Below are 72,089 nucleotides of genomic sequence, written 5' to 3' on the forward strand. Positions count from 1 at the left end.
GATGTCTACAAAAGGAAACACTTAGTTACAGGGAGTTTTGTTGCATATGTTTTATATTGAAACATTATTTTAAATGTTCTGCTGGCGATTTTTGTTTATTTGTATATCTGTCTACTTGCTTTACATGAATTAAATATTTTGAACCATACCTCAAAACTTTCTATTTCAAGGTAATTAATTATTTTGAACAAAATTGCATTAAACGTGGCAGTTTCATGGTGTAAGTGTAACCTATGTATATAAGAAAAAATATACGAATTCAACTGCACTAACCACTTCCAGTTAAATGAAACTACTACATCGTTATTTCATCCGCAGACGTGTCCACTTGATAGTTTTCAAGGCCACATAAACGGAAATAAATGAGACATATCAGGCTAATAATCATTTTGTTGTATGTTACATAACGTTGACAACCTTGCTAAGTCATACTGTACGGTAGGATACGTCACAATATGGAACTTAAATGATATGTAAATATTGGAATTTCCGACGTCTATAAAAAGTAACTAATTGACGCATGCGCATTTTGCAACCATGCGCGGCCTGTTGTCGTTATCCCTCTCCCTTTTCAAAGAGAACAATAGCGCTGTCTCGTATGTAAGGATCTGTGACGTCACTGACAATGTCTGCTATCTAAAAATAGCACAGGTCTCGATGTGCGGACAAACAATCGGTGCTTTTCCTGTATATTAGCATCAGTAATTCACAGATTTTGCATTTCTCTCCTCGTGTATTTTAAAGTTGATGCATATCAAACGAATGTGTTTCACATAGCTTTCAATTTCTATATACTACGCCTAAATACTGAACAGTAAGAAATTCTTAAAAATGTTGACAGCACAGTTTTGAATTTTTAAAATCCACGTCAGTAATAACACATCGAATTGTCATCAGTATATGAAAGGATGATGTTGTTCTACTATTTGTTTTACACATTCCAGTTACGGTCATATATCAATATAATTATATCCATTTGCTATTTACCTCATTCGCAAGGGTTCAAACATTTATCACTATTCTGCGTTTTTTGCAAAATGTAAATATATGATATCACATGATCACATCCTAGTAATCCGATTGAAATTTCGAAATGTCATGAACAATATGTATAACTGAAAGTCAGCAATATTTAATAACTTAGATCTATAGTTCTTCATTGAAACAATTAACATCTCTGTGAAATGCATCAGTATAATGATATGTTACAAATGACACCTTAGTGTGACATGTATAGATATTTGACTTTTAGCAATGATATTTAGATGTGATCTGATAAAACATGGTGCTAATTTAATGCAACACCATACAGTTCTACCTATGTCCTGTCATATATTTTTTCAATTATGAAGTATTTAATGGACCACGCTTTCAAGTACCTTGTATTGAGGCTCAGCGCGGTGTTGTGTGAACCAAATGTATGGAAAGAAGTACATGTGTTAATGATTTGCTGATATATGCTTTGAAAATCATGAATCAAAATTATTATCTTGCACTTACTTTTTCGACCGCTGGTGTTTCGAATCCGAAAATATTGTATATTTGTGATAAAGACTTTAAGCCAGTCCTTCTGATGCTATACTTTATTGATGTAATTTGCAGAATATTGAGTAATTTGTATGCAATGTACTGTACTTTTTAAAAAAAATTATTTGAACATCTTTTTAATGGCCCCGGTCTAACGAAACGCTAAAATAATATTCCTATTTATTTCCTACGTTTATTTCAATATACAATGTATATGCTTTATTGATTCCTTTATTTAGCAGGTTTTTCAAGGAATTTTGTGCAGGAAAAGTGAATTTTCCGTATTTTACCTTTTTAAATTCTCTTCGAAGTTTACTGAAAGGTTAATATAAAAATTTAGTATATATACGTTATATATAAACAACGGTCCCTTGTCCGCAATTCGCGCGTTGCATTATGGTATCTCTGCGGTGTGTTCTATTTATAGAATACGAGAGAGCGCTATTTCGACCAAGTGTCGTACTTTATATGAAAATTAGACCAAGTGTCGTATTCGGCTAAGTGTCGGATTCGACCATGTTTCATGTTCGGCGAAGTGTCATATTCGACCAAGTGTCTTTCGACGAAGTGTCGTGCACCGCTCTGGATTTATGGCTCTTGGATTGTTCAAAATTTAATCGATCAAACTGTGTCTGCTGTTATTGTTGATGATTGCATTCTGTGCTTCCAAAGGATCTTTTTATAGATTTTATAAACAGTGTCTGCTGTTTAACTTAATCAGTTCATATTCAATGTTCACAAAACTGGGCCACAATGAGCATAATATGTTCGGGCATTTCGATAACTATCCCCATTGCCTCAGTGGCACTGGAGTTATGTCACTTGAATGAACTAAAAATGCGAAAAATGTCAGACTAGATTTCGTGCATGTCATGCGTTGGAGATAACATGCCATGCGATCATAATTCACATGTGTGGTAATATGTTCAAACGTATATGCTATACCGAGAGTACAGAGGTCTAATGGATTTACATGCGAAAGGTCAAGGGTTCGAATTCTATCATGGCTGTAATTTGTACATGTTTATTTCGATAAACTGCATTTATAATGTTTTATACATTCTGCATATACACTAAAATTCAAAGAATAAAAAGTCATTTCAAGACAGCTGCTTTTGTTTAATTGTTAATAAATTCGACGACACGCCTCGGAGTGATGAATATACATGTTTAATCATTTTGGTGGGTAAGGCATTTCCTTTTATTCTTCTTTTTACATAATAAGGTTGTCACTCGAAATGCCATGGTTCGTTAAATGTTGTCACTATAGAAATGCCATGGTTCGTTAAATGTTGTGTCTACACTTAATGTATTTTCTTTTATTTCACAAGAAAAAAAAATGATAATGATAATGATAATAATAAAAAAAAAACAACCACTCCACCAGTCCGTACTTTGATTATACTATTAAAGAATTATTCATAATTATTCATATATATATAAATACAATATCTTTCTTTCATTGCTAACTCAATAAAATGTTATCAGATGTAATCAAAATTATTTTTATGTGGCACGGAAATATAAAACGGATAAAATTTATCTCCCCCCCCCCCCCCAAAAAAAAAATAAAATAAATAAAATAAAATGAAGTTTAGTTTATATAAACTTTCTTAAAGTTCAAGCCGTCTATAATTATATGTCATAGGCAGGGGTCTAGAATTTATTTATAGTTTTAATTTATCTGGAAACGAATGTAAAGACTGGTGTGATAGAGTTAGTAAACACTTTTAAATATACAAAATGTTACGAGTTTTACTCCACTGTATTAACGACGCCTAAAACAATTATGATTAACAATAAAAATTGCAATAGAAAATAGTGTGTTTAGTAGAGCAGATGGGAATAAACTTCGTACTTATAAAACGCGTAAAACTAGACATGAAAAACTGAAAGCTACTTTAAAATGATTCTCTAAAAACAAGCTAAAAGATGTGGTGTAGGGACAGTTAGCAGTATAAAGGCATAAAGTTAATTTTAAAACAGATATCAAAATCTATGACGTGGTTCCCTTTAGCAAAAAGGAGTGAAACTTGGGTACAAGAGGTTATCTCTAAATGTTAAGAATATTATATTCGGAGACCATTGTGATGTAAGCAAGTTATAATGAAATTATACAAAAAATGTATGAAAATTGTTTAAACCAAGATACCCATTTCAAATACATTTGTAATCAGATGTTTATTATTTAAAAGGACTTCAATTTTACCCATCCAATTAAGATCAAAATTTACTCTTTTTTTTTCGTGGCATTTCACGAAAACAGCTATTGTTTATTCTAATAAAAGTCTTTTACTTCTGGAATATAACGAAGGATACACGAATGAAAATTATATGATAACGAAAAAGAAAACAAACAAACAAACAAACAACAACAACAACAAATAAACAAACAAAAAATGAATCTTATATAATACGTAACGGTAACATGTAAGCAGATTTGAAATATTATATGTCGTCATCCTTTTGTAGATACCCCGGGCTCGGTTTAATTGAACCCATTCATGGAAAACGAGTATAAATATCACATGTTCCACGCCCCCTAGCGCATATTCTGCTTAAGCGGAACTGAATATCTTCTATAGGCTTATAATACATAAAGTACATTTACTTACATATTTCGAATAGAAATACTTAAACAAGCATAAAACTATAGTCAAAAAGCACTTTAAATTGAAAACGTAACAAACTGAATTATAAAAAGACAAAATGCAAATAACACAGTCTACACAATAAGACTCATATACAAGAACTGTAATGATATTTTACATCCATGCACAATGGGTTATAAGCATATCATTTCCGCAATAATGATAGTTTAAACAGAACGTCTAAAACAGCAGCTCACTGTCCATCATTGGTAGAAAATTAAAAATTTCCGATGATAGAATAAGCCATCCCAATTTCAAAATGAGTAATGCTGCTGTAAAACTCGACGATGATCCAACACTTTATAAAGCAGTAATCCAGTATTGTTGTACAAGCGATTTGTAAGCAATAGCCACACCCTGACTATGCTCCAAATGATTGTTTCATTTTAGATCCTGCCACAGACAGGACAATGTCCATCACGTGTGGCACAAGACTCACAAACCCAAACGCTACAACACACGGAACCTAAAGCTGCTTGACTATCGCTGCGTCGGCGACACCTTCGGCACATATTCGGCTGATCGTGAGCATCTAAGTATATAATAAAATGCTAATTTACTGCGTGGGACCACTGTTTCCTCCAAACATTTAAAATTGTTTACGACCTACGTCGCTCATCTTTTTTTTTAAACTCGTTCGCGACCACATTCCAGTCGTTTTTTCATATAATTATTATTTAAGAAAAATGCTATATACATTCCTCAAAAATTGTGAAACATGCTTAGCTACTTTTATTATTTGAAAAGAAAAAAGAAAACTACAAGACAATTATAACCATTTTTTCCACGGTACGTTTATTTAAATGCTTTTATGATATTTTACAAAATAAGTAACATTTTTGTTACGTTAACATTACCGCGCATGTTATTGAACGATAGTGGTACCTGTAGAAGCGGATCGGTCAATGTCGTCTCTTCGGACTCTTTCAACTCCCTCTTTTTCACTGATGCCGAAGACATTAATTTTCTTAGTCGTAGGACTACCACTCTCCCCTTGAAAACAAAAGAACTGCTATCTAAGTTTATGTGTACATTTCCGTTTGTTCGTGGTTGAAAAAGGTATAATTCCATTTTCTCATTAGGGGGCCTCCGTGGCCAAGTGGTTAAGGTCGCTGACTTCAAATCACTTGCCTCTCATCGATGTGGGTTCGACCCTCTCTCGGGGCTTTGAATTCTTCATGTGAGGAAGCCATCCAGCTGGCGTACGGAAGGTCGGTGGTTCTACCCAGGTGCCCGCTCGTGGTGAAATAATGCAAGGAGGGGCATCTGGGGTCTGCCTCCACCATCAAAGCTGGAAAGTCGCCATATGACCTACAGTTGTGTCGGTGCGACGTTAAGCCCAACAAAAAAAAATTTCTCATTGTTACTTGGATTTTCAAAATAGTGAAAGATTTAAATTTTTTAGTTAAACCTGCTACAATTTGAGAGTCAGCCTAAAGTTCTGAAGAAAAAGTTACTAACCAAAAAAAAATCAATGAACCACTGTACCACTGATTTATTAATGCTTTCAAAATATGAGTACAATTATACCTGCAGCTTTAAGGTATGGTTTTAGTTTGTAGCAGAATGAATTATATATAATATAATATACAGAATAAGTTCTGTATAAGTAAGTAAGTAAGTAAGTAAGTAGATAAGTAAGTACTTAGTCTACTGTTTATGTTCATGGTAACATAATACAATTCTAATATTTACAAACAAATTAAAACACAGTCCCATATGCCTATGGGTCACGTGTGTGAATAGCAGGTATCTGTGTTGTAGACATTATAAATTACAATATTTGATCAAAATACACGATTGACATTGGATCGAGAGATTGTAAAACGCGCGATGGACCAGCCATATGCATAGTTTCCAAGGTGTTAAAGAAAGACGTCAGACATTTTTTTTATTTATATTGATCTTGAGTCCCGGCAAAAATGTGCTTCAATCACATTATGTGAGGCCTTACATTCAGATCATGTATGTTTGCTATTTAAGTCTACATACCTATTTCCCTAGCAGATCTTTTCAGCTTTCTGCGGCCATCTGTCAGCACCTGATAATAAACAACATTTTTTTAATATAAGAGCGGTTGTTATTTCATACATTTATAGTATTGTGTAATATCATGATATTATTATTTAAGTAAGCTCTTGTGGAACAGTTATAAGAATATAACACTATCTGGTCAAATGAAATCCATCATATTAGGCCTAGAAAGCATAAGGACAGTCAGATCTGATAGCATATCGCTAGATTGCGTGTTTGCCTCGTCTTTCGTAGACATATTTAAAGCTAGTCGTGTATAGCTACATTACATAGTTAGTCTAGTTAAAACCACATTTCCATCAAAATTAACACAGTAAAAGCTGCAATTGCCCTCAAGCTATGGCAGTACCATGTACTCGTAGCGCAATGTACATACATATAGACTGCAATTACAAACGCATAACTTATGTTTAGCAACAGCGAATAGCAAAGCCAGTGTACCTTCTCTACAAATTCTTCTCCTTTAGTAAGAATAACATGTATGCAATGCGGAGCTTGCTTGGCATGCTCTTCCCAAAGACTATCATCCCACTTCAAGTTTTTAAACCATACACCGCAATGGTAACATTTCAGCGAACCATCAGCGCCTGTAAAAGCAGGGATGCTTTGGACATGAAGCGAACACTATTGTAGCTAACAGTTTTCAAGCTTTCCTTTTTAAGGAACATTCAACGGATAGGCGTAGAATATGCTTTCATAAGCAAAGCCAATCGGTCGGATGCGTTCTTCTTTTATTAAAGGCAAAATAAAGAGCAAACTAACTAAAAAGCAGAATACTCATCAAAACTATGTCTAATGTCAAGTGACACTCTGCTCTAGTATGAAACATATGAAATTAAAAGACCTTTCAGCCAAGTTCAGAACTGCCTCATGTAAATCCTTACCATACCAGGAAAGTCCAATTGTGTTTTCTTTCAGATACATTTTGTGTTTTAATATGGATATTTTTTCAAATGACGGAATTAACATTTTATTCCCCCAGTCATTGATATGTCTTAATTTAAAATAATCCAATTATCTACATCCAATTTAACATATTCTTTCTGAATGAAAATAAAAGTCATAGTACTAGAAAATAATATGTATTATACCGGAAACAAAACTGAAAAAAAGAACGACAGACTTTTAAGGCAAAACCTAAAGACGACTTAAAACAACAATTTAAAGACTGTAATAGCTCATTAATCGTTACAGAGTCTTTGTGGTTAAAACGTATAAACCTTTAATGATTAGGCTATTGTGCTTAGACTCCCGTTCGCTTTGCACACATATATAAAAAAGTGAAATTGCTATCTTTCTCATACCAAAAGTAAATGCATTCAAAGGAATGACAGTGGCCTCAATGGACAAGCGGTTAATGTCACTAGCTTTAAACCACTTACCCCGATCGCCGATGTGGGTTAGAGTCTAAGTTTGGGCGTAGAGGCAATCCAGAGGCTTACGGAAGGCCGATGGTTGTACCCAGGTGCCCGCCGGTGATGATATAATGCCAGGACGAGCAACTGGAGTCTTCCTCAACCATGAAGAGCAGGAAAGTCGCCATATGACCTAGAACTGTGTCGGTATGAATTTTAAGAATACATAAAAGGAATGACGAAAAACCGCTTATTTATTGGTGTACAGAATGTTACAGAAAGAAAATCTTAGAATTGTCAGGGGATACTAGTCTATGTGTTCTTCGTATAACACTTGATGTTTTACCTGTATAGAAAAATCCCGCATCCACGACTACTTTCAGATCAGGGAATGTTCGGCGAATATCCGCGTTGTCAAAGGATGCGAATCTAAAGTTAGGATGCATCATCTCTCTATGTTTTGGCATTGTAAGTGGAACACCTCGGGAAGTTCGGTACTGACCGGCGCATCTTGAACTTGGACTACACGAAGAAGACTGTTGTTGTCTTCTTAAGAGAAGATCATTGACCCCAAGTATCGTAAGATCTGATATAAATCCCACAGATTGAAACATTTTCTGGTAAAATATCTATATGCCTTTTTATGAAAATTGTAATATAATCTGTAATTTGTTTGCTGTTAGACCTATGTATAATATGTAATTTGGCTAACAATAACCTTTTTGAAACTCAAAGCCTTTGGCATTGTTGGGGATGGTTTAAACTAAAATGACACCATAATATTCTAACAAGGAATATATTTAAAAACGATAAAGTATATATTTAAACACTGTTTAAAACTAGATTGTAGTCAAAAAATTAGTAAACGTATATGTAAAAAGAATGTTTTCTGTTAAGAGGCATATTTCTTATTGTTAAAGTCTTCTTGTACAGGCAAATTGGAATATCTATTTCAGGCGGCAGGGCCTCGTTGCAGCCCGGTTATATTCACATACTCATATACAACGACTCATAGATTTTCTTTTGCATACTGTATTTTAATAAACATTGAATAATAAAATGTAGCGAAATAGTTTCTTTGTAGCAATATTTCTTACAGTAGCGCTTTAAAACAAAGCGCGGGAAAGTAACGTCTGTTCACGCACAATAAAGCTCCAGGTTAGTTTTAACTTTTCTAATGTAACTTTATGTTTTTTTTCCACTGTTGAAGCAAAAACTGTACTATCAGAAACAAACACGCAACTATCACAGTATTTGTAGTACATGTAGGCCCTGCATGGCATTTTACATAAAGAATATAATCAATGCACGAATTGTCAGTTATGATAAACAGAGTCATCTGGTATGGGGTGTCAGGTTAAAAACAAACAATCGATTGTAAAAAATTTACCTTCTGGCCGGCGGCTCCTACAGTCTCTAAACCTCTGCGTAGTACTGTTCAACAAAACATGCACATGCTATTGAAAGAAAAAGAAACTTTTCAAAATAGCAAATGAGCTTGAAATGTTCGCATACATTGCCGGATGTAAATGAGTCAGTAACTCCTTCTATCATTGTTCTGCTGACATGGACTTTGGCGGCTAATGAAACACACACTAGACACAATATTTGATGTTACTCAACAGAAATCATTATCCGAAGGATGAGGAAGTTTCTATGACTACCTTTTTATATAGCACTTCCGTCGTATTATATATTGCTGTTAACTTTGTCTTAGTCAATAATTTCCTCATGAGAGTTAATAGGTATTTCCTTATTTCACTGACCACTCTAAATGCAGACTGTTGTATAACAATGGTTTCGTAAAAGGTATGCAATGACGAAAAATCAAATCCAAACATTCCATTGAACGTATTTGTGTAGGAAGAACCATGTTGTTTTCAGACAGGCAGACGGACAGACATTATTTTTCACATCAGGTTATACACATGTCATTACAATTTTGAATTGGTAGAAACAGTGTTCTCTTATATTATATTAACTATGCTGTTTGAACATTTTGGCCGTCTGTCAAATGCTTGTACTGAAGTAAGGTATTACAGAGACGGCGAGTTGTAACATCTTTTGAACTCGTAACCACATTTTGCTGAGCCCAACCATTATCACTGTTCAAGGGTATATCTTTCTTACCTCTGCATTACAATTTTCCTCTTGCAAAACCTCTTTGACATATTCTATCCCTTTACTACACAAGAGATGGACACATGTAGGAACAAAGGATGCATGCAATTTCCAGATGTCGTCCAAGATTTTCCAGTTTGCGATTGTAAATTCGCAGAATGCGCACCTGACTCTATCACCGTCATCACCTGTAATGCATGTTCGTATGCTAAAACACAGTGTGGACGTCTGGTAATGAAGAAGGCTAAACTGCAACTACAGTTCCTGTTAATTATAACTTTTGATAACTAGGTATGATAAAGGTTTGATAATATGTTTGATTCTTCAAGACAGAAAAACTGTGTTTTAATAAGCTTCTAGTCTTTTAAAATATAGTTGCGAGGGAAAAAATACTTGGCCGTATCTCTATTTTGAAATGTTGGTTACAAAACGTTAGTAGAAAATTGTATACTTTTGTACACAAAGCGGCTTTACTTTATGTCAGTGATGCAGCCGTTCTTGTCTCGATATCGGTCTAGAGCGGAATAATAAGACACACAATGAAAACTTGTCCACTTTATCAATATACTTACAGACAAGATAGTAGAGACCAGATTCAGCAACTGCGCCAATATCGAATAAATTTCGACCTGGCCAGTTGCTCAAAGACGTTAGTCGCTCGGCATGTGATGAATACTTTGAATCAACCATATTCGGAACTTTCTTTTCTGAGAGGAATGAAAGACTAATGCAGCTGAAGGAAAGACTCCTGTCCCCTTAACTCTGCTTTGCTTCATTCTCTTTAGTTCGAGCTGACATTATCACGGAAAGCCATCGAGTTCCTGAAACAGCATCACTTCGAACTGAATAAATCTTTTAACAATTAATTAACTACTGAAAGTAAGCTTTTCAATTCAATTTTAATACAATGACGTTCAATTTTCACACTGCATGTATGAGAGCCATACACTGAACCGACCACCGGTAAAATTTTGTTTGTTATTTGTCGTATACTTCTGGCGTTGCTGACTCAAACAGCTTGCAGACCATAGTATACGTTTACACGATTTTTAATATATCAGCCCTGACGCTTGTTTATAGTTATCTTAGAAGCGTAAAGGGATCAGCGAGCACGCTTTGCTTCATTCCCGTTTCATATGACACTGTTTCACATCATGATTTATTTAGCAAAGACATCTTTGGCTTAATAGTTAAAACTCAAGATACCATGACCACGAACTTATAATGATCATCCGGCCAAATCAACATTATACTATTATTATCATTATTATTATTATTGTTATTTCTGTACCTGTGACAAAAAGTTACTTAATTTACTACATTTGTTCTTACATAAGAGAAATTGTTGTGTAAAATACGGCATTCTTTTCTGCTATTATTGATATTGATAGAAAGTCGCATGATCAAAGTTAGCACCCGCTATAAATTTTACCGTACGTTAAAATGTTTTTAAGATCTAAATGCAACTAGTGGATTAAGATTCATTTGTGATCATTTTTTATAAGAAGGGGCCTATATGTTTATCTGTTCTTATTTATAATGAAGACGTCTTCATTGAATTATATTTTTGAGGAATATCCAGTTATTTATAATTCCTGCCTCTTTCACTGCGAAAGCATTGTATTTCACTGTATTTCAACAATCCCTGCAAAACAGGTAATAAAATGCCCTTTTGTTATAGATACCTATACAAGCTTCAGGTTCCTATTATATAATAAACTAAAGGTTGCATTTTGGTAGCTTCTATTTTCTGTAATCAAGAAAACTCAATTATTCCACTTCCGTTAGAGCCATTAGACGAAACCTATTGCTTTATTCTGTTAGATGTAACCTATCGAGCGTTTGCATATGTGTGATAATAATTAGCAGGGAAAAATTAACAAAAAAATAAAACTAACAATTAACTAGAGATGCTTTTGAGAAAAGCGCATGTCCCCCACAACTGCCCCTATGAAAATGATTTTTCGGTTATTCAATGGCCGTAACTCCAAAATGCGTGTACCGATTTGGCAGTTATCAAACTTGGCCGAGGTCTCATGGTCAAACACATTTTGTTCAAGTTTGGTGAAGATCGGATGAGAAATGTTAAGACTTAGAGTGCAGACAAAAGTAAAAAGGCCATTTGTTTTTGGTAATTCATGGGCCGTAACTCCAAAATGCCTGGACTGATTTGGCTAGTTATTGGACTTGGCCGAGGTCTCATAGTCAAACACATTTTATTCAAGTTTGGTGAAGATCGGATGAGAAATGTTCGACTTAGAGTGCGACAAGATTAAAAGGCCGATTTTTGGTAATTCAAGGGCCATAACTCCAAAATGCCTGGACCGATTTGGCTAGTTATTGAACCTGGCCGAGGTCTTATGTTCAAACATATTTTGTTTAAGCTTGGTAAAATTTGGGTGAGAAATGTTTGACTTAGAGTGCGGACAAGCTTTGTGACACACAGACAGACAGACAGACAGACTGACCCACAGACTGGAGTAAATCAATATGTCTCCCACACCGCTGTGTGGTGGGGGACATAATTAATTAATTAATTAATTAATTAATTAATCAATTGACTATCATATTATTTTATTATTGTTGTTATAATTCTATCCTTATTTATTATTGTTAACAACAACAACAACAACAACAATAATTATAATTAACATTTAATATAATTATTATTGCTATTATTATTTCTACATGTTTTGCTATTATTAATGTTCTTATTATAATACTATTATTGCAGCACGTACGATTTCCTTAAAAGCTATGTTTTGGATAGGATTGTTACTGTTGTTGTTATCACGATTATCGGTTGCTGTTGCTATCAATATTATCATTATCAATATTGAAGTCGGTAGCATTATTATCATCATTTGAAATGTAAATGATATGCTACTTTAGAAATTTGATAACGTTTCTAGGTACATCACGGTAAATTAGGGATTCCATTAATCATAGCATATAGTCCTTAGCCCGGGAATCCAGTATGACAATTTCTAACTTTTTCTGCCTGCAAATTGACAAGTTAATGATTATTAGAAATTCGATGAATGCCAATTAATACTAACTAGCGCAAATTAAGTGGGATCTTTAATGCATAGATATTAGGTATGATTTCTTCTGACAAAGCACGGATATTATCAACGGCCGCAGTTCTCAATAACAAGATTGATAGAAAACCGTCCTTAACTTATTTTTAAACAGAAACCCTGATCTACAGCAGGCCCGTGTCCAGAAATAATTGACTGGAACGAAGACGTCACCGCCGAAACACATAGTGCCGAGAGCGGGTAGGTACGGGAATGTGGCTTTCTGATCATGTAAGGGGTGTGTGGGTGGTCTTCCCCCTGGAATTTTTTTGAAAAACTGCTATAAAATGGGGGCCTCAGGGCATTTACTGGGTACTCCCCTCATTTTAGGAGGTCAGGGGCTCTCCCCCAGGGAACGTTGAAATACAGGTACGAGATAGTGACTCTGGTGCAGTTTTAGGTTTAAACTTTGAGGTTATCGAGTGGTTACTCCCCTCTTGAATGGAGGCGGCAGGGTCAGGGGGCTCTCCCGCGGAACATCTTGAAATACAGGCATTTAATGGTGGTCTCTGGTGTGTTTCTGGGTCTAAATTGTTTGAAAATATTATCCCTTTGCCAAAATAGTTGAGTACTTCTTTGATAAGTATATTTTTTTGTTGGATTTAACGTCGCACCGACACATGATAGGTCATATGGCGACTTTCCAGCTTTAATGGTGGAGGAAGACCCCAGGTGCCCCTCCGTGCATTATTTTATCACGAGCGGGCACCCGGGTAGAACCACCGACCTTCCGTAAGCCAGCTGGATGGCTTCCTCACATGAAGAATTCAACGCCCCGAGTGAGGCTCGAACCCACATCGATGAGGGGCAAGTGATTTGAAGTCAGCGACCTTAACCACTCGGCCACGGAGGCCCCTGGATAAGTATAGGTCACTTCTCAACCAACTGGTGCGGATGGGTTGGGTGGGGGGGGGGGGGGGGGGGAAGGTGCACGAGCCCCCTCGGCACGGCCCTGGATCCAGGCCTGCTACAGGTACGTCCGTATTTTGACTCCAGAAATTATATCCGCAATACAGATTCAGTAAATGTTTTCACGTAAGTTACTTAAAATCAACTAACCGATACAGGTTTTTTTACAATAGATCTACATGGACTTTGGTAATGTACTGAACAGCAAAAGAAACTATCCAGATGTATAACTGGGATATCTTTTAATAAAAAAAACTGAAAGTTTTAAATCTGACTTGTTTCTTCATACCACATTGCACTTGAAGAACTTCACGTATTAAATTTAAACAAGAGCTCGTCGAACACGAAATGCCTCCCCTTGATGCATTCAGTAATAGCAAAATGAACAGAAATTATAAGCTCACTGTAAACAAAAGTTCTACCATTCTGGTTTAATCTGACCTAGACCTTTAACCTATTAACCTAACAAATGATTACAGAGTGATCTTGGTGCCATCCACTGAGCCATTTTTGAATGTTCCAAATTTCAAGACTAGCTCAAGGTCAAAATCAAGGTCAAATTTCATTTCAGTACAAAACAATGTGTATGTGGTCGAAATTTGAAAGCTGTGGCTTGAGAAATGTGAAAGCAGGTCACTAGATCAATTTCAAGGTCAAAGTTCATTATGGTATACAAAACTATGCATGTGCTTCAAATTTGGAGGCTGTTAGCTTGAGAAATATGAAAGTAGATAATAGGTAAAAATCAAGGTCAAATTTCAATTCTGAACACAAAAATATGCATGCGGTCCAAATTTGAAGTCTGAAGCTTCAGAAATGTGAAAGTAGGTCACTAGGTCAATCTCAAGATCAAAGTTCATTTCGGTACACAAAACTATGCATGTGGTTCAAATTTAAAGGCTGTAGCTTGAGAAATTTGAAGGTAGGTCACTAGGTCAAAATCAATGTCAAATTTTATTTCGGAACACAAAACTATGCAAGTGGTCCAAATTTAAAGCCTGTGCCTTCTGAAATGTGAAAGTAGGTCACTAGGTCAATCTCAATATCAAAGTTCATTTCAGTACACAAAACTATGCTTGTGATTCAAATTTGAAGGCTGAAGCTTGGGAAATGTGAAAGTAGGTCACTAGGTCAAAATCAAGGTCAAATTTTATTTTGGCACAAAAAACTATGCATGTGGTCCAAATTTGAAGCCTGTGCCTTCAAAAATGTGAAAGTAGGTCACTAGGTCAATAACAAGGTCAAAGTTTTTTCGGTACACAAACCTATGCATGTGGTCCAAATTTGAAGGCTGTAGCTATAGAAATGTGAAAGTAGGTCACTAGGTCAAGATCAAGGTCAACTCATGTCAAGGTTCATCTTGCCACTCAAAACTATACATGTGGTCCAAATTTGAATGAAGTAAGTTATGGACATGAAGATTCTAAGTTTTTCCCTATATAAGTCTATATGAACCATATAACCCCTGGGGCGGGGCCATATTTGACCCTAGAGGGATAATTTGAACAAACTTGATAGAGAACCACTAAATGATGCTACATTACAAAATATCAAAGCCATAGTCTTTGTGGTTTGGACAAGAAGATTTTCAATGTTTTTCCCTATATAAGTCTATGTACACCATGTGACCCACAGGGCGGAGCGATATTTGACCCTAGGGGAATAATTTGAACAATCTTAGTAGAGGACCACTAGATGATGTCATATATAAAATATCAAAGCCCTAGGCCCTGTGGTTTTGGACAAGAGGTTTTTTAAAAAAAAATTCCCATATAAGTCTATATAAACCATGTGACCCCCAGGGTGGGGCCATATTTGACCCCAGGGGAATAATCTGAACAATCTTGGTAGAGGATCAATAGATTTTGCTACATACCAAATATAAAAGCCCTAGGCCCTATGGTTTTGGACAAGATCGGAAACCGTTTAACTGTTCCTGGCCAATGTGACCTTGACCTTTGACCTAATGACCTCAAAATCAAATGGGGTCATCTGCTGGTCATGGCCAACCTAACTATCAATTTTCCCGACACTAGGCCTAAGCGTTCTTGAATTATTGCCTGGAAACCATTTTACTGTTCCTGGTCACTGTGACCTTGACCTTTGACATACTGACCTCAAAATCAATAGGGATACTCTGCTGGTCATGTCCAACCTCCCTATTAACTTTCGTAACCCTAGGCCTAAGCGTTCTTGAGTTATCATCCGGAAACCGTTTTACTGTTCAGGGTCACTATGACCTTGACCTTTAACATACTGACCTCAAAATCAATAGGGGCATCAGCTGGTCATTACCAACCTCCCTATCAACTTTCATGATCCTAGGCCCAAGTGTTCTTGAGTTATCATCCGGAAACCGTTTTACTATTCAGGGTCACTGTGACCTTGACCTTTGACATACAGCCCTCAAAATAGGGGTCATCTGCTGGTGATGACCAATCTCCCTATCAACTTTTATGATCCTAGGCCCAAGCGTTCTTGAGTTATCATCCGGAAACGGATTGGTCTACATTCCGACCTACCGACTGACCGACATACCGACCGACCGACCGACATCTGCAAGACAATATACCCCTCCTTCTTCGAAGGGTGGCATAAAAATCAATCAACCGTGGAGTCAGTAGTCCCACAATAGCCGTTTAAAAGGCTATATCTTCTGCGCGTCTGTTGCATTGTAGCCGTTTAAAAGGCTATATCTTCTGCGCGTCTGTTGCATTGTAACATCCAAATTAGGATTAGAATTTCGTGCAAAACGGCTTATGTGGGACTACTGCCTTCACGGTTGATCGAATTTTTAGATTTAACACGTGAAATTCTTCAAGTGTAATGTGGTATGAAAAAACAACAACAACTGAACTTTATAAATTTAAGTTTTATATTAAAAAATACCCCAGCTATACATCTGGATAGTTTCTTTTGCTGTTCAGTATGTATTGCTTGTTTTCTAGTTTGTTCCGTGCTCAATATTGGGTTTGATTTTGCTAGAGGCGTTCTCACAACGACACCATAACGCGAAAACGACATCAAAAATTATTGTGGGACAAAATGCGCAAATATATGGTAATAGTTAGGATAGGCAATAACAACAAAAATTTGGAGCTAACAATTACTCAATGAATCAATTGACTATCATATCATTTTTTATTGTTGTTATAACCTTATTCTTATTTATTATTGTCAACAACAACAACAACAACAACAACTATAACAGCAACAGAAACAACAAAAAATTAATAATTATATCAACAACAACAACAATAATAATTTCTATTATCATTTAATATAACTATTATTGCTATTATACTTTCTATAAGTTTTATAATTATTATCATTAATATTATAATTACGTATGATTTCCTTAGTAGGTGTTTTGGACAAAAGTATTATTGTTATTGTTATCACTATTATCGGTTGCTATTGCTGTAAATATTATCAATATTATTCTTATCATAATTGTAAATTGTTATATCATACATCACTATTATCGTCATTTGAAATGTAAATGATATTTCAAGAAACAAAATTTTGATAATGCTTCTAAGTGCATATAGATTCAGCAATAGCATTTTTCTATAACAAGTATTGATACAAGCCGTTTTTTAGTTTATTCCCCTTGCTCTACAGATTTGTCCGTATTTTAAAATCAGAACTTATATCCGTAAGTAAATGTTTTCGCGTTAAGTAACCTGAACATTTAAAAATCCATTAACCGATATGAGGTTTACGTGATTGATCGTTTATATATACCGCGTAAAATATTGACGCGCAGGCGCAGTGACGTCTTCAAGTGGCATCGGTTTTATCGACGGAAAATCCCACGTTAATGCGCACCCGGGGGTAATTCCGTTTTACGTTTGATCATATAAATCAAGGATCAAACGTTTCTTAGTTCGGTAAACACGTTTTCTGTACAGCTATTTGACAATACAGGGACGCTTCTTTTTTAGTTTGTTCCGAGCGTCTTGGGTTTGATTTTGCTTAATATTGGCAATCAGAGAGGCAGGCGTTCTTACAACGATTCAATAACGCGAAAACGACTTCGAAAATTGTTGATGGACAAAATATGCGTATATCTTTTAAGACATTTTACTCAAATTATTTATCAAATTTTATCCCGTATAATTAGGCATATTTTTATTTTTTTATAATCTGGTCAATAATAGGATTTTTTTTTCAAGTCAAATAAAATTCAAATTGATATTTGTAATTTTTATTTTTGTACTTTTTTTCCCATTTTAAGGCTTTAACGTACAATTGATATGCACAATTAAAGGGAAAGCAACGTTGTTTTGATATTTATTCTGCCTTCTTAATCTTCTTAGATAATTAATGGAAGATGACAGCTATTTTGTTTCCATGGTAACACAAAAAATGATGGATTTAATATAGTTTAAGAATTCACATATTACACTTGAAAGAAAATATACATATAAAAATATAAAAAATATTAATCATATTATTAAAAGGGTATTTACTAAATATAATAATACTAAAATGACTGCATTCGTGGTCAGCTGTGTCTTGTTCGGTGACAGACAGATTAAAAAGAATTCAGCGTTTATCAATGGCTGTATAATTACATTAAATTTATAAAATAAACATTTTATATCCCTTTAATTAAGCTTCTAACTGTTTTCTAGAGGAGAGAGCAGACTGTTAAATTTGAAATAAAATATTTTTTTCACGTTTGCTCATACTTATTTGAATTATATCGGAATTAAAGCCCTACGTTGTTTCATTTTAAGCGCATTACTATTTTTTTACATATAAATCTTTACTCCATGAGGAAACCAAAACTGATATGAAAACGTTAATTTTTACATTTAAAATCCTTTCCCAACGCGTCCTGTTGCTACTGGTGGATGTAAGGATATGAAGAGAACGAATCACTTACCTCTGGTGGTAATATTCCGATACAAATTTAGTCCGTGCAATGTTTTGGTTTACCACTAAAAGACTCACAGTTTGGCTTCCCTGCATTTATAAATAACAACACTGCCTGTATAAATAACAACACTTCATGTTAGTAATGCGGGGAATCACCTTAGATTTTAGATGAATTTAAAAATAAAACGAAGCTTATTCAATTGGGAAACCATATACTTGTTTCACGGGTAGGCGTTACTATGAATAGAAACAACTCAAGCCATGTTTACGTCACCCTTAAACACACTTGTTCACTTATACTTTAAATACTTTGTAGGCGTGATATTACAATTTTGTCAAAGTCTATAAAAATACAATGACAACTTTACTATGACAATAATGTTAAAGTACAATTTGAAGAGCGCTTTATCTAATCAGAGAAGACTTCATTTAAATGATAACAAATCCCTGTCGGTGTAATACAAACACTAACATTAGATTAAATGTAGATAAATGTAAAATTGAACATCTTTATTAGATTTAAAATAAATCTCGTGAGTTTTAATATAACACCAATGTCTTAGCCATTTTGTACAAGTAAAAAAAAAAAACAAACAAAAAACTTGCTAACTTTGGTCTTAATGTTCGGTCCTTATAGAATAGATATTTCCATATGTTTCGGCATCCACTTTTTCTTGTATAATGAATGGCAAATGAAAGGATGAGAATATTTGCAGATTCTAGTTCAGTTGTTATATTGTTTCTGGTCCTATGGGATCATGGAGTCCACACAATGTACTCGCTCGTAAGCCGATGCAGGAAGCATATGGGGGTACTGTTAAGTTTCGCAGTCTCCTGTGATCAGAGCCTGCTGTTATTTTACTTGGTTGTAGTCTATTTTTCCAAAATATCCTCTTGAAAATAATATCTAATCAATTGCATCATCTTTTAGATATTATAATATATTTGATATAAACTAAAATTTACCATGCACGACTGTTAACATAATCGAAAAATAAAAAACCTGATATTACTTCTCTTTATTACTAAATTACTATACTGTAATAATTTTTATTTTCTTGTTGTTTTCTTATCATGAAGTCCATTCATTGTTTAGGAATGATAGAGTTCCGCATAAGCCCTTGTTGGCGCTGCATATTGCACTACCTGCCGTGAACAGACTCAGTCAAACTCAATCTTCTATCATTTCTTCTTGATTGCGTTCTTTGTTTCTGAAGAATCCAAATCTTCTGGGCAGACCCATTTGATATTGATTAATATTGATACTTACAGTCTTAATACACTAGATCTTCTGGCCCCGTGTTCACCAAACATTATTCGGTCTCAGCTGAGTTCGAGTTTGAAATTTTAATATCAAGTTTATTTAAACTTGTATGTTGAATTCCAGCTGAGACTGACCACCAATAGTAAATAGCTACTTGAAAAGTTATTAATTTAAAATTCAACTTTAAACATGCTATTTAGATATAAATGACTAATAAAGTTTCAAACTCAAACTAAGCTGAGACTGAAAATGTTTTGTGAACACGGGGCCAGGGCAGACTTTTTTGATATTGATTAATATTGATACTTCCAGTCTTAATACATTAGCATATGTCTAAGTCTTCTGGGCAGACCTATTTGATATTGATTAATATTGATACTTCCAGTCTTAATACACTAGCATATGTCCAGGTCTTCTGTTAATGTTGATACTTCCAGTCTTAATACACTAGCATATGTCCAGGTCTTCTGTTCATGTTGATACTTCCAGTCTTAATACACTAGCATATGTCCAGAAATTCTGAGCAGACCAATTTGATATTGATTAATATTGGTACTTCCAGTTTTAATACACTAGCATATGCCAAAGTCTTCTGGGCAGACTTATTTGATATTGATTGATATTGATACTTCCAGTCTTAATACACTAGCATATGTCCAGGTCTTCTGGGCAGACCTATTTGATATTGATTAATATTGATACTTTATATGTATCAGATAGATTTAAAGAAAATGTCAGAGAAACGCTTTTAATATTATTAATCAGAAAGTAACAACACAACAGTCAGACAGTTAATTGGTTAGACACAGCAAAACAATGTTTACCTTTATAGTATGGACTGATGATGCTTGCTAATAATGTTTAAGTTTTTACAGAAGTTTTAATGATTTCTAACCCAGACAGACTGTCAAGAATATTATAATCAAGAACATTATATAAATCTAGTGTTACATAAATTATGCATGTGCATCAAGTTTAGTTCCATGCATCGCATATTCTGTACCATGCAGTTACTTATACATAGGACGTTGTTTTTCGATTGATGATACGATAACTTTATTGTCTTCATTAGTCTCATCATCAGCTATAAGAAATTATTTTAAAGTCTTTCATTTTTGTAATGATTGCAAAACATCACACACGCACGCAAACACGCATACACACACATATATAAACAATAGCTTCTGTATCAAAGAAACGAAGTGTTTCTATATGATATTTCCGTATATTACTTTGTTTAGCCATTGCTTGCGTACGTTTTCCTAATATTCTTGCATAAAACCTTTGTTTTTTGCCGATTTCGGGCATGCACAAACAGGGAAAAAACGTGTTCAAACAAGGAGATTCTCGTGAGCACGCGCTGTTGGTGAACGTTTTGAATATGCTGTTGCGGGTCCAACGTAAGCAAATTATGGATCCCGAATAAATTTTGGCCGAAGTCGAAGGTCCGAGATTTATGAAATCTTTTCATCTGCATTTTTATTAAAAATATCATTTTTCAACCTAACTTTACTTTAACTTGTAATAAGCGCTACCTCTCTTGATACGCGACTGAATTGACGTTCCTTATTATTGTATTATTACGCGTATTTGACTCAAAGTAAGTTTACACGCCGCGATTTAATCCCTGAAAATGATAGGCAAACAACATTTACAAAAATACAATTTCGTTTTCCAAATTAATTTGAGTCGTGAAAGTTGACATGCTTACTTTAAATCTTACACTAAAACTTTTAAAAAATGTTTGTGTCTACTTTACACATCTATGCAGTCTACTGATGTAGTGATGGTGTGTAATGTAAATCATAAACATGACGAAGCGTAAAGTTTGAAGGATTTTTCCATAGTTAATGAACATTTGATGAACAAAAGGTATTTATTATATATTTTTCAATTTATTTGTAGATCTCACCAACCATGTTTGAGTTTATAAATCCAATCTAAGTTGATTATATCGATGTTGGAAAAATCAAATGTTTGTGTTTATCAAACTTTGATCGCGATGGGGTGGGGTGCAAAGCAAAATTTTCTAGTTATATGCCTAGAGATTTCATTTTTAACGACATGAAGAATATAGGTATCGATACCAGTTTCTATTAAACGATAATATTTACACTTAAAAAGCGTAAGGGACAGACTATTAATTTAAACCAAGCAGGATTGTGTTCCGTCGGCACCTCACCTGCAAATTGTGTAAAGACAGGATGCCGTGTATGCCCTTTTCTCATAATTCCGAGCCTCTAAAGCTAAAGTTCATACCGATATATCGGAAAAAGGGGGAGTCATGCTTATTTTACATATATTTAATATTAAAGAAATTACCACAACAAGAATGTCCGTTCGACATGTATAAAATATGCACTGTTTCTGTATGTCCTGGAAATGCATAAATAAAACATGTGTCCATAACAACCTGAAACGGCCGACTTCGATCGGCTAATGTCAGCTGAATAGTCTTGTTTTTTTTTTTGATATTTCCAGCACTTTAGTTGTGTTTTATGCAAGAATAGCGATAACACACGTTTGTTTCGTGAAACATCATCTGCAGAATCCCTCGGGCTATGTTGGTGCACACGCCCTACGGGCTCGTGCACCAACCAATCCCTTGGGATTCTGCAGATGTTGTTACACAAAAAAACGTGCGTTAACCCTACATTGTTACATGAAAAAAAAAACCTTTAAAAAGGACGAGAGTTTTGATAATGTTCTAGCGACGAATCTAACTTAAATTTACTATTTGCGACAGAAAATAATGAAAAAAAAAAAATAGCAAACATGTTTAAATTTTGCAATTAAATATAAAGAATATATCGTTCAAAGCCTATAGGACTTTTTAAATTCTAAATAAAATTATGCAGGATCATAATATGAAGAATATCATGTACATTTATATCATTGACTTGTACTTTCATAAATAATAAAATCTGTAAAAAGATCTTTTGTAAGCAAAGAATGCAACCAAGAAGGATAATAGCAGACTCGGTTTGATTGAGTCTGTTCATGAGAGGTAATTAAATGTTCATAAAGTAAAGTGATATTGTTGTAATCTGCAAAACAGAGTTGTGCTAGTGGGGTTAAGGGTGTTTCACACAAATCCTAATTTCTCATACACAGACTCAGTGGATTTTAGTCTGCTAATCTTTTTTTAAGTTGCGGTGCTCTATGCTTCCACAGAATTTCTGAAAGATTGTATTTACATACGCAATAGCAGTCTTTTAAGGCTAATTATTAATTAGTTATTAAATATTTACAATTTTTGATTGTATTTTGTGCTTCCAATGAATCTTCTTAAAGTGTAAAGCTTCAAGTTAAAAGCTACTACTAGGTCCTTTGTAGTTTTAGATTACTGTCATATTCGGGGAAAATTTGTAAATCCTATCTAGATTGAAAATGATATACATACATTGAACATTCACTAAGGAAAACAACTACAGTGTGCAAAACAAAACTATTTATTCTGCATTTAGCATACAATTTGTGAACTCAAAACAATATTCATCATCAATATTTATCACAGTAATTTATGACTAGTAGCTTTCAGGTAGGTAAGTAATGAACACATATTCTTTTCCGATCAATGCTAGGGATAGACACCATTGTATTTCCCTAAGCAAGTGGCGCTTAAACGACGTCATATAGCACTACATGTTATGACTATAAACTACATACATAATGCAATGACATACCTAAATTTATTTGCTAATTTAGAATTTCCTTTAACGGGATAGGCATGAAAAATGATCTTACGATCACATACATGTCAGCCTGTGAATGATAACTGGATACTAAATGTCGCAAATGCTCGGTTTCTCATTCTCCGCTATCCCTCTGAAAGGAACAAGCCAGTCTTGCACAGGCAGACATTAAGTGAAATAAGTCCTACATCAAGACAAATAATTTTGCAAGTAGACTATTTTTCTGAGAATATGCACAAACACTGAGACAGTCTTAGAAAGGTTAATTTATCCTTACTAAACAATTGTAGCAATTTTAATCGTAACGCAAATTCCCGCGATGTATCTATAATTTTAACTTTATTGTATTATGAAAGTCTCTTAAGGTTAGTATCATTATTCCTTGGTGTTAATCACAGAAAAGAACGCTTTCAGTTGTCCATTGACAGTTTGTCTACAAATGGGGCATTTTATAAGAGCTGGGGCACACTGTGGACAACTGACCATGTGACCACATGGCAGGAATATCACATCAGCTCGACTGTCCAAACATATCTTGCACATTTGGTTTTCTTTTAATCTATGGTTTTCTTCACGGAGAGTTTCCAAAGGTTCTGAAATATATAACAATTTATTTATTAAGCTCTTTGTATTGTTAGTATAAGTTTTAACGTAAACCATATCAGCATCATCCGTCATTAAGGCATTGTTGTCTTTATGTTTGTAATCCGTTGGTTATAATTTATATAACATTGAAAACGTGTTCATAATTATTTGTTTTAATTTCAACTTTAAGAGATCATTAAAAATTAAAATCGTTTTGGTAACCAGTTTTGTACATTTGCGATCAACTGACGATATTCTTATTTTATTAAATACGCTCGTACATATCTAAGACAATTTCGATGTTTGAAATGCATGTTTTGAATTATTTCCAGTGTGCAATCCAATTACCTTCTATTCACATTTAATTTCGTTAACTTTAAGTTCAGTTGAATTCAATTTTTAAATGCATTTATAATCCTACCTAATTGCTCAACTTCATCTGGTGCCTTGTTGTCGTTTCCAAAAGACTCTGAGATTGTATTTTCGTTACAAGTGCTTAGTTCTTGATCTACGGGATTCTCCTCTATGTCAAAAAGAATTTCGCACAGATCTTTACCTTTGAAATCAGTGTTACCTGTTGAATATTATGACGAAATGTATACAAAAGCATAATCTTACAGGCATAAAATTCATAAATAAATACTTAAAATACAAATAAACAAAGCCTACTGCATTGTTCAATGTCGGGCTATTTATTCGGAAAATTAAAAGAACAAAGCGAACAAAAACTTGAAATGGGAATGTGAAACGATCTTGTACGTAGAAACCAAGAACTATATTAACATTCATTGCAAGAGCAAAAGCATTACTCACCATGTTTGTTGATGAAAATTGTTATTGCTTTAACCACCATGTCTTCGGAGTAACCCATTTGAATGCAACTTTGTGCTGCCGCAGTCTCTATGTGGTTGACTGAATCAACAGAGTCCTGAAAATTAGTTCATTGTTAAATATTCACATCTAAGTTAAATATAGTATAAATTTTAATACAGAAAACGGAGTATGATAGCACTTTAGAATGAACGGCCCTTATAGAAACACGACTTCATTTCAGCGTTTTACAGAACATTTTAAGTGTCAGCCTGTTCTGATGATTAATACCTTTAGACTGCTTATTCCATCGTCTCCGTCTGTTTCTGGCTTTTCTCCACGTATAAGTCTCTCAATGTATGCTTGTCCTTTTACCAGTAAGATATGCGGACATTTTGGATACCATTTGCCATGTTCCTCCATGGGCACATCACCACTCTCCCAGTTTCTTAAACCGCCACCACAAAAGTAACACCTTACGCTGTCACCCACTCCTGTTGAATAGAATAAATATTTAAACTGTAACAATTGTTGCTTACCACAAACAAATAACAACAACAAAAAACACAAGTAGGAAGAGTTTTGAAATCGCGTTATATTTTCTCATTTGTCAACAATAAATTTTAACTAGACTCTCCCACGGTCTAAAAATAATTCATTTGACTATTACGAGCCATCATTTCGAAAACCGAAGACATTCCTGATTGGATGTTTGGGATGTTTGCAGCTTTACCTAAAAAGAGACTTGCAGCTGCTGCAATTAAGGTAGTTCTTCACGTTTGATTAACAGGAAGTAATGACGTAACGTCATTTATTCGGATAACGTTGAATAAAGCCTGGGTTCCGTATACGGAAATGATTTAAATGCAGTCCGTGGGTAAAACAGTAATGTTTCAGTCTTTAAACATTTGACACATTAAAAAATTCAAAATAATGTCTTAAAATTAACGTGAAATGTACGGATCTCTTTAATCCTAAAAATCTTAAAAACAAGCACGTGGACCTATACATTTTATTTTAACATATTATAGACTATACCTATTTACAACTGTGAAAAGTTTCATTGAAATCTACAATATAGAAAAAGCTCCATCAGGGAAAATGTTTACACAACTGTTTTTTTTCCATAGACGCCAATTATGAAAACTTGTGTGAGGTCAAATCAGTTCGACAAAAAATCAAGCACACGACCCTATCTTTTTTATTTGCCTAACTTTCTAAGTACATTCTAAAGTTTTGAAAAATCATGACAATAAATTTCCACATTATAGAAACATGCTCTGAACGTGCAGAAATACCTTAAATAATGCACTTTTCCGCACATTTTTTGCATTGAGCGAAAAAAAGAAAACAACGAAAAAACAAGAACAGACAATTTCCATTAAAACCTCTACGTTATAAAATTAGCTTTGCACCTAATGACAGAGAACGGATAACTGGGGAAACCAGTGCTATTTATAACAAAACACGACAAGATGCCAAAAATATTGGAGACTGTATTCCGAGGTTAAAAGTATTTATAAGAATGCCACCCGCCCCCATCCCCCCCCCCCACCTTTTCGCACCTTAAGTTTAATGATATTGGTTTTGTTTTTAAAGATTCAGCATACCTTAAAAATAAAATAACTGAGCAGTGTACGTGAACTGTGCACGTGAGCAGCTATATTGTTTCTGTACTATGGCCTACTGAATCTGAAATAATTTTATCTTCTTATTTTGGAAACATAAAATGAAATGTGCACCCCCGTCCCTCTCGCCGGCTTAAGTGCAACTCTATTTTACATATCGAGGGGTGAATGCGAAAGAGTTCTAAGTGCATATAAATAAAAAGCACTTAGAACTCTTTCGCATTCACCCCTCGATATATTGAATGGACCCCGTGGCCCATAGAACCAGAAATAGTATCAATATTAAGTTAAAATACATGGTAATTATCAACGGTCGATTTACTGCCCCTAAAAGGTTGATATGGTAATCAATAATGTTTTTGAGATGAAATTTTGGAAGCATAGAACACTACCAAGTTTTATAATAACAAACGTAGTGTTAAGCCAGTATTGGTGCTCGACAGAGCTCTACAGAGGCAATAAAATGCATGCTCCAATTTTTTACCTGTATATACAAGACCTGCTTCGACCATATCCTTCTTCTGTACTGGTAGGTACTCGGGCCACAATTCAAACGATTCCATGCGTTTTGAGTAGACAGCATACTGTGGAAATTTGGGTTTGTCCACATTAATTCCCAATGCAATTGGTGGCGGTCTTGTTGCATGCTGCTGGGAGATTTTAACATCAGAAAGTGTGTCGGACATTTTTCCTGTAACACATATAATTTTGTATAAAATTCTACAATTTTTTAAATCATTCGAATGTATAATTTGACGTCATTCATCATGTATGTTAAAGTAATGAAATGTATATTTACCTTGAAAAATATGGTCGAAGCAGGTTTGTCAAGAATGAAAATATTTGATTGTAGTTCGACTTCCTCGCAGCGAATGTAAAATACTGACCGCGTTTATATATTTTATCGGTTAACCGGTTGGTTTTCCAACATGGGAGTTCGTTGTTATTAGCCAGAATTAGGTAAGTGGACTTTTGAATAAGGTTTTACACACAGATTCATCATCACTGTTTGGTTATTCGTAGAACCTGAACAAAAATAAAATAGATTTACCCTACAATGAATTGACATCACCCTGCAAAACGGATACAAAAAGAAATACCCGTCGTCTTATCAGTTTTGATACTCATACATTAACATACATAGTAGAAAATAGCAAATACATTCATGATACCACCCATTTCACCAGCTACTCCGCAAACTGCTATGGTGCTATGTCCATTGTAGCCTATATAAAATATAGCACATATTGTGTAGGTGTATCAAAACTGAGCATACATAATTATATAAAAAAAATGTCATTTTATTACAGGACTCCCTATACAAAATGCCGGGATATAGTTAAACAAAATTGCATGACTAAATAGAAAGAAAACAAAAAAGGCATTCACTTCTGATGGCCTAATGTGGCTTTCCTATAAATGGTCAAAACGGAAAATAATTTTAACTACTGACAGGCAAGTCATTCAGTAAATGTATTTCCGGTTACCAACAGTTGTCTTTGGACCTATGGATATTACAATAGAAAACTTGTATAAAAAAGTAAATAATAGGTCAACTGTCGAAGGTATAGAATGTTATAATTATATTTGTATCGCAGTTTAAATTTATTTTGAAAAAGTCAAAATATGTCATGCCACTGTGGTTTCCCATTTATAAAATGTTTATATTAAATGACATTCTATTTTTGTTTATAGGACACTTCTGTCATCGATTACTCATTCGTTGATACAATAAAAGCTAAAATTATACTTAATTGTTTTACAGTTTTGTTTTTGTTCGGCACCTGGGGTCTTTGTACACCATCAAAGCTGGAAAGTTACCATATGACCTATTATTGAAACCCAACAAAATAGATAAAGAAATATTTAATTGCTGCAATAATAAGACTTTGATACCTTATGGTTATGTTTTGGTTAAATATAGTCATAGCTTAATCCTAGTGCCACGCATTAACCTTATGCAATGTATAAAGGAAACCAACTGTTAGAGCAGGTCTCGTACTAAATAGCACTAATCAGAACACCCTTGTATAAATAATACAGAAAAGGAGAAATTTCGGTATCCTTTAAGTGATGATTAAGCAAATTGAAATGCATGTTTAAAAGAAGAAGACGTTCGAGCTGAGCATTGTGCCCTACTTAAACAGAGTTCCCGCTTAAAGATACTATATACGATAACATATGAACACAGAAATTTCAGAACTATTCAGACTGTAGGAGAGTTCCAGCCTAGGATCTTGATCTGTACAGGTCAAGCAGTATTTGAAAATAGTTTCAGACATATTTTGTTCGAAACCATACGAAAGGACTAGCAAGTCTTTTTTCAAAGACATTGTTTGAAAGGAATACCGTTCAAAGTTCAAGTTAAGTGTACTGGTTACTTGTTTATGGTATTAGTTTGCTTTGGAACATTGAGTAATTTGAATGATCCTTGAAATTGTTTAGCCCATAATATAAATCAATAAGAAAATCATTGGTAAACGAGTTATCAAGAGGAAAATTATATACACTGTATAAGAGAAATATGTTTCATCAGCAATGCAGTTTTAACAAAGGATATTTAACCTAGTTTGTGAGCTAGTCTAAGACATAACCATCTAAGAGATATGACTCATTTTAAAGACACAGGAAGACGACTGATGATATTGTCCTTGATTATATGTCATGGCACATAAAAGAGAATAATTGTGTTGAGAAAAAATATTACGGATCTGTCCTATACAAAATACCTTATATATAAACTGTTTGACCCTATCAATAGCATGAAAGCGATATGGCGAAATATATTTGAAATATGCAATAATAATCTCATCGGCAATATTTTTCATCTACAGAAAGATTAAAAACCCGAAGAAGAGTGTTCAAAACAGTACTAACCAAATCTAGTTATTATGCAACAGTTTCTGCCACAGTACTGAGATTAAAGATCCAGTGGAACCCAGAGACCTATTTTTTCCACAACATTCTAATAATACCGGTAATATGCAACTGTCTTACAATTTGACAGGTGGACAATTTGGCAGCCCTCCCCGAATTAAAGTATTTCCACAACTTCATTTGCAAACTTTTTCAGTCAATCTCTTTTCAGTATAGTTTTAAAAAACATTGATAAGTAACTATCTTACACAGTAGCAACAAAGTTTCGTCTAAACGTAACTTTTTATACAATCTGACTAAAGTACTTGATCTTCTAAACGAAGATCTGAGAACGGCCTATTCACATTCGTCTTCTGTATATTTTGGATTTCCATTATTGCTATTTTTATGTTATCCAATCAGACGACTTGTTCGATTGTCAAAGGATAAGAAAAATATGCGGTTATTCCAGGACTCGAACCCGGGACCCCTCGCTTACAAAGCAAGTGGCCTACCGACTGAGCTAACCGGCTATCTGACACATTACGACATAAGAATTGTAAATATCAAAAGTCAATGCTACATGTAGATTTGCAAGATGTTGTAAGCTAGGCTCTGATTGGCTAGCGAAAGAGCCGTCAGAACGAGGCAATGAATAGGTCGTTTTCAGATCCTATGCGTAGCGTAATAGGATATGTACTTTAGTCAGATTGCTTTTTATACATCAAATACTGTGTATACTGATATGATGATCTAACGAATAGTCCACAAGAAGAATTTGTCTAAAGGTGTTTTTGTTCTAGTATTAGTTCTGGTGGTCACTAAAAGGGGTCATGAAACTCATTCGAAAAACAAATGTGTGTGTGTGTATGTGTGTGTGTGTGTGTGCGAGAGAGAGAGAGAGAGAACATTACAAGAGTGCTTTGCGGCAAATATTGTAATCCTTGTTGCGTATCAATTATGTGTCTTGTTTTAAGCATTAGTCAAAGGGAGATCATATGTGGGAAAATTAATATAAAACGTGTTTTTGATGTTTTAATCAGTAAGTTAAATAGGATAATTTCTTCTAATTATGTATTTTCTTTGCATCAATCATGCAGATGTAAACTGAAAATTTTTAAATCTCCGATAACTAAATGGGAGTATCACTCTGTAATTTGCAATGCCTGTATGGCAGTTTTTGGTAGATACTAGAGTACGTCGTAGGATGGTAATTTTCAGATGTCATGAATTTGTTTGGTTCAAGTCAAACCATCCAATTCAAGTCGAATAGCCCCGTTTTGCGTCTAGTAATCTGCTAACTTATCGACAAATCATTGCCTTCGAATTTAGAAGGAGAAAATCCTCAGATCTTTTTGTTGGTAGTATAGATACGTAAAACATTTCGTCAAGTCTTTGTATAACGACAATAATAAAGTCCTAGTCTCATTATGAGACACAATACAAATATGATCGGCTGCGACTGGAAATCGAAAGGGACCATAGGAAACTCTTGTCACATGACGGTCTTGTCTAGTAGCGCGAATCAATTCAGTCTTGTGGAGGTTTTCGATCATGTGCCATAAATCCTGTCGCATTTGGTCGCAGCTGGTCGTAACAGAGTATGCTATTATGTTGATTGGTTGAGTTCTATGCTTCCAAAGGATCTTTTAACAAATTTAATTATCTATCACAACATCATTCTTTAAGTGCTGGCGGCTGTAAAGTGTCTCCACGTACTTGGACTCGGTTGTAACATTTTCTGGTCCTTTGGGATAATCGACAACATTTATATTTACTGCTTATGGCGGTACTGGGATAAGGGTTGGTGGGGTGGGGGTTGGGGTGAGGGATATTGAACATTCAATTACCTTTTATGAACAGATTTAATTACACATAGTCTGCTTGGTTGCATTCTGTGCTCCCAAAGGATCTTTTCACAGATTTTAATGTTTCCTTTTGTTCTACAAATTTTGTCTTGAGTGGTCTTACGTTGTTGTAGTTAATCGTGGAACTCTTAAGTCGAACCAGTCAATTGATGATCGTACGACAAATCGGCCGAGATATTGCGACAGGTTGTGCTGTAACTAGCATGTCTTGTTGCGTGAGAGCATAGAAAAAGGTTAGACCTGGCCAAGACGGTCTGGGTCGCACGTTCGACGGGGGCAGATAGGAAGGTTTTATCACAGACATTAAATGCATAACTGAAATAGTTAAATAACTATCAAATTGTAAGTTATTCAAAGGTAAATACAAACAAATCTCACTTTTGATTTTCCATGCAAAACATTTCCTGTTAATTCCATGTTCAAAACAACAGGACAACCATAGCGTGTCATTATTGATTTATAAATTTAAATTAATCTCAGAATTTAGCACGGGAATTGTCAGAATTATAAATCAAATTTGTTTTACATTTCTCTATCAGTTAGCATTTAAAATTCATACCGTGTTTCTTTTGAAAATATTTATACCTTTATCGAGAAGCCAAATTCAACATAACCTTTCGCAGTACCTTATATTTACCTTATATGTATGTATTGTCCACAGCTTGGGTATAAGATCAAAAGTTAGTTCGAACTCGTAAGGAAAGAGGGAAAAACAACGCATATTGGTTTTGAATGAAAAGTGAGCATTTATTCAAAAATGCCAAAAAAAAAAAAAAAATACAGAATATAACAATTATATACATAAGCTAACATTCTACTTGTAATAGCGATTACCCGAATAAACATAACTGGATGTCAGAAACCCGTCACCCACGCAACTACATGTAATACATATAAAACATTATAAAGTTAAGACAATGGAACACTTTCTCGGTATTGACTTTTGGGTTTGATAATGAAAACATAATATACTGAGCGAGAAACACTTTGTGATATTCATAGTTTTAAAACAACCCTGACTTTTGACAATAAAAGTTAGGTTGGCGGAGTTGGAGGAAGTGGTTTCAAATTTATAAATAGCAAGGGGACTGTCCACGCCAAATAAAACAACAATAATTGCTTGGTCCAATACATCAGGTGGTGAAACTCTTGAAGATGACTGCTTAACGCCATAATTTATGTCACAAATTTTACTTGGTTTTAAGGAGTGTTTGGATTGTTAGATTCATTCTTTGGTTTGCAGTTTATAATTGCTTTTCCTAGATTGATTTGTTTAAGTGTTGTTTCTTGAATAGCGGTTTTATTCGTCCTGTACGCGTTCTTCCGACATTCTTGAATTGGCGCTTGTTTTTGTAATGGCTAATCTACGAACTGCCACTCCATTCTTTTAACACTTTGCATGAATATTCTGATCTTAACTTTACAGCACAGTTAATACAGTTATTACCAGTACACAGTGAATATTGTGTGTTTGTGTGAGAATAATTGTCAGAAATCCAAGGTATGTCATGTTATGTTTTGTGTTGATTATCTACATGTTATACATGAACGTAAATATAGAATATGATTAAGATGTGATATGTTTAGGTTCTGCCAGATATATTAACCACTAGGCTGAGTAATGTTTTTTTCATTGAGAACTATGTATTTTATGTTTTAAAGGGTATCTTGTAATGTATTTATTTGTAATAAATATAATGTTATTTATGATATGCATACAGATAGCAAATAAGAGTAATTCCTATGCAAACTGAAGAGCTAATCAGTCTGATAATGTAATGAAATCATAAATGTCTAATTAGGGTCTGTGCCGTCATGTCGTAGTTTTAACCACAGGAAAGAACGCTTTTAACTGTCCATTAACAGTTTGTCTGCAAACAGGACATTTGAGTAGCGCCTGAGCACACTGAGGACAGCTGACCATGTGACCACATGGCAGAAATATTACATCTGCTCGACTGTCCAAGCATATCTTACACATTTGATTCTCTTTTAATCTATGGTTTTCTTCAAGGAGAGTTTCCAAAGGTTCTGAAATATAAATTAAAGTATCAAATTATTTTGAAACGGAAACGCTTTGCATTTTTTTTCAATGTATTATCACTGTCATTATCAACTCCGAATGTCAGTATACGTATGTGTTTACTTTTTACTGACTTCTTCATGCAATACTTCAAATAGATACATTCACCACGTATTATGTATAGAAAGAAAAATTAATAACGTTTATACAACGTAAATAGACGTAAATGATAATCATACCAAGCTGATCTGCATCTGCTACTTCTTTTTTGTCGTGTTCAATATATTCACTGCTTTCATCTCCGTCATTAGTACTTTTTTCTTGTTTTTCGGGATTTTCTTCTATATCGAAAAGAATTTCGCACAAATCTGTACCTTTAAAATCGCAGTTACCTATAAAGTATTATGATGAAATATATTAACATATTATCAAAAATACATGTAACTTTTCGATACTATACAACACATTTATAAAACACTTTGTCATGGACAAACATCAGTATTTTCTAATAGTGTAACAAGACATATATCAGAATAGGAAAACACCGCAGAACTTACCGTTTTTACTCATGAAGATTTTTACTGCCTGTTTTACCATTTCTTTGGAGTAGCCCATTTCAATACAGCTCTGCGCTGCTACAGTTTTTATGCTGTTATTTGTATCGAAATAGCCCTACAAAATGGATATTAATATACAGGTTTCAAAAACAAAGCCCAAGAATTCATACGCCAGATTATTCAAAAGGTTACGAATACAAAATGTATAGGTTGCAGTGTATAGTGACTCTGCACAATATCAATGGCAAACAGTGTAGCTCTGAACTAATTATTTCTGAAAAGTATGGACAGCCGTAATTTCGTTGCTAATTTGGTAAACATTGTCAGAAGGAAATTTGACAATCGTCGAAAATATCAAAGCTAAAGAAACGGTAATGGATGAGAGCTGGAGTGTCAATGCGAACTGTTTTATCGATCGTCGGCTCTTGCGGAGACGACGGTGAATGGAAAAGCCTGTATCGTAGTATGGCTTCGAGTTTGAGAAACATAGATACACGATACAGAATCAATACTTTGCATTGGCGATTTTAAAAGGAAACAATGCAACGGTGTGGACATGTGAAATTCAGCGTTTTCGAAAAAAATGGAGTTGGTTATGGACGGCTGTTCTACATCGTCAGAAAAAAATAACCGGCAACGCATTTGATGACTTATATCAAAGTTTCGGTGGTAATGCCAAAATGCAGTTTTATCAAAAAAAATCTGCTCTAACTACGGCTTTCCGTAGATCAGGCAAATTCATACACTTATAACTGCATTATCATCATACATGTTCGATAGGGTTTGAAACGTCTTTAAGAAAAAAATAATGATGTCATCTTTCTTTTGTCAAGATCACGCACTTGTCATTTGACCCCGCCTGATCTAATCTGAGACAGGATGACATAGTATTTAGTGACACTACTCGAAATGCTATCAATAAAATTTTGAAAGCGATTTGATATTTTACTACACTTTGACACCTCTCTCCAACCTTGAAGTTAAAGGGAGCGCTTAACTGATTAAAAGATGGAGCGTGTTGTTTGATTTATATTTTTGAAACTTTTAATTCTGCCATACCTGGTCTTTGCCGATATCGGTCTCTTCAGGTTCTTCACCTCGGTTAATTCTGTCCACATAGGCTTGTCCTTTAACCAGTATTACATGCGGACATTTTGGATACCACCGTGCATGTTCTTCCATGGGAACATCGCCGGGTTCCCAGTTTTTTAAACCACCGCCACAGAAATAACACCTCACGCTGTCACCAACTCCTTTTCAACGAAATGCAATAAATTAAATGTGTGCAATACAATGTTATAAGTCAAATGTATCGACTTAATTTCTAGTAATTGGATATACTTGCAAGACAATACATCTACAGCTATGAATGTTATCAGCCGTTGTTTTCCTGCAATTAGCTGCAGTTGCATTTCCTTAATACATTTGGATGGGCATATATTTTTTCTTTCCTTGCACGGATAATAAAAAATAGTTTATCACATGGTTGATAAAATGTGTCACACTCAGGCCGAGTATAAGATCCTTATAAGATCCGGACTTTTTAACGTGAAAACTGGACACTGTTAACTATGTAACATCGATGGTTAATATCAATTTATCGGTTCACGAAAACAAATTGTTTGGATATAAAAGCCTATATGTGGCAATCCAAAGAGATAGGGTAAAACCATTTAAACATGTGAGTTCTCGCTGTTCAAAGTGAATATACTGCTTAAACAGAAGGGGTAAAGTTACAAGGTTACTTTTGAATGAAGTAAGTAAAATTCGAAACAGAAACACAGGATGCGACCATATTTTTTCAATGTTGAAGTTAGAATTCTGTCTCGTTAAACTCGTTTACTTGGAGCACCCTAGAAAAAAATGATATTGACATTTTTATTTTGTGTTATACATTTGTTTACCAATAGTTTGATGTTTCTTTTATTACAATTAATGGTAAAATGAGTTCTCTGCAAACGTTTTGGATAGTGGCCATCACTTTGAAATTTGTCTCGTCTTGAGCTTGAGGAGATACCATATTAAGTTATACAAAATTTATATAAAAAAACAACGGCACGGAAAAAGTTGTTAGAATTGCAAAACAGTGCGAAACACGGTCACCTTTAAGAATATAACAAGTAAATGCCACTTTGTAAATATTAATATTAGGCATCTAATACTTTATGTGGTTACAACTGAATTCGTAGTCATGGCTAAAGCTAAAAGTACAGAATCATTGAAACAACCTTTTCACAGGAAGAGCTTGATTTATTCTCACTGAATTTACATCCTTTTATAGACCTAGTTCAAGTGTGTTGAGATGATGCTGCTTGACACTCATTAGGGACCACCATGGCTAAAAATAGAAAACATCTTTATTTAATTTTGGAACTGGTCTGTTGTATCCTAGTGTGAACCTCCCTTAAGTGTTAATGGTCTCGCTCATCAACAGGGCGAGAAGTAGAATAATTCTTCATAGGATTATTCTTCTGAATTGCTGGACTAACTTTGCCAAACTGGTCTGTAGCAGTATGGATTCTTCTAAGAAGTTTCTCTTGATCATTTTAAAAGGCCAATAGAGTTAAAAATAGAACACTTAAACAGTTGTTTTTCTCCTGAACTGCTTAAAGGGTATAGTGCCATCATATATGTTCAAAGTCAGATAAGCAAGATCAGACGAATGACTTAAGGTTATTGTAACTCTCTTGTTAAAAGTACTTACCAGTGTAAACGAGACCTGCTTCTGTTAGATCTTTCTTGTCTGTGGGAATATTTTCTGGCCAATTTTGGTACGATTCTAGACGTTTAGAAACAAGGGCAAATTCGGGGAATTTAGGTTTTTCTACGTGTATTCCTAGTGCATCCGGTTCCGGACTGGTAACTTTTTGACTCGTTATCTTGACGAGGTCCAGCATATTGTAACTTCTGAAAACTAAGAATAAAATAAAAATTGTTAAAACAACGCTCTAGTTTAACATTAGATCATTTTTCAAAAGTGTTGATATATACGATAAAAACACAAAGTTCGACAATGTTGATTATTTTCACTTAATCTTCTATTGTTTTTGTTAAAAATCTAATCTAAGGATTACAAAGCCAAATAAACTAAACTAGTGTCCATAGTGTCCGTAGTGTCCTATTTTCTACAGGTAGAAAATGAGTAACATCAACAGTGATTCGGAAATAGTCAAAATAGTTGAGAAAAAGTTATGTAAAATGAGCAATATTTAAAAAATCAGATGTCATTTTACTGGCCACTTAAAGATCTATCCATGAATACAAAAAAAAGAAAAAGAAGAAAAAAAAAAAAAAAAAAAACAAGAAAAAAAAAAAACTGTTCGCGTTAAAGCATTACGCCCATTTCAGTTTATGAAAACTGGGTCCACTGTATTAGCATGCGGATATTTTACCATATCATACCGAGTATTTAAACGCGGTGCTAGATTTATTTTTTTTCCCATGAATGTAAATATAAGGCCGTTTTTTATCTTGGTAAACAAATGCCCGTTATTCAAAAAAACATGAACCTGTCAAAACTTGTTGAAGGTCAAAACTTGTTTGTTAAATGTTTAAAATAGAAAAATCTTTAAAAAGGAGCTGGTTTCCCAACAATTATTTCACATAAATATACCTAATTTTATAAACATCTAAACAACTGTATTTTTACCAAATATGGTAGGGCGTAAACCGAATCACGTTTCTATATATATCGCGTTGGTTAATATGATCATGCATGACATTTTTTAACACGGATTTCCACTTTGATGACAATAAATAGTATTTATCCGGTGGATTAGTATAGTGCATATTTTCTGACCTGGCGAAAATATTTTTAGTACAGACTTTACCATTAAAAACAATAGGTAACTTTTGCATATCGGATTTATTCGTACGGAATGAAACCAAATCTAACGATGTAGCCGATTTCCCTAAACTAAATGATAGAATGGCCCATTTATGACCTTTCTATAAATATCCCCGCCAGGTCAGAAAACATGCACTATACAACAAAGTAGATATTTGCTTTAAAAGTATGCATACTTAGGACATGAATGTTTTTATTTATTTATTTTTTACATTATGATGCCCTTGTGATGCAGACGCATTTTAATCAACCAATCTATGTGACAATTGTTTATGGAACAGGCAACAAAATTACATTAAAAGGCAGGCAATATTTCCCAATCAATACACACTAAAGGCAGAGGTATTGATTTGTTTGTTTGTTTGTTTTAGTTTTAACGCCGTTTTTTTTTTTCAACAGTATTTCAGTCATGTAACGGCGGGCAGTTAACCTAATCAGTATTCAAGGATTCTGTACAAGAATAAACTGTGTTCTCCGCAAGTAACTAACAACTTCCCCACATGAATCGTCAGAGAGAGGTATTAACCAGGTGGTTAAATCATAATTATCATTTCAATCCAAATACGTGTACAGTGTGAATTTAATTTACATATTTGGTAAATTACTTATTTGATTTAATTAAATTTATTTTAATCACCAGTTTTCAGAAGACTTAAAGTTGACTAAAAACATTTAGGGTCGGGCCAAAAATTTAGGATAGGTCGGAATATCGGGAAATAAACAACGTTTTCACGCCGTTCATGAAATCAAAATCTTTCTTTAAAATCAAAAACTGGTCATATTTTGAACATTAGAATAGGAGTTTAAGTTTCTAAGTTATCTCACAAATGCCAAATCAAGAAAAAACACGCCCGAGTCGGGAATCGAACCCGGGCCGCCACGGTTATAAATAAAACCTTTCCTACGTTCTTGATCACTACACCAAGGAGAATACGGAGACATATAATCAAAGCAGTTTACCTTGAGTAAGCGGTTTATAATGTACAAATTAGTAAAAACAACTAATTCTCTAGGGTTTCCATAACATATAGTCTGTTAGTAATTAAGTAAAGAAAAATAGCATTAATAATTTCCTGATACCTAAACATGTCCAGGGGCGGATACAGGATTTGGGGTTAGAGGGGGCGTAAAATGTATCTAGAGTAGAGAAAGTGTGAGGGTAGATGGGGGGGGGGGGGGGGTCCGGGGGCATGCTCCCCCGGGAAATTTTGAAAACAGTGGATCCACCTGGTGCATTCTGGACGTTCTGAGGTACTTTATTTGCTATTGACAAAGGACATATTTTTGACAAAATCAAAACAAATGAAAAGCTAATTAGAGTCACATTTTATGAATTTTCAGACTGCGAGCGTAGCGAGGGAAAAATGCATATTTTATATTCGTCAGACAGAAGAAAAGACAAATTATGTGTACGCGAGCGTAGCGAGTCAGTAAAAATGTACATTTTGCAATTATTTTACCCAGAATATAAGACAAATTACCTATGCTCCGGCGATTTTAAAGGGGGTGCGCCCCCTCCCCTGAATCCGCTAGTGCATGTCCATTTTGTTGTCAAACGATTTTGAGGGTAGTACCTTTAAATTGCCAATAAAAGGACATTATTCGTGTTATAAGGTATCGCTTTCTTCGTCAGATAAGGATATTGGAATAGCTAACGACAACTAAAGTTTTAATGCCTTAACCTTATTAGCACAAAACATAGATTGTGCTGTATTAGTTGTTGTTTTCATCAGAAGTTATGCTCGATTTCATTTTGAAAGATTTTTGCAATGCCCGCTAAAATATTGCCGTCAATATAATCCATGCAACCTTCAGTTTAATGTGAAATAAAATAAAACAACCTACTTTCTTTGGGTACAATTCCAGCACGATCCTAGTTCGTGATATGCTCTTGGTAACCACAACAGTAGCACTATATTTGATTTTAGGGGAAACCTCATTGGAAAACCAATAAGTAAAAAATAATTTCTACGTATTGCTAACCATCATTAGCTCTGACTAAGCATTAGCCTCTCACATTTACCCGCCTTGTCTAAAATAATAAAGGACACATGGCGTCTTACTCAATCATATGACTGTGTCCATGTGGCGTTAAACAAAACAAACGTCTGGTCTCATATGGTATTTCTTATCTGGAACACATTAATGCCGTATTTTGAAAATACTTTCAGCTAAAAATAGGACAGCTCCATAATATACCCACTTACTTGTATTAAGTCTTGTAATATTTTCTAGTCCTTTTGGATCATGAAGTTCAAATTATTGTACTTGTATAACAGAAATCCGCATCCTGTGTTAAGAGGTTCATTTCACTACTTCTTGCTTCTCAAAAACAGACTCGCTGTGCTTCCAAATGATCTTATTTCACAGTTAGATTAGCTTCAATCAGTTTCTTGTCTCGTAGATTGTAAATAACTTTTTCTCCCAATGACTTATCTAGCGAAACTTTTACAGTTCGCTTGTTCAAATCATACTTCTAATTTTATCAATCTAAACTGAGCTTACGAGCTTGTTTTACAACTACATTTATTACTCACATTCAGCCGTTTTGCATATAATTGTGAATGGAATATCCGGAAAGTTTACAGTTCCTGCTATGAATACTTAACATGCTCGTAGCTATAGAAAACAATACTTTATCAACAATGCAAGGAGAGCTTTATTGTGTCACACACATCACAAAATTGGATACGAACTCTGAGAAACAAGTGACATGAGTTGTAAATCATTACGTTATTCCAATTTGACAGAAATATATTGTAAAGTTGGTATGTCCCGAATTTGTGATGGAAAAACCAATGATAAGATAGAGCTATCCATGGTAACAAAAAAAAAAAAAACGACATAAGGAAGGTTTTAAAGAATGTGCAGGTGATACATTCTGAAATAAAAGTTCAACTAGGACATTTCGAGTAAAGTACCAATCGGATGTTCGGAAGACAGTGATAGGGAAGTAATATGAAACAAGGCACCGCCTAGCATGGAGATTTATCTTTTATATATCCACTTTCAAAGAAATATTCAACACTCAAAAGAAAGTGAAACTTTGCTCTAAACAGTGAAGTTTACATTTAGTTTTATTACGTTATGATCAATAATAATCGAAGTCATTAAAGGAAGATAGTGTCATCATACCTCTTACAGCGAATATCATACTAAAATTTACGGGGGAGCCGTGACGGTGACGTCATTCACCGCGTTCTGCCTTTAGGAGTTTTTTTTTTTTGTTTGCACTCCACGCAGAAACATGACGGCCTTTACACTAAATTACTGTTTTAAAAGTGCTTTTCAGTTGCATGTACAGTTTTCATTACGAAAAAGAAGTAAAAAATCATGTTGGCGCGGTTTACGATTTTCTGTGACTGATTCGGGGTGGTCGGATGTTCATGCAGACAACCAGTCTGCGGTGTGTACATAAACCGAAACCGAAAAACATCGAAAAAATTGCCTCAGTGTATGCAAACAACAAAGACAAATAACTATATACGGACGTTACCGTCTCGAGGATTTTCATCCCCTATTAAAATCAGTAGATTCCCGGCAAGAGAGGCTTTTACAATTTAAAATTTAGTAAGTCTATAATGCAAGTACTTCACATCATTTTTATATATGTAAAACACTCAACAACTGACTCAACAGAATATGCAAATACTATTTGAAATGTCACAACTGGAATTGATCATAGATGAAAGGATTTGAGATATTATGTTGACAAAACAATTTATTAAGTCTGTATATCACACAATTATATTTCAACAGGAATGATAATTGAATCACATAAACATATTAATACTACAATAGTCGACTTGTCATTTTGAAGTGAAAATAAGGTAGATACAACACACAATATGAATAAACAATACCAGTTAGGGAAACGACTTGGAGTGTCAAAGTGTACACAATTGAGTCTATTTGCTCCTTTATTTATGCACACTTTGACCTAATTTGATCAATCCCCGAGGTGCACACATTGTACCTTAGTAGAAGTTCTCTCAGAATATGGTAAAGATAAGTCATTCTTATCCAAACTGAAGAGCTAAAAGATTCATCACCAGTCTCGTAATGTAATTGATGTTATTAAGTCACTACATCATAAGAGTCTACTAATGTCTATGTCGTGACGGCCTTGTATTAATCATAGAAAAGAACGCTTTCAGCTGCTCGTTAACATTTTATCTGCAAATAGGGCATTTGTGTAGCGCCGGAGCACACTGTTGACAGCTGACCATGTGACCACATGGCAGAAATATCACAGCTCGACTGTCCAAACATATCTTACACAATTGATTATCTTTTAATTGAATGGCTTTCGTTTTTGCTTGTAAAGGTTTACTGAAATATAACGATGGATTATATGTTGCAATCAGTATGATTATCATTTTTACTGAGTCAGACATGGAACTATCACTGAACATGAAGTGTAATAGATACGTTGCTTTGTTGTTGGGGAATAGCGAAAAGTCAGTTTATGGTTATTGATGTTTATTAAAATAATATATCCAGAATAAAATCTAAAGAGTCTAGCAAACTGATGCAGAAATACAGAGGTACAGAAATATAATTGTTTAAGCAATTACAAAGGCAGCATTCAATGACATATCAAAGAAACAAACATATTGAATCAAAAGATTTTACAGTAAGGTGTTAATGATACATGTCAATCAATATGGAAAATAAGAGACTTTGAAGAACTAATTATAAACTGAATGGAGAGATTTGGTAACAAGGTTCTAATGACAAATGTCAATCACTTTGGCCTTCCTTAACTCTTTGAAGTTTGAGACCACCCAGACTTCTAGAAATATACAAAATGTACATGTAAAAAATATAGATGTGAATATCACATACATGTATATAACAGAAGTTATTATTCTTAAAATTGTGCTCCTGGTTACCAAATGTTTGATTTATATGAACAATTACTGGTAATTTCATGTTTGTAATATCGAGAGATGAAAATTCGTTCAAAAATCTTCAGTACGTGCTTTTGGTAATGTTGTTGATTTCTGGGGTCTGGTTATGGATATTTTAAACATGTTTACCGTATGCCATTGGGATATGTCTATTCTATTCATTGTTTGCTAACATGTTTTAATGTTTTGATAAAATTTACCTGTTCTGTCCATAACATTAACATTCTTCATTTAAATCAAAGTTATCACAGTAACAAATGTGCAAGACTATGAATACAAGATTTGCAAAGTAAAGGCATTGGTCTCCAGATTTTGGATAAAAATGATCTTTCTTTAAAATTGTTGTTTGGTCTTATTATGAACATTAGAAAATGAGTTTTTGTTTCTCACTGTTAAAAAATTGAGATAAAATATTATGTTACAACACTTTATATTGTAGAACATTTAATCCCTTTTCTATAGCTGAATCCATTGTTTAAATATTCATTCTGCCTATGTCCAAAAATAACTGAATATCTGTTCCACATCATTCAATATCTGTTTAATATCGTTCTTAAATATCATTTTGTTTTATTAAAACACATATTTTTTGTACTATTGGCAATGCACTACTTGTTGCTTAGGATTCACACTTTTTACTTATATGTTCTTACGTGTGGGTCAAACTGCTGTTTGACTTCTTATCTTATTATGCACTGTGCTATTAAATAAAACTTACTGGAATCAAAGTAACATAATGTGCTTCTAAATATACATTTAATAATCTAACCAATCAAAAGACTATTTAATACGTTTTCATTTAGGTATTAAAGTTTTTACATTATTAAAATAGAAGACTAAGGGCAATTCAGACCTTCTGGTTATTTTGGTGTATGATTAAAACTAGCCAGAATAAACTGTAACACAAAAATGAAGACGTGCTGACCACTTGTAAACTAAATGCTGATCAAGATCTCTATCCACAGGGAAATTTATTGCCGTGTGTCATACTTGTGATAAGTCAGCTAACGATTTATTATGAGATATCGGTCACAAGCTCTGACTAGATTAACCAGACTAGATATCAGAGCCAAGACTGATAAAGTAAGAATATATAACAGAATTATTTTTTCTATAGAAAGATTATCTAGTCAGTAGCCAGAGCCAAGACTGATGAAGTCAGAATATATATAATAGGATTATTCTTTCTAAAGAATAATATTATCTGGTCGGTAGCTAGACTATTTGTTAGCATGTTTACATAAATTATTGTTAAATTAGTATTGGTAACTTTGTAAGTTAGTCTATCTATCCATTTTTATTTTAGACAGAAGCTACTGGAGACTAACAAAAAACCATAGTTTCTTGAGATTCCTCTATTCTTAGTACGTTATCTCCTTTCTGTAGATTTGCACATGGTACCGACAGAAATAAATACGATTAAGTACTTAGTAACTAATTGGTATAAAAATGAACATATATTACAAACATAATATATGTTTAAATCCATGAAAAATTTTAGTATTCCTTAAGTAAAGGTAAGGATTTAGTTACAAACAACATTAATTTAAACTGAATTATAACAGTTTTAAACAACTATATCTTTGCGAATGTTGTATATAGATCCATCAATGCCTGAGTCAACTCATTAAAAAAAACGAAGGTATATGATACAACGTACTATAGTGAATACACAAGTAATGCTCTAAATTCAGTAAGAGATAAGTATTTAAAATTTTATTTACATTTATCTTTACGAATACCATGAACAGTAAAAGTAGTGAATTCAGTCACTTTATCTAAAAAGAGAAGTGTGACTTCCGAGAAGATAATCTGGAATCGGGTACGTAAAACATATTTGATATGGTTTTGAGAAAATCAAATACAAAAAAGCTCTGTGGGTGTTAGCAGGAAAAACAAATACTATTATAGAAAGAGGGCATTGATGGCCCTATATCGCTCACTAGAGATGATCTGGCCTACTGACCTAGTTTTTTTTATCCAACACGATTCAGCTTCGATTTTGACCTAGTGATCGTCAACATAAATACTCTGACCAAGTTTCATAAAGATTGGGTCACAACTGCGACCCCTAGCGTGTTCACAAACTTTTCCTTTGATTTGACCAGTTGACGTAGTTTTTGACCCTACATGACCCAGTTTCAAACCTGACCTAGAAATCATCAAGACAAACATTCTAATTAAGTTGCATAAAGATTGAGTCACAACTGTTGTCTTTAGAGTGTTCACAAACTTTTCCTTTGATTTGACGAAGTTTCAGAAAGATTGAGTTTCAACTGTGGCCTCTAGCGTGTTCACAAGTATTTCCTTTGATCTGGCCTACTGACCTATTTTTTACCCATAATGACCCAGTTTCAAACTTGCCTAGAGATCATTAAGGCAAACATTCTGACCAAGTTCCATAAATATTGGGTAACAACTGTGCCCTCTAGAGTGCTCACAAGCTTTTCCTTTGGTCCGACCTACTGACCTAGGTTTTGATCCCAATAACCCAGTTTCAACTTTGATTTAGAAATCATCAAGATATACATTCTGGCTAAGTTTCATACAGATTTGGTCACAAGTGGCCTCTGGAGTGTTCACAGGCTTTCTCTTTGACTTGACCGAGTGGCCTAGTTTTTGACCCCACATGACTCAGAATTAAACTTAATCTTTAGATTATCAACACAAACATTCTGACTTATTTTCATAAGTTTTAAACTTAAATTGTAGTCTCTAGAGTGTTGACAAGAATTTCCTTTGATCTGGCCTAGTGACCTTGTTTTTGAAACCTGATAAATCAGTTTCAAAATTTACCTAACAATCATCAAGGGAAACATTCTGACCAAGTTTCATAAAGATTAAATCATAACTGTGGCCTCTAAAGTGTTTACAAGCTTTTCCTTTTATTTGACCGGGTGACCTAGTTTTTAACTCCACATAAATTAGATTCAAACCTGACCTAAAATCATCAAAACAAACATTCTGACTAAGTTTCATAACTATTTGGTCACAACTATGGTCTCTAGAGTATTCACAAGCTTTTCCTTTGATCTGGCCTACTGACCTAGTTTTTGATCCCACATGACCCGGTTCTAACTTCATCTAGAGATCATGAAGACCAAGTTTCATAAAGATTGAGTAACAAATATGGCATCTAGAGTGTTCACAAGGCAGACGACGGACGACGCACAACGGACGTCAACGGAAGTCGGAAAATGACATGTCACCATAATTCACCTTCAGTACTTCGTGAGCTAATCATGACAATACTAATCTTAGTAAATAATATTTAAATAGTCAGTCATTACGTGGAAATCAAATAGTTTCTGCAATATTACGACACAAGAGAAACAACATGTATATAGTAAAGAGATAACTGATGCATTTATACACAATTTGTGTAAGAATGAAAAATGAAAAGTTGCTTTTGGAATTTAATTACAATACCTACGTTATGTAGATCTGATAATGTCCAAATTTAGTCTATTACTTCCAGATTGAAGGTAATTTGACGTTTGATAAATAGTAATGTTCGTCTGACCTGTAATGCTGCTAAAAATAACAACAAAAATCATATATCTTCTGATATTTAGATATACAAGAAACTGTCAAGATACCGTGAACAGTATTCGTATTTACTCATTCCAGATATTAAACATGAGACTTTTCAACGTCAGACCACAAAGAGAAAACTGTGTGACTCTACAGAAGACATTATGGAAACAGGTAAAACAGAATATATATTATAATCTGCTCTCTAGAGCTAGCCACTGAATAACTACACCTGTATAAATTCTTGTGGTCCTTCAGTGATTTTTTTTATGTGGGAACTGATCTAACTATCTGGGAACCTAACTGTGTAATTATGTATTTACTGAATTAGAATATTGAATATAAATTATTAAAATATTAATAATCCTTGTGCATTGAGAGACTGCTACATTGGATACATTATTACATGATTTTATATGTTGGTAATGTATATTATCGACATGAATGCATCTTCAGAGGATTATTTTTGGAACTTTTCAGTATTTTCCCCAAACATATGACCCAGACTAGCTACTAGACTATAATATATTTCCCATCGTTTTCTTGACCGGTCTATATCTTGAGTATAATATAACCTCTTTACCATTTATTTTTGCAATAGAAAATTTTGTCTGTAGAAATAGATCAGTGAAAATAACTCTTCTTTTACACAAAACTGATCACTGGTCGTAATAAAATAAACTTGAAGTCAAATGTTCAAATTTATCTAGAAAAGACACAGTCTTTGAAAGTGTATTAAATTCTAATACAAAAGCCATAGCAATGAACTTGGTTATACCGTAAACGTAATTAAAAGCTCCGAAATTAAGTAAAATGTTAAAGGAATATCAGGGAATGGACCTTGCTTTTAAGGCTATCAGGTTGCTAAAACTCAATGTATATCATTCTTTTTATCGAAACATTATATCATTAAATAAAATATTTTTGTTTCTATACTAGACATAAAACAGAAAATTAAATCTTTAGATCAGCAAATGTTACCTTTACCTTAACATAATTTAATGCAGGAATTTCAAAAAAAAAAACAAAAAAAAACAAACAAAAAACATGCCCTTAATGATCGGTGCAGAGTAAAGAGTAAAGAATATGGCATCAATAAGACTAAATCAAGTAAGGGAGTTTTTTTGGCAAATGATTTAAAAGCTTATTGTTAGAAACACATTCAATTTATGTCGATCGATTTTCCGTGTATGCCTACAAACCGAACGAAAATTCACTCCGAATAACAATATTTCATTTGAAATAATTCACTGTAAGAAACATAATTATAAAAGTTAACTAACCATAAAAATGGTCATTTAAAGTTATTTTTTTTGTTTTTGTCGGAAACGGAAAAAATCTGTGAATGTCTTTTCTTTATCGTGTAAATACTGTAACTATACGTACCAAACACCTGCCACCTATCGTCCGTCGTCACAATTTACATAAAAATCTTCTTCTCTGAAACTACCATAAATAAACCACGCCATGAGAAAACTAACATAGTGCGTTTGCAGCCAGAATGGATTTGAAATCGAACAGCATGAATCCTGACTAGACTGTGTGGATGCGCATTCTGGTCTGGATCCGTGCTGATCGCAAACGCACTATGTTGATTTTCTCATTTTGCGGCTCAAATTTATAAACCGCTTGCATCCATACGTCGAATATTTTACAAGCATAACTTATTTCCCCTGTATTTCATATCAGAAATTGATATCAAGTATCTTTGGCAACGAGAAATGCATAAAACTAACGTTCATATCATATCCTTTTCTGGATTTTAAGTCGCCCATACTTACTATGCAAACAATCTTTTTATTGAGTCATCGCAAAGAAGCCGTGCACTCAGCGTTTGGTACAGTACAGAAGTATATTCAATGAGCGGCATTCAAATTACATTTTATTTCTAATACGAATGATTTAATAGGGAAAAGAATACCTTATACACTCATTTTCTTTGAATAATGAACCAAATGTATTGTAGTTTATCTGTGAACTTTTTTTGTCACCCAGTATAGTTAAATTGAATTTAAGATTATATAAAAATAATTTTGTTACAATGAAACCAAAATGGTTAAGTATTTTGTATGAAGAACTTTCTCATTGTTCAAACAATATTGCAAGAGTGTCTGTCCCCACCCCAACCCCAAGAAAAACCCGTTCCCACTTTCCTCACAGAAATGCAAGTTTGCGTAATGTTGTTTCAACAGAAGCGTTGCCTTACTGAATGACAAAGAATATTACTGACCGAATATAAAATCTTGCGTAACATTTGTTCACAAATTACAACAAAGATCTTTTAATTATTCAGGCATTTAGTTACGTAATATGCTACATTTACATTTCTCAAGTTGCAAACAGAGGCTGCAGTTAAATCGACCAACGGCTCTTATACTTAAAAAGACGTCAGCATCAAAGCTTTATTACGTAAGTGTAATACCAAAATTACATACGCACGCGACGTCAAACATGTGATAATATCGTTATTTATATTATATGTTTTATATTCATAACATATTTGATTGTTTGTTATTATAATTGTATGTTTCTGATTGTTATTGTAAACTTGACATTTATTATAATCTATAATAAAGTAGTCGAATATCTCGTCATTCATATGGTATAGTACCATCCGTGGATACATATGACATACCTTACTACGACTATGATACTTAGATGCACCTATTATTATTAGGTTAATATACGGCTTGGTTGTGCAGAACAAATCGTTCCTTGACCTTTTTATCATATACCTTCGCTTCATATTCATCTTGTTATTTTCATTTCACATATTTTTTCTACAAACTTACGACACCTAAGCATCATTTGTGTTGATTTTTTTCATCAACAGTGCCATCATTATTTGACAATCGATCTGAAAATGATTTAGCACCCTTTCACCCGCCATAATGACGTTGCTACGTGACGTCAACGTCAGAACGTGCTGACGTTCCGGTTACCCGGGGTCATTATGAGTATGGCGCGTGAGGCGCACTGCGTCATTATGGATTGTCAATAGAGGCCGTAATGACCGTTTTATATGGCTTTTTTGTTACTATTTATAGTAAAGTATAAAATAATGTAATATTTTTGACGTGTTTTCTTGTAGCGTTTTGCACTTTCATATCATTATACGTTATTCTAGCATAAAACTGCTGTTATTGTCACTTATCGGGAGTGTTTTAACAGGATAGAAAACGTGTGTTAGCAGAGAGATTCTCGCGATCACGTGCTGTTATAACACCTTTTTTTATATATGCGCGTTCCGTGGCAAAGCGTAAACGTATTACGGTCCCAAAACGGATAATTCAAAAGGAAATGACGCCAACGTGAAAAAACTACGTAGACTTTTCCGAGCATTTCATGGAAATGTAATGACGTTGAGGGACAATTTATGCATTCGCCTGGTTTTTACGCGTTTTGTGCTAGAATAGCGTCAGCGCATGTTCTTTTCATGTTATAACATCTTCAGAATCCCTTGGGAATCGTTGGAACCCTCGCCCTAACGGGCCCGGGTACCAATCAATTCCTTGGGAGTCTGCAGATGTTATTACACGAAAAAGAAACATGCGTTATCCCTATATTACAACATTAAACGGATACAAGTGTACTACATTGATGTAAACAAAGAATGAGTTAAACATAACATGATTGCTCATTTCAAAGCCCTTTGATCAAATTAAAGTGTGCGTGAAATAAAATCTTGATTTACTAAAAAAAAACCCAAGAGATCACAGAGTGATCTTGGCGCCCACCAGTGTACCATTTTTGAGTGTCCCAAATTTCAATACTTACTGACTAGCTCAAGGTCAAATTTCATTTCCGTACACAACACTGTGCATGTGGTTCAAATTTGAAAGCTGTAGCTTGAGAAATGTGAAAGTAGGTCACTAGATCAATTTCAAGGACAAAGTTCTTTGTACACAAAACTATGCATGTGCATCACGTTTGAAGGCTGTAGCTTGAGAAATTTGAAAGTAGGTCACTAGGTCAATCTTAAGGTCAAAGTTTAATTCGGTACACAAAACTATGCAAGTGGTCCAAATTTGAAGGCTGTAGCTTGAGAAATGTGTAAGTAGGTCACTAGGTCATCACCAAGGTCAAATTTCACTTCAGAACACAAATCTATGCATGTGGTCCAAATTTGAAGCCTGTACCTTCAAAAATGTGAAAGTTGGTCACTGGTCAATGTCAAGGTCAAAGTTTGTTTTGGTACACAATCCTATGCATGTGGTCTAAATTTGAAGCCTGTAGCTACAGAAATGTGAAAGTAGGTCACTAGGTCAATCTTAAGATCAATAATGTTCATTTCGGTACACAAAACTATGCAAGTGGTCCAAATTTGAAGGCTGTAGCTTGAGAAATGTAAAAGTAGGTCACTAGGTCAAAATCAAGGTCAAATTTCATTTCGGAATACAAAATTATGCATGTGGTCCAAATGTGAAGACTGTGCCTTCAAAAATGTGAAAGTAGGTCACTAGGTCAACGTAAAGGTCAATGTTTTTTTCGGTACACAAAACTATACATGTTGTCCAAATTTGAAGGCTGTAGCTTGAGAAATGTGAAAGTAGGTCACTAGGTCAAAATCAAGGTCAAATCTATTTCGGAATACAGAACTATGCATGTGGTCCAAATCTGAAGCTTGTACCTTCAAAAATGTGAAAGTAGGTCACTACGTCAATGTAAAGGTCAAAGTTTATTTCGGTACATAAAACCATGCATGTGGTCCAAATTTGAAGGCTGTAGCTTGAGAAATGTGAAAGTAGGTCACTGGGTCAAAATCAAGGTCAAATTTCATTTCGGAACACAAAACTATGCATGTGGTCCAAATTTGAAGCATGTACCTTCAAATATGTGAAAGTAGGTCACTAGGTCAGTGTCAAGGTCAAAGTTTTTTCAGTACACAAAACTATGCAGGTGGTCAAATTTGAAGACTGTGGCTACAGAAATGTGGAAGTAGGTCACTAGGTCAAAATCAAGATCAAATTTCATTTCTGAACATGACACTACGCATGTGGGCCAAATTTGAAGTCTGTACCTTCAAAAAAAAGTCAAAGTAGGTCACTAGGTCAATGTCAAGGTCAAAGTGCTTTCTGGTGCACAAAAATGCATGTGGTCCAAATTTGAAGGCTGTATAGCTTGAGAAAATGTGAAAGTAGGTCACTAGGTCAAAATCAAGGTCAAATTTCATTTCGAAACACAAAATTATGCATGTGGTCCAAATTTGAAGACTGTACCTTCAAAAATGTGAAAGTAGGTCACTAAGTCAATGTCAAGGTCAAAGTTTTTTTCGGTACACAAAACTATGCATGTGGTCCAAATTTGAAGGCTGTAGCCTGAGAAATGTGAAAGTAGGTCACTAGGTCAAAATCAATGTCAAATTTCATTTCGAAACACGGAACTATGCATATGGTCCAAATTTGACGCCTGTACCTTCAAAAATGTGAAAGTAGGTCACTAGGTCAAAATGAAGGTCCAAGTTTTTTCCAGTGCACAAAACTATGCATTTTGTGGTCCAAATTTGAAGGCTGTAGCTACAGAAATGTGAAAGTAGGTCACAAGGTCAAAGTCAAGGTCAGCTCATGTAAGGTTCATCTTGCCACTCAAAAATATACGTGTGGTCCAAATTTGAATGTTGTAGTTATTGACAAGAAGATTTTAAAAACTTTTCCCTATATAAGTCTATATGAACCATGTGACCCCTTGGCGGGGCCATATTTGACCCTAGGGGGATAGTTTGAACAAACTTGGTAGAGAACCACTAGATGATGCTATATTACAAATATCAAAGCCCTAGGCTTTGTGGTTTGGACAAGAAGATTTTCAAAGCTTTTCCCTATATAAGTCTATGTAAACCACATGACCCCCAGGGCGGGGCCATATTTGACCCTAGGGGGGATAAGTTGAACATTCTTAGTTGAAGACCACTAGATGATGTCACATACAAAATATCATAGCCCTAGGCCCTGTGGTTTTGGACAAGAGATTTTTCAAAGTTTTTCCCTATATAAGTCTATATAAACCATGTAACCCCCGGGGCGGGGCCATATTTGACCCCAGGGAAATAATTTGAATCATCTTTGTAGAGGACCACTAGATGATGCTTCATACCAAATATCAAAGCCCTAGACTCTGTGGTTTTGGACAAGAAGGTTTTCAAAGTTTTTCCCAATATAAATCTATGTAAATTTTAGAAATAAACAAAGGGCCATAACTCACTCATAAATTGTTGAACCAGTCTGATTTTCAGGGGGACACAACTAGGGTACCAATACATCATCATTTGACATTTCGTCCGCGCCCAAGAACCATAATGTTCTATGTGTATTTTTCTTGTTTTCGAGAAAATCAAGTTCGAAGTTTAAGGGGTTTATCTGACAAAGTTTGGTCAAAATCCCCCCAGTAGTTTCTGAGGAGATGCGATAACGAGAAATTGTTAACGGACGGACGGAGGGACGGAATGACGGACGGACGGACCACGGACGCAGAGTGATTTTAATAGCCCACCATCTGATGATGGTAGGCTAAAACTAGATATATTTAAACAAAATTTTCCCGCTATGGGCAAATCTGAATCGGTCCAACCATAACTAATATATCTATGATAAGATTCAGACAATTATATCTTCTAGTTTTGTTACTGAACGAACATGTTGGAGTATTTACGCTATACTTGATTATGCAAATAGTTGCAATAAAATATCTATTATTTGTTTCATCAATTGTCTTTGTTTATTTGTATATTTTTGTTTGTAGACTTCGCACTTATATTTTCAAAAAATATTTTTAAATTGCCCAAAAAATGCAGTGTCTTGATTGTCTAAAATTGTAATAACCAAAATCATGAGTTTTTATCTTTAGATTTTATTTTGGTTTTTATGTTTTTACCTTTTTTATAATATTAATAAAGTATATAAGTCTATTTTGTTTCGAAATGTCTTTGACATCTATCAACAAATACACACAACAGGTCACATCCTCTATGCATACAGAAAAAAACAAAACATTTAGGTCATTGTAGATTACAAACGACTTATATCTAGAGGTACCCATGTACCAATTCGTTTTACTGCATGATGAACAGTCATCTATTGATTGAAAAATCCGTGTTGCACAAATCTGATATCTGTTTTCGAATAAATTTAAAGCTCGTATAGATGCAGTAACAAAGAGGGTCATAACCCTTTATATGAACATATCATAAGGGAAAAGATGAAACTAATTGTCAGTTTTCAAAAGTACATTGAAAGGTTCTCTCAAGCAGCGGCTCATGTATAAAATGCAACAAAAATTGAAGGGTGTAAGAAGGCTACCCATAGCTAAAAGTTTTGTTTAAAACTTATGATGGTAAAGACATTTTATTTTATTTAGTAACAAATATCTAGTTGTAGTATCAAGAACTATGATACAAAACTATTTAGAGCTTTAAACTGTTTTTCCAAACACTGTACAGGTCTACATACTTGTTATACGCCACTTCAACATATTTAACGAAGTATTTAGGCATCCGTTAGGCGGTTTCCACAATAATCTTCTGTTAGATTATATGAGCTACGTCTCAGATACTTAACTTACTTGACTTAAAAATAGGCATTTCTTTTCATATTTACATACATAGATGTACGAACATAACAGCTTTACTAAAGTCGAAGGTTTTCCGCTAGTGATCTAGTGGCCCTTGAAAGAAAAATATTTGAATGTTCTATCTACAGTGTATGTTTATGACCCTTACTGGGAGAGAAAACTTAACACATATCTGTTGTTAAATGGTCATGGGATGACCTTATTTATTTGTACAACATATAAGAGATAATCATTGAATTGTAATACAAATGTATAAGCGTTGCATTGGAAATCATTTTTCTATAAAACAGTCAGTGAAAACAGATGTATAAGATTAACGAATGGTAAAGAATTGTGAAGGGTTCGTTCGAAATGGCAAAACTGTAAACCAATGTATAAAATTCTTGAATGGACACAAAATGTAGGGGGTTTGTTCGTAATAGCAGACAAAACAATAACATTAAAAAGTTTTTGACATGGGTACCTCCTTGTAATTTTAATAACTACAGTGGTGCAGGGGATAGCGGTGGGCCAAAACGCGTATTTTTCTTTGTGTTTATCTAACCCACGCTAAAGTAGACTGATTAATCCGGTTCTGACCAGTTTTGATAGAACTAAATTCCTGACCATTTGCCGTCATATTCCTGACGGTTACTCCCTCCCAGTTCATGTCATAAAATACGCTACACCGTGAAGTGTAGCTTCCCTTTATGACCCTTACTGGGAGAGAAAACTCAACACATATCTGTTGTTAAATGGTCATGGGATGACCTTATTTATTTGTACAACATATAAATGATAATCATTGAATTGTAATACAAATGTATAAGCGTTGCATTGGAAATCATTTTTCTATAAAACAGTCAGTGAAAACAGATGTATAAGATTAACGAATGGTAAAGAAATGTGAAGGGTTCGTTCGAAATGGCCAAAAAGATAGATATTTGCTAAATTTCTATCTGCCCCACATTTCGTCCACGGACAATAATCTTCTGTTAGATAATATGAGCTACGTCTCAGATACTTGACTTACTTGACTTAAAAATAGGCATTTCTTTTCATATTTACATACATAGATGTACGAACATAACAGCTTTACTAAAGTCGAAGGTTTTCCGCTAGTGATCTAGTGGCCCTTGAAAGAAAAATATTTGAATGTTCTATCTATATTTACCTGATAATCGTTACCAATTATTGGATACCAATTTTCAAAACAGTCTGATACTAGAAACTAAATTCTAGAATATTTCTTGTTCTCTTTGCTCAAGCCGTTTCTGTGGACACGAGGGGTGTTTCACTTTCCATTACTTCTCATGAACGCACTCGATCAAACCGAGTCAGCTATTAATTCTTTACTTCTAAAGAACCTTCATATACATTTTATTGTAATTTTAACAGTATCCTATAACTCAAAAATCAAAACAATACAAGAAATGACTGTATACTTACTTTTGTGTGCTCACTGCAAGTCACATAAATATTGATTTTGTATTATTTCAACCGCCTGGCATTTATTAGGGCTATTCATTACAATGTTGCAAGTAGACAAAACATATCTCATATTTTTAAATACTTATTAAGGATTTATCTAATGAGCACAAATGTAATTGCCTATTTTATATTATAACAAATTATCAAATGCTAAAATATTTTAACTGTGACGCGTCCTTGAATGTTAAAGGGTTTTCCGCAATAGGGTTGCGAAGACTTAAAGTACTACTGAACAAGGAACAGTTGTAAGAGGAGTCGATCTGGCTAATTGGAAGTGCACAACAGTAAACTAGGCAAGTTTAAACACATACTGCATCCTAATATATGATACCAGCACACATTTGTTTAATGTCACAATATGCATAAGCTGGGTTCATGCGAAGAATCATCCAATAGAAATCTGCTCTGTCTAGCAATGGTCACACATAACTACTATTTCTACGGGAAGACAACAACTGCCAACTGTAAGTGAGTACCACCAAAACACTGTTGGTTTTAATATCTACTCATCTTCAGTTGGTAATTGAACCCTCGAAAATTATTATTTCTAGTCCTTAAGGATAATGGAGTGCTTTTTAATACGATTGATTCATTTAGGTCGGTTAAAAGGTCGTTAAAGTGTTGTTCTGCTCCTTATCTCTCATGAACAGAACAAACCATTTTGCTTGGATGTGTTTCTTTTTTGCTTACAAAGGAGCTTCATATTTATTGTTTTTGAAATAGTTTTGCAATTATAACATAATAAAATATCTATATACTAAGCGTAAAATATAATAAGGCATACACTGTAATTGAGCCCACATCAATTCACTTCAATAACTAGAAGATGTTTTTTGTAGAAAAGCGCATGTCTCTACCAATGCATAGTCATATAGGCAAGAAGTCAATAGGGGACAGGAGCAAAAGTTAGAGACACTAATGGTTGGCTGCAATATGGTTAATCTACATGGCATGTCCAATCATCCCACTAAACTTCAACTTCTGGGCCTAGTAGTTCTCAAATTATGAATTGGAAACGGGTTTCCATGTTCAATCCCTTGTATATAGAACGACTCCAAAATCAGAAGTGGTCCTCTACTCAGCATGTCCTTACATCCTATTAGGTTTCACAGTTCTGGGTCAAATGGTTCTCAAGTTATTAACTGAAAAGAGTTTTCTATGTTCCCCTGTGACCCTGACCTTTGATGGAGTCACCCTAAAATAATATGGGTCATCAACTCTCTAAGTCCTATCACCCATTGAAATTTGAATGTTCTAGGTCAAATAGTTCTTAAGTAATCGTCTGGAAATGGATTTCCATGTTCAGTGCGACCTTGACCATTTAAAGAGCGACCCCAAAATCAATAGGGATCATCTCCTTTGCATGTCTAATCATCCTATAAAGTTTCAACGTTCTGGGTCAAGTGGTTCTCAAGTTAATTACCGGATATTGTTTTCCATGTTCAGGTCCCTGTGACCTTGACCTTTAATAGTGATCCCAAAATCAATAGTGTTCATCTACTCTGCATGTCTAATCATCCTGTTAAGTTTCAACATTCCGGGTCAAGTGGTTTTCAAGTTATTGATCAGAAATGGTTTTCCATGTTCAGGCCCCTGTGACATTGACCTTTACCAGAGTGACATCTAAATTAATGATGGTCATCTACTCGGTATGACCAATTATCCTATGAAGTTTCAACATTTTGGGATTAAGTGGTTGTCAAGTTATTGATCGGATGTGCTTCTGAATGTTAGAGTGATCCAAAAATCAAAAGGGGTTATCTACTCTACTTTGCATGATCGATCATCCTATAAATATATTTATTATAAAGTTTCAACATTCTGCGTCAAGTGGTTCTCAAAGTATTATTGATCAGGAATGGTTTTCAACGTTCAGGAACCTGTGAACTTGACCTTTGATGGAGTAACCCCAAAAACGATAGGGATCGTCTACTCCATAAGCTTTAACACCCTATGAAGTTTGAAGTATTCTCAAGTTATTTCTTTCGGTCTTCACCTGCCCTGGACACAGTCGAACAATGTCCACCGATACAAGTAAGTAATGTCGTCTGCTTTTGAACACAACGGCAAAAGAAGTATAAAATGTGTATACAACCGTTTCAATTTCACGAAAGTAGAACTGAGATATATCTACGGATACTGGTTATATTTATAAGAGATAACTTCAGAGGCTGTTCGAATTTGGTATAATTATGTCCATTTCCTTCTCAGCTTAGAAATATTGGAACCATTTGTTTGAAAAAAACAAAACAAAAAAAAAACAAAAAAAACGATTAGTTTGTTTGTAGACAGACAATTAGGAGACGAAGAATTGTCGTTCAGACACTTAATGTTTCAATTTGTTCATCAAATTCCAGCTAATGCGTCAATGCCACAGTCTCTTTCCGACAAAAACTAACAAGTCTTTCTGGGAAACATCAGACGGTGAAGCGCCCTCTAGTCACAAGTAGTCGTCTGCGTTCCTGGGAAGATGGTGATACAGCGCCACCTGTAGGAGTGAGACAAACATTACAGTCAAACCTCGAGGAAATCGACTGCAAACTCAACTATTATAGTGATTTTAGTATTTTGTATTTTCACATTCTAAATGAAATTTAGTCAAGTTAGCTTTGTTAAGTTATCTTTGAAATAACTGAAGTGGTCATACTGAAAATAGAATGTTAAGAAATTGAAAGTGTATTCTCTCTGCAACGTACAAAATGCATGCTCTTTTATTTTAATGCTGTCACTTCTATCAAACATAATAAATAACGACTGAACGTGAATTCCATTTTTTTTCAGCGGAATGCAGAATTTTGAATATCAACTCTGTGATATTACTGTAACGTTGCTTGGACAGAAATCAACCAGGCTTAGAGAGAAAGTGCCGGAACTAGTTCACCCTCCTACAACGTAATCCATAAGTCGAGGTCCTCAACTTGTCAAATATATAAATGATCTCTTTAGACTTCTCGATAATTTGCGACTTCACAGAAAAGTCTGCAAGATTTTTCTGACTGACGGCTGAAAACATTTTTTATGAAATGTACAACGTGCAATTTTCAATCTTCATGATCAAAGATCGATATTCAAATCTCCAAATCATCTCGCATTTTAATGCTATCATTAGTATGAATGTGTAAAAAGAGTTTTTATTGACTGCCGTCAAAATTTTATCTATCCAGCATTTATTGCTCCGAACTGAAATTAGAACATGTTACACACAAGACTTCTCATGTTCAAACCCGTGTCTTCTGTCTTCTGTCATTATACCAACTTTCGCCCTATTCTGGCATATGATTTTATATAATTTTCTTGCAGTTTTATTCGTAGATTATTATACTAGTAAAATGACCTCGAAAAGTTCAGTTTTTGTCCAGTGTTTGTCGATTCTGATATGTTTATAGTCTGATATTTACCACGGAACTCTGATTGAAAGAAGGAAGACGTCAAAAATGAATGACGAGACATAAGGTTTAAGAAGAGGTCGTATAATGCTATCAAAGGACGGAAAACTGTTACAGAGCCCGGTCAATTGTGCACCATTAAATTTCAAGTTCTTTCTTACCATACATTTTCATCTGCCGCTAATAAGTTGGGCGGATTTGTGTTTTCTCTTCGCATGAAGTGTTTTAATCTAGTATATTGGTTGTCTCCCGTTAGAACTCTTTATGAGAGGTGTGTGAAGTTGGCGCGTAGCTCGTAGATCGTAGGTCGACAATAAAAATGTCTACTTTGTTGACCTGGGTCGTAGATCGTAGATCAACCATCGGAAATGAGTTCAGAATTGGTTGACCTGGGTCGTAGCTCGTAGATCAACCATCAGAAAAGGGTTCGGGATTGGTTGACCTGGGTCGTAGATCGTAGATCAACCATCAGAAATGAGTTCAGAATTGGTTGACCCGGGTCGTAGATCGTAGATCAACCATCAGAAAAGGGTTCGGGATTGGTTGACCTGGGTCGTAGATCGTAGATCAACCATTAGAAAAGTGTTTAGAATTGGTTGACCTGGGTCGTAGATCGTAGATCAACCATCAGAAATGAGTTCAGAATTGGTCGACCTGGGTCGTAGCTCGTAGATCAACCATTAGAAAAGTGTTCAGAATTGGTCGACCTGGGTCGTAGATCGTAGATCAACCATCAGAAATGAGTTCAGAATTGGTCGACCTGGGTCGTAGCTCGTAGATCAACCATTAGAAAAGTGTTCAGAATTGGTCGACCTGGGTCGTAGATCGTAGATCAACCATCAGAAATGAGTTCAGAATTGGTCGACCTGGGTCGTAGCTCGTAGATCAACCATTAGAAAAGTGTTCAGAATTGGTCGACCTGGGTCGTAGCTCGTAGATCAACCATTAGAAAAGTGTTCAGAATTGGTTGACCTGGGTCGTAGATCGTAGATCAACCATCGGAAATGAGTTCAGAATTGGTTGACTTGGGTCGTAGATCGTAGATCAACCATCAGAAAAGGGTTCGGAATTGGTTGACCTGGGTCGTAGATCGTAGATCAACCATTAGAAAAGTGTTTAGAATTGGTTGACCTGGGTCGTAGCTCGTAGATCAACCATCAGAAAAGGGTTCGGGATTGGTTGACCTGGGTCGTAGATCGTAGATCAACCATTAGAAAAGTGTTTAGAATTGGTTGACCTGGGTCGTAGATCGTAGATCAACCATTAGAAAAGGTTTTAGAATTGGTTGACCTGGGTCGTAGATCGTAGATCAACCATTAGAAAAGTGTTTAGAATTGGTTGACCTGGGTCGTAGATCGTAGATCAACCATCAGAAATGAGTTCAGAATTGGTCGACCTGGGTCGTAGCTCGTAGATCAACCATTAGAAAAGTGTTCAGAATTGGTCGACCTGGGTCGTAGATCGTAGATCAACCATCAGAAATGAGTTCAGAATTGGTCGACCTGGGTCGTAGCTCGTAGATCAACCATCAGAAATGAGTTCAGAATTGGTCGACCTGGGTCGTAGCTCGTAGATCAACCATTAGAAAAGTGTTTAGAATTGGTTGACCTGGGTCGTAGATCGTAGATCAACCATCAGAAATGAGTTCAGAATTGGTTGACCCGGGTCGTAGATCGTAGATCAACCATCAGAAAAGGGTTCGGGATTGGTTGACCTGGGTCGTAGATCGTAGATCAACCATCAGAAATGAGTTCAGAATTGGTTGACCCGGGTCGTAGATCGTAGATCAACCATCAGAAAAGGGTTCGGGATTGGTTGACCTGGGTCGTAGATCGTAGATCAACCATTAGAAAAGTGTTTAGAATTGGTTGACCTGGGTCGTAGATCGTAGATCAACCATCAGAAATGAGTTCAGAATTGGTCGACCTGGGTCGTAGCTCGTAGATCAACCATTAGAAAAGTGTTCAGAATTGGTCGACCTGGGTCGTAGATCGTAGATCAACCATCAGAAATGAGTTCAGAATTGGTCGACCTGGGTCGTAGCTCGTAGATCAACCATCAGAAATGAGTTCAGAATTGGTCGACCTGGGTCGTAGCTCGTAGATCAACCATTAGAAAAGTGTTCAGAATTGGTTGACCTGGGTCGTAGATCGTAGATCAACCATCAGAAATGAGTTCAGAATTGGTTGACCTGGGTCGTAGATCGTAGATCAACCATCAGAAAAGGGTTCGGGATTGGTTGACCTGGGTCGTAGATCGTAGATCAACCATTAGAAAAGTGTTTAGAATTGGTTGACCTGGGTCGTAGATCGTAGATCAACCATTAGAAAAGGTTTTAGAATTGGTTGACCTGGGTCGTAGATCGTAGATCAACCATTAAAAATGAGTTCAGAATTGGTTGACCTGGGTCGTAGATCGTAGATCAACCATCGGAAATGAGTTCAGAATTGGTTGACTTGGGTCGTAGATCGTAGATCAACCATCAGAAAAGGGTTCGGAATTGGTTGACCTGGGTCGTAGATCGTAGATCAACCATTAGAAAAGTGTTTAGAATTGGTTGACCTGGGTCGTAGCTCGTAGATCAACCATCAGAAAAGGGTTCGGGATTGGTTGACCTGGGTCGTAGATCGTAGATCAACCATTAGAAAAGTGTTTAGAATTGGTTGACCTGGGTCGTAGATCGTAGATCAACCATTAGAAAAGGTTTTAGAATTGGTTGACCTGGGTCGTAGATCGTAGATCAACCATTAGAAAAGTGTTTAGAATTGGTTGACCTGGGTCGTAGATCGTAGATCAACCATCAGAAATGAGTTCAGAATTGGTCGACCTGGGTCGTAGCTCGTAGATCAACCATTAGAAAAGTGTTCAGAATTGGTCGACCTGGGTCGTAGCTCGTAGATCAACCATTAGAAAAGTGTTCAGAATTGGTTGACCTGGGTCGTAGATCGTAGATCAACCATCGGAAATGAGTTCAGAATTGGTTGACCTGGGTCGTAGATCGTAGATCAACCATCAGAAAAGGGTTCGGAATTGGTTGACCTGGGTCGTAGCTCGTAGATCAACCATTAGAAAAGTGTTTAGAATTGGTTGACCTGGGTCGTAGCTCGTAGATCAACCATCAGAAAAGGGTTCGGGATTGGTTGACCTGGGTCGTAGATCGTAGATCAACCATTAGAAAAGTGTTTAGAATTGGTTGACCTGGGTCGTAGATCGTAGATCAACCATTAGAAAAGGTTTTAGAATTGGTTGACCTGGGTCGTAGATCGTAGATCAACCATCGGAAATGAGTTCAGAATTGGTTGACCTGGGTCGTAGCTCGTAGATCAACCATTAGAAAAGTGTTCAGAATTGGTCGACCTGGGTCGTAGCTCGTAGATCAACCATTAGAATAGTGTTCAGAATTGGTCGACCTGGGTCGTAGATCGTAGATCAACCACCAGAAATGAGTTCAGAATTGGTCGACCTGGGTCGTAGCTCGTAGATCAACCATTAGAAAAATGTTCAGAATTGGTCGACCTGGGTCGTAGCTCGTAGATCAACCATTAGAAAAGTGTTCAGAATTGGTTGACCTGGGTCGTAGATCGTAGATCAACCATCGGAAATGAGTTCAGAATTGGTTGACTTGGGTCGTAGATCGTAGATCAACCATCAGAAAAGGGTTCGGAATTGGTTGACCTGGGTCGTAGATCGTAGATCAACCATTAGAAAAGTGTTTAGAATTGGTTGACCTGGGTCGTAGCTCGTAGATCAACCATCAGAAAAGGGTTCGGGATTGGTTGACCTGGGTCGTAGATCGTAGATCAACCATTAGAAAAGTGTTTAGAATTGGTTGACCTGGGTCGTAGATCGTAGATCAACCATTAGAAAAGGTTTTAGAATTGGTTGACCTGGGTCGTAGATCGTAGATCAACCATCGGAAATGAGTTCAGAATTGGTTGACCTGGGTCGTAGCTCGTAGATCAACCATTAGAAAAGTGTTCAGAATTGGTCGACCTGGGTCGTAGCTCGTAGATCAACCATTAGAATAGTGTTCAGAATTGGTCGACCTGGGTCGTAGATCGTAGATCAACCACCAGAAAAATGTTCAGAATTGGTCGACCTGGGTCGTAGATCGTAGATCAACCATCAGAAATGAGTTCAGAATTGGTCGACCTGGGTCGTAGCTCGTAGATCAACCATTAGAAAAGTGTTCAGAATTGGTTGACCTGGGTCGTAGATCGTAGATCAACCATCGGAAATGAGTTCAGAATTGGTTGACCTGGGTCGTAGCTCGTAGATCAACCATTAGAAAAGTGTTCAGAATTGGTCGACCTGGGTCGTAGCTCGTAGATCAACCATCGGAAATGAGTTCAGAATTGGTCGACCTGGGTCGTAGCTCGTAGATCAACCATTAGAAAAGTGTTCAGAATTGGTTGACCTGGGTCGTAGATCGTAGATCAACCATCAGAAATGAGTTCAGAATTGGTCGACCTGGGTCGTAGCTCGTAGATCAACCATTAGAAAAGGGTTCAGAATTGGTTGACCTGGGTCGTAGATCGTAGATCAACCATCAGAAAAGGGTTCGGGATTGGTTGACCTGGGTCGTAGATCGTAGATCAACCATTAGAAAAGTGTTTAGAATTGGTTGACCTGGGTCGTAGATCGTAGATCAACCATTAGAAAAGTGTTCAGAATTGGCCAACATCTATGACCATATCTTCATGAAATTTATTCAGAATGTTTAACTTGATGACTCTTATGCCAATTCTGAAATTGGATCAACTAAGCCCAAGAACTATGTCACCCTTTTAAGTCAAAAGAAAAAAACTCAGTAACAATCTGTAGGCCACATTTAAGACCTTATCTTCATGAAACATAGCCAGAATGTTCATCTTGATGATTCTTAGTCCAAGTGTGAAACTGGGTCATGTGTGGTCAAAAAGTAGGTCACCTACTCAAAACAAAGGGACGCTTGTGAACATTCTATGGTCAAATGTATGACCTTAACTAAATATAAGTTTATAGGAATGGTCATTTTAGACTTGAACTTAATAATAATGCTGTTGTAAATTGCTGGAGCTCATACCTATGTATTTGAATTTGTTTGTGTGCATTCTTGCATTCATTTCAAAGTTATGTAAAAGTGAATTAAAATAACATGCTTCAATTTTTATTTATTCAACAGGACCATTTGGAAAGACACGAACTGGGTCACCTCCTAGGTGATTCTGGTTATCCATTAAGAAAATACCTCATTACGCCAGTAGCAACTCCGACCACTGAGAAGGAAGTTCAGTTCAACCAAGCTCATTCAAGTGGCCGGATGGTGGTTGAAAGAGCATTTGGAATGTTAAAATCTAGATTCAGGTTTTTACTTTTTATTTTTACTTAATATTATATCTAAATTCAACAAAGATAAGTTTACTGCTTAGTAGATGTCAATCTGTTCGCATCTTTTTCTAGACAAAAATGACTCTTATTTATGTTAAACTAAAAAACAGTACAGTTTTTATTCCATTTTCATTTATCACCACATGATCGGATCAGAAAAGGCTATAACTTAATCACTAGGTATAGGTCAATGTCACAGTTTAAATGTATGGGCTCCATTTTTAGCTCAACTGTCACATAGTGACAGGGCGAGCTTTTGTGATCACCCTTCGTCCGTCATCCATCCGCAATTTCGTGTCTACACAATAGTGGTTTCATTTATGACTTTATCTTAACCAGACTTGCACACAATTTGTATCACCATAAGATCTTAGTTTCTTTCTTGAACTGGCCAGAACTCATTATGAGTGCCAGAGTTATGACTCCTGAAAGGGCCAAAATTAGCTATTTTGACCTTGTCTGCACAATAACAGCTTCATTTCTAAATTTAATTTAATCAAACTTTCACTAAACTTGTGTCAATATAAGATCTTGGTTCCTTTCTTTAAACCGTCAGATCCCATAATGGGTTCCAGAGTTATGGCCCCTGAAAGGGCCAAAATTAGCTATTTTGACCTTGTCTCAACAATAGCACCTTCATTTATGATTTGATTTTAAACAAACTTGCACACAACTAGTATCACCATTATAAAGATCCCGATTCCCTTTTATACGCCTCAAGGGGCGTATTATATTTAAGATACTCGTTTTAAAGCCCAGTCCTAAAACCTGTAGAGGAATTTCCGTGCAACTTAGGTCTGGTTTACCTGTTTATGGTTGTATAGAAAATGCTACTTAATTGCTTCTTTGTAACTATGCAGAAATGCATTGAATTACTTGTTAACTTGGTAGTAAAATTTCAAGATTTTCAATTATCTTACACCAGATGTAAATCATAAAACTTACAAAATTTACTTTCGATCAGAAATTGATATTTTGTATGCAAATTAGGTATATAAAGTCCACTAATATCTTTGTAAGTATGTAAGATAAGTTTTTATCCTTCAGATGTTTGCACAGAACTGGAGGAGTTTTATACAAACGCCCTGGAAAGAGTTGCTAGATTGTAACGGCTTGTTCAAGACTACATAACTTCTGTTTAGAAAGAAACATTCCATTGCCAGATATCAACCAAGTCATTGTTGACAGACAGGAGGAGGTGCTTGCAAATACTGCAGATCTAAATGCTGTTGCTTATCGGCAGCACCTCATTGAGCGTTTTGGCTAGAAGACGGATAACTGGGCCACTTTCTTAATCTCATCTGTACCATTACAACAATTAATTGTAATTATTAGTCCCCTACTGGTTGAAAACCAGTTTCGGGGACTATAGGAGTGCGCTTTTCCGTCATTCCATCCGTCCGTCCGCCCGCAATTTCGTGTCCGGTTCATAACTGTCATCCATGAAGGGATTTTTAGCTCGACTATACGCAGTATAAGGAGAGCTATCCTACTCGCCCTGGCGTCGGCGTCTTTCCGCGTCCCCACCTTAGTTAAAGTTTTGGTGCACTTTCTCTTTTTTCCACTTATCTCTGTAATTACTTGATGGATTTGATTCAAGGTCAGAGACCACCAATTCAAAAAAGTACAGGGAACTTACTGGGAATGAGGTAAATGTATACCTGGGAATAAGGTAACGTGTGTGCGTTCTGATTGGTCAGTCATGTAAACAAACCCAGGAAGTGATTATTTTTTCAAAATTGATATTTTTTCACTGCATTTACAGTATTTTATTATACATTTTGACAAAATTTGCTACATTTTATGTGTATTGAAAAAAAGGTGGTCATCTCATTCACACGAAAATTACTTAAATAAAGTATCACTATTCATATGTTTTTCGTCCGATATTTTGGTAGAACTAGGATAGTTCTTGAAAAACTTGTAATTAGATATACATGTTTCGATGTATGGAAGGCCGTACACGCCATAATGTTACAATGTAAGTCTATTGGAAAACAGTTGGTGGTCTCTAACCTCAAACTTGAAATACTTATTCCTCATCATCATCCACATCATCTGACACAAGGGCCATAACTCTGGCACCAATATTTCATGAATTATCCCCCTCTTCACTTAGATTTTCAGGTTAAAGTTTTGATGCACTTCCTCTATCTCTGTTATTACTGAATGGATTTGATTCAAACCAACATCATCACCCACATCATATGACACAAGGTGCATAACTCTGGCTCCGTTTTTTCATGATTTATTCCCCCTTTTTACTTACAATTTCAGGTTAAAGTTTTGGTGCACTTTCACTCTTACCTCTATTACTGAATAGATTTGATTCAAACTTAAAATAGTTGTTCAGCATCATTTTAATATTACTTGGCATAAATGTACCTCTTAAGGTAGTTCTGCACGTTTTTATCGAAATTGTTTCTACAATGTAGAATTTGATTAAACTCTGATTTTCAAAAACTTCAGAATATACCTAGAAAATTCAGCAAATAAAAAGATAGGGTCGTGTGTTTGATTTTTTGCTAGACTGATTTGAAAAATAGGGACCTCACAAAATACTCCATAACGGGAGTCTATGGGAAAATCATAACATTCATAACATTTTCGTGTATAGACATTTTTCTGCAATGTAGATTTTGATGAAACTTCTCACAATTGTAAATAAAGACATGGCCTATGATTTGATGATATAAAATGTATAAGTCCGTGTTCTTATTTTTGAGATATTTGACCATGATTAAAGTAAACCAGACATTTCACGCTAATTTTAAGAAATTATTTTGAATTATTTAACGTGTGATATGTTTTAATATCATATTTCGACTTTAGAAATATAGCAACAGAGCCACTAATAAATTTACTCACAGGTTGCGATTAACCCATAAAATGATTTTCATTTCCGTACGCCGAATCCAGTCTATATTCTACATTTTCCGGAAAAATGACGTTACGCCATCACTTCCGGTTTATCAAACGTGCAGAACTACCTTAATAAGATGATGTGTCATGCACAACTTTCAGACCCCTTGCTCAAAGGTCAAGGTCACACTTGACAGTCAAATATTAACATGGCATGAAAAGGGTCTGTTTCGTGTCCAGTCCATAACTCTGTCATTTATGAAGAGATTTTAATATCACTTGGCACAAATGTTCCCCATGATGAGACGACGTGTCATACGCAAAATGTGGACCCCTGCCTCAAAGGTCAAGGTCACAGTTAGGGGTCAAGAGGTCAACAGGGCTTTTTTCCTGTCCGGTCCATAACTTTGCCATCAATGAAGGGATTTTAATGTTACTTGGCACAAATGTTCCTTATGATGAGACGACATGTCATGCGCAATATCTGGACCCCTAGCTCAAAGGTCAAAGTCACAGTTTGAGATAAAAAATCAATAGGATTTCTTTCCTGTCCGGTCTATAACTTTGTCATGCAAAATAGGATTTAAATATCAGTTGGGAAATATACTTCCCTGGGTGAGACAACATGTCATGCGCAAACCCCAGGCCCTAGGTCTTTGGTCAAGGTCACACTTAGAGGTCAAATGTCAGAAATAAAAATGAATTTGTCTTAAGCATTTCTTCTTCATGCATGGAGGGATTTTGATGTATATTGGCACAATTGTACATCATCATGAGGCGAAGTGTCATGCGCAGGTTCCTTCTTTAGAATTACTTCCCTTTGTTGTAACTTTTTTAAAATTGACCGTTAGAAAAAACCAAGACCACTTTTCTGTGGTACAACATAGATGTTACTTTCAAATTTTAGGTTATTACAGCTGAGATATTTATAGTCATTTTCCAGTAGGGGACTTTGTATTGCATGGCAATACTTCATTCACTTGTTTTTACTAGTAAAATTCTTAGTGCCTACGACAACTGAAAATAAGTTAAGTTTCTTTATAAGTATGTAAGTTGTAAATGTCAACAAAATTGATTGATAATTTTGAAAAATTTTGTAACCATGTCATTTTTTGGTTTCATTGAGATCCAGCCAACATCTGATAAAACTGTATTTATAAATTGTAACTATTTTTCACTTTCTGAATTTCATGGTACATCTGTTACCATCTATTTACATCTGAATATAGTTCTTTTTGTTTGCACACCAATATTTCATATGTGGTATTAACTAAACAATATTTGATGCCAAAATAAACATATTGAATTGTATTGTTTATATGTTGAAATGGACAAAATAATAGGATAAAAAACACATGCACAATGTTTTGTTTTTAATTATTAAAGTTGAAGTGTATTCAGTTATTTGAACTGTGGCAGTTTTTCTATCAATGATAATAGTAAACTTAGCTCGGCTACTCGAAGAATAAGTAGAGCTATGTCAGCATCAGCGTTGCATCTTGGTTAAATTTTTGTATCAGTCCTTTTTTAGCAGATACCATGATAAAGGTTCCTCATATAGCAGTTTTTATTTCCAATATGTTTCATTGTAATTCAAAAATGTTATGAATCCAGACACTTATTAAACTGACTACAAATGTATTTACCTTCATCATGCTGGACATAATTGGTTCTGACTTTGCAGCCAGTGCAGATCAAGATAAGACTGCACATTCGTGTATTCTGAACATAATCTGCTCTGTTGAGTCAGTTTATTTAGGTAAGCATTCATTTTCACTGTTAATAACTCTGTCAAAATTGAAAGCTGGACAAGCATATTAAAGAATTTTAGTATGGGAAAGGTTTATTTAATTATATGCTTATGTACAATTAAAATGGTTATAAAACTTCCTTAGCAAATCTGAAAGAAAGTGCAGGGAAGCATTGCCCTGCAGCAACTTACATTTCTACCAAGTTTAATTGAAATCCTCCTATTCTTACTTGGAAGGACAGAAAAACGGTTTAAACCACAATGATATTTACATGAACAAAGGACTATACCTCTTGTCGTACTAATACAATTTTGACAAGCGTTTCCCTATGCTGAGTTTAAATTTCAAATTCTACCATGTTTTATATAATTACTCCACATCATGTAATTGATATAGTTTTGGGTGGATGAAAAGTTGGCAGTCCAGACAAAGCCACAGCTATATTCCTCTGCCTTCACTGGTAGACAGAAATGTGCTGAAACCATTAAGAAACAACAAAGTAAATAAGTGCTACAAGATTTACTTTACAATATCTCAGTTTTAAACTGTGTACATGAAATTTCATCCTCCTTTATATGCTGTCCTCTGTTATCTGAAGTAAACAAGAAAAAAAGAACATAGTGTTGAAAATCTCTTTTTTGTACTTTTTTTAAATACGGCATAAATGCTTGCGACTTAATTGCACATTTCATGCAAATCTAAAGAACGGAATTAAACAGTGTGTGAATGTGACTTGATAGATATAAAACTGTGTGTTTTAAATCAAAGGAAATGAAATAATTTGAAATTACTGTTGTTGCATAAAACTATGAATACAAGGTAAAGATCTGTTTATAAAGATTTGATATCAGGCTAGCTATAATGTAATTTTGTCACTGATCACACGCTTTCCTTTGTTGATATCATATTTTGCTATCAACATGTTGAAATTTGTCGATATCCATTTCTGCTCAATACAAAATTTTCATAGATTAAGACAAAAATTGTTTTAAATCGGGATTTCCTTCAATATCAATGGGTGAAAATTCTTTTGAAAAATGATAATCAATTTGAAAATTGCATGTTGTAGTCTTTTTCAATTTGAATATCAACTTCTTAGTATCATTTATTTCAAATCTAACATTGTAAAGCCTAAACAATTCTATGTTTCTGGTAAAATAATTTATACAACATTCAAAATGTAAGTGTGGTCACATGACCTGACAGTTACTTTCACTTGGTCACATGACAAAAAGGTTGAAAATAATGTTTCTGGTAGTCAAAATATCTCTGTATTGGGTAATTGGATTTTATCATTGTAGACAAAAGAGAGGTATAATAATGCTTATTGTTAACCTTATAAATATTAATGAATTGTGACATTTAAAGTACAGTAAACTTACTGTTCTGTAAAAAGATCCAGGATGCCGGACAAATCATTCTTTTCTGCCAGTGTCTTGGTTGCTAACTTAAAAAACTCCTCTTGCACAGCAAGGGTTTTCACTTGCTGCTCTGCAACCTTCCTCTGACTTCTGCAAAGTGCAGTGATTTCTTCATAGAAGTTTAACTGAGCCTTTTCTAACTCAGTCAATGATCTAATGAAATAAAACAAGAAACAACTTAAAGGTGGTCAATCACATTTAAACAACATTTAATGACATTTTTACTTTTTGTATACTCTGGTAGAGAATTATTTAAGGAAACAAAAAGACCGATTACAAAGAGTTAGATTCCTATTTGAAATGTATATTTTATTATTTTTATAAAATTTTGTAATTACTACCCCTTTAATATGAAAGTATATAAAAAGCTGGTATTTCTTTTTATTTCGATACAATGTCTAGTTTTACATTTGCATTTGATAGACATATCAACTATTGAACAATCTGAATCAAAATGCAAGTTTAAAAGCTGTGTGTAGCTTCTGAATTCATTTATTTCCAATCTATCTTGGTTGCGCAACCAAGATAGGCAAAGGGAGGTAATAATAATTTTTCAAACGCGTTTCTAATGAATTCCATCTAAATACATAATTTTTAATGCAAATATTTTACAAATATATTACAATATGTCTAATATTTATACATTTCCTTCGGCAAAGTATGTTTATCAAATTTATACTTATGATAAAATAACTCTATCTTGGTTGGGCAACCAGGATAGGAAAATGAAATTTTAAAAATACCTCCAGTGAAAAGCTAATTTGTATTAAGTGTTAAGTGAACGTAAATGAGTGTAAATGATCAGATGCTAAAGTTTCGAACAAATCCGTTACATGGCCAAAATCTGATTATCCACCTTTAAGTAAACACTACAAAAGATAATCATATCTTAATGACATAGCCAACTTTCAAATGCAACACTAAGTTTATTTCTCTCAAACAGATTTCAACAATAAGGCCCTAAAAGATGTCCTAGCTACAATGTAGTTAAGTTCATATTCAGTGTATTCTTTATTGATACAGCCTTAAATTCTCATGATTATACCCCCACAAAACAAAGTTTGGGGGTGGTATATAGGAGTGAGCTTGGCGCTCGGTCGGCCTGTTGGTTTTGCATGGTTTATGGATGATAACTCAAGAAAGGCTTGACCAATTTAAATATTTTTGGTATACAGGTGTAACATCAAAAAATACAGGTAAAGTTCTACTTTGAGGTCCGTAGGTCAAAGGTCAAGGTCACAGGGACTCGGAACAGTTAAGTGGTTTCCGGATGATAACTTGAGAACGTTTGGGCCTAGGATCAAAAATTTTGGTACACAGGTGTAACATCATGAAATGCAGGTCAAGTTCCACTTTGAGGTCTGTAGGTCAAAGGTCAAGGTCACATTGACTCAGAACAGTTAAATGGTTTCCGGATGATATCTTTAGACCGCTTGAGCCTAGGATCATAAACTGAAATGCAGGTCAGGTTTGACTTTGAGGTCTGTAGGTCAAAGGTCAAGGTCACAGTGACTCGGAACAGTTAAATGGTTTCCGGATGATAACTTGAGAATGCTTGGGCCTAGGATCATAAATTTTGGTACACATGTGTAACATCATGAAATACAGGTCAAGTTATACTTTGAGGTCAGTAGGTCAAATGTCAAGGTCACAGTGACTTGGAACAGTTAAACAGTTTCTGGAAGATAACTTGAGAATGCTTGGGCCTAGGATCATGAAAACTGATAGGGAGGTTGGTTATGACTAGCAGATGACACCTATTGAGTTTGAGGTCAGTAGGTCACAGGTCAAGGTCACAGTGACCAGGAACATTTAAACAACTTTCAGACAATAACTTTAGAATGCTTGGGACTAGTATCAAGAAACCTAATCTGGAGGTTGGTCATGTCAAGCAGATGACCCATATTGACTTTGAGTTCAAAAGGTCAAAGGTCATTTAAACCTGTTATGGACAATAACTTGAGAACGTTGGCGGAGGATCATGAAACTTTATAGGGAGGTTGATCATAAATAGCAGATGACCTCTAATGATTTTGTGGTCAGTAGATCAAAGGTCAAGCAAGTTCGGCCTAAAAACCGCTTAGTTCTGTGACAATGTCATATTGTGGGAGTATAATTC

At 35.0% G+C, this 72,089-nt stretch overlaps 4 protein-coding genes and 1 long non-coding RNA gene across 12 annotated transcripts in view; 1 reads left to right on the plus strand and 4 right to left on the minus strand.

Annotated features, from left to right (window-relative positions):
- Positions 1 to 2,535: 2,535 nt before the first annotated feature.
- Positions 2,536 to 18,730, minus strand: LOC123550994 (E3 ubiquitin-protein ligase XIAP-like). Of its 2 annotated transcripts, none has more exons than XM_045339566.2 (9): positions 18,572 to 18,730; positions 10,261 to 10,509; positions 9,698 to 9,876; positions 8,958 to 9,024; positions 7,914 to 8,153; positions 6,654 to 6,799; positions 6,171 to 6,219; positions 5,064 to 5,171; positions 2,536 to 4,710 (listed from the first exon to the last, which is right to left on the minus strand). In XM_045339566.2, the coding sequence occupies exons 2-9, from the start codon at positions 10,376 to 10,378 to the stop codon at positions 4,565 to 4,567; spliced, it is 1,053 nt and encodes a 350-aa protein (XP_045195501.1). In that variant the 5' UTR covers positions 10,379 to 10,509; positions 18,572 to 18,730; the 3' UTR covers positions 2,536 to 4,564. The 2 variants fall into 2 exon arrangements, with proteins under 2 accessions (XP_045195501.1, XP_045195502.1); XM_045339567.2 differs by lacking the exon at positions 18,572 to 18,730 and adding an exon at positions 18,499 to 18,555.
- A 4,534-nt stretch (positions 18,731 to 23,264) lies between these two features.
- Positions 23,265 to 27,506, minus strand: LOC123551000 (baculoviral IAP repeat-containing protein 2-like). 2 transcript variants are annotated; one of them, XM_045339585.2, is made up of 6 exons: positions 27,346 to 27,505; positions 27,031 to 27,237; positions 25,210 to 25,412; positions 24,922 to 25,036; positions 24,530 to 24,682; positions 23,265 to 24,116 (listed from the first exon to the last, which is right to left on the minus strand). In XM_045339585.2, the coding sequence occupies exons 2-6, from the start codon at positions 27,230 to 27,232 to the stop codon at positions 23,899 to 23,901; spliced, it is 891 nt and encodes a 296-aa protein (XP_045195520.2). In that variant the 5' UTR covers positions 27,233 to 27,237; positions 27,346 to 27,505; the 3' UTR covers positions 23,265 to 23,898. The 2 variants fall into 2 exon arrangements, with proteins under 2 accessions (XP_045195520.2, XP_045195521.2); XM_045339586.2 differs by lacking the exon at positions 24,530 to 24,682 and having other exon boundaries at positions 27,346 to 27,506.
- Positions 27,507 to 31,992: 4,486 nt separating this feature from the next.
- LOC123550997 (baculoviral IAP repeat-containing protein 7-A-like) lies at positions 31,993 to 40,442 on the minus strand. Of its 5 annotated transcripts, none has more exons than XM_045339582.2 (6): positions 39,901 to 40,442; positions 36,555 to 36,764; positions 34,910 to 35,103; positions 33,851 to 33,965; positions 33,533 to 33,685; positions 31,993 to 33,301 (listed from the first exon to the last, which is right to left on the minus strand). In XM_045339582.2, the coding sequence occupies exons 2-6, from the start codon at positions 36,745 to 36,747 to the stop codon at positions 33,084 to 33,086; spliced, it is 873 nt and encodes a 290-aa protein (XP_045195517.2). In that variant the 5' UTR covers positions 36,748 to 36,764; positions 39,901 to 40,442; the 3' UTR covers positions 31,993 to 33,083. The 5 variants fall into 5 exon arrangements, with proteins under 5 accessions (XP_045195517.2, XP_045195514.2, XP_053396412.1 ...); XM_045339579.2 differs by having other exon boundaries at positions 39,905 to 40,441; XM_053540437.1 differs by lacking the exon at positions 39,901 to 40,442 and adding an exon at positions 39,543 to 39,693.
- Positions 40,443 to 63,734: 23,292 nt separating this feature from the next.
- On the plus strand, positions 63,735 to 68,155 carry LOC123565294 (uncharacterized). Its single transcript, XR_008370495.1, has 2 exons — positions 63,735 to 63,912; positions 64,984 to 68,155. It is a non-coding gene; the product is annotated as an uncharacterized LOC123565294 (long non-coding RNA).
- An 898-nt stretch (positions 68,156 to 69,053) lies between these two features.
- The window catches only part of LOC123551961 (uncharacterized), a 7,882-nt gene continuing 4,846 nt past the window's right edge, over positions 69,054 to 72,089 (minus strand). For both annotated transcript variants that reach the window (XM_053540442.1, XM_053540443.1), the window contains exons 7-8: positions 69,932 to 70,123; positions 69,054 to 69,141 (exon numbers count right to left, since the gene is read on the minus strand). In XM_053540442.1, coding sequence (XP_053396417.1) covers positions 69,138 to 69,141; positions 69,932 to 70,123 — 196 coding nt within the window. In that variant the 3' untranslated portion in view covers positions 69,054 to 69,137. The remainder of the gene's footprint in view (positions 69,142 to 69,931; positions 70,124 to 72,089) is intronic.

The sequence above is a fragment of the Mercenaria mercenaria genome, chromosome 4 (genome assembly GCF_021730395.1).
Source record: "Mercenaria mercenaria strain notata chromosome 4, MADL_Memer_1, whole genome shotgun sequence".
Taxonomy (NCBI): Eukaryota; Metazoa; Mollusca; class Bivalvia; order Venerida; family Veneridae; genus Mercenaria; species Mercenaria mercenaria.

Excerpts from the sequence above, each read along its gene's own strand:
- LOC123550994 (XM_045339566.2), bottom strand. The coding sequence starts at position 10,378 with ATGGTTGATTCAAAGTATTCATCACATGCCGAGCGACTAACGTCTTTG. Across the intron at positions 6,220-6,653 it reads GAGAAGAATTTGTAGAGAAG|GTGCTGACAGATGGCCGCAG; the intron begins GTACACTGGCTT and ends GTTTATTATCAG. Across the intron at positions 5,172-6,170 it reads AAGATCTGCTAGGGAAATAG|GGGAGAGTGGTAGTCCTACG; the intron begins GTATGTAGACTT and ends TTTGTTTTCAAG.
- LOC123551000 (XM_045339585.2), bottom strand. The coding sequence starts at position 27,232 with ATGTCCGACACACTTTCTGATGTTAAAATCTCCCAGCAGCATGCAACA. Across the intron at positions 25,037-25,209 it reads ATGGAATAAGCAGTCTAAAG|GACTCTGTTGATTCAGTCAA; the intron begins GTATTAATCATC and ends ACTAATTTTCAG. Across the intron at positions 24,117-24,529 it reads AGATGAAGTTGAGCAATTAG|AACCTTTGGAAACTCTCCGT; the intron begins GTAGGATTATAA and ends TATATATTTCAG.
- LOC123550997 (XM_045339582.2), bottom strand. The coding sequence starts at position 36,747 with ATGCTGGACCTCGTCAAGATAACGAGTCAAAAAGTTACCAGTCCGGAA. Across the intron at positions 33,966-34,909 it reads CCGATATCGGCAAAGACCAG|GGCTATTTCGATACAAATAA; the intron begins GTATGGCAGAAT and ends TCCATTTTGTAG. Across the intron at positions 33,686-33,850 it reads AATCTTCATGAGTAAAAACG|GTAACTGCGATTTTAAAGGT; the intron begins GTAAGTTCTGCG and ends AATACTTTATAG.